At 40.6% G+C, this 60,948-nt stretch overlaps 1 protein-coding gene and 2 pseudogenes across 1 annotated transcript; 1 reads left to right on the top strand and 2 right to left on the bottom strand.

Moving 5' to 3' along the window:
- Nucleotides 1–202: 202 nt before the first annotated feature.
- LOC119540797 lies at nucleotides 203–1,397 on the bottom strand (annotated as a pseudogene).
- Nucleotides 1,398–1,767: 370 nt separating this feature from the next.
- Nucleotides 1,768–9,227, top strand: LOC119540796 (annotated as a pseudogene).
- Nucleotides 9,228–21,157: 11,930 nt separating this feature from the next.
- POM121L2 (POM121 transmembrane nucleoporin like 2) lies at nucleotides 21,158–24,259 on the bottom strand. The gene has a single exon (XM_037844851.1). The coding sequence runs from the start codon at nucleotides 24,257–24,259 to the stop codon at nucleotides 21,158–21,160; it is 3,102 nt and encodes a 1,033-aa protein (XP_037700779.1).
- Between the last annotated feature and the right edge of the window lie 36,689 nt (nucleotides 24,260–60,948).

Here is a 60,948-nt window from a genome sequence, read left to right as displayed (position 1 = left end):
ACTCAAATTTCCCTTGATTCTTATTTTCATTTATAATATAAGCCTTTCCTAAATATCAAGTTCTTGAAATGAATTTAGGCAATGAAATAGATAAGTTATATTGAATAGCTTCTAGAATTAAAAAGAAACATTCTGATAGACTGGGCTTTCAAAATATTCCTTTGTCTTTCTTATTCATTTTTCTTAGGGTGTAGATAAACATTTAAAGGTTTTTCTTCTGGGTTTGGCTCAGTGACAGTGAAAACAGACAACATTCAACTACTATTAGGCAAATGCAGCCAAAAAAGGATAACACTCTGCAAAGGAGAACTATCTTAATTAACCTACAGTAAATTTGACCAAAAAAACCTTTTGAAATTGTTTTTACGTTAGCATCTGTGGCATCCTCCCAAAGGTCCTGAAAGTCTTGCACATGTCCATGAGACATCATCATTTTTTTATAGATGCAAGGATGATAAAGAGTTGTACCTTCCCCAGAAAAAAAACACATGGGATTGTGGTACTATCCCCATTTTATTGGCACTGAGGTCCATGAACACATCATCTATGTAAAGACTAAAGTGTCTGTGATGCCTCATAGACTTTGGTGGCTACATCATTGGAGATCACATAGGCAGCTCCAGCGGTATAGTCAGGGTAAGCTGGCCATGGGTACATGTCATAGGAGACGTAGTATTTGCTGCTTTTGTCTCCAATGAGAGGAGCACCATGGTGAGCACGGCCAATCCAAAAATCTTGAACACCAATTTGTTTTAAACTTTGAAGGTATTCAATAAGATTTGGCATGTGAATAAATACATCATCGTCTGCAGTCATAAGGAATCTGGCATGTGGATAAAATGTATTTGCCCAACTAAACTGCAGAAGGTACTTAAGAGTCAGACTGTAGAAAGAATCAACAAAGTCTTGCTGAATTATATCATTGTACATCTGGTTTTCCAATTCCAGTTTTCTTTACAGTTCTTCTCTCTTCAGTGGATTAGAAGGAGTTCCTAAGGCAAACAGAGTTTTGATGTTGGCATTACGTTGAGATTGAATATACTTATCATTGCCCCATGTTTTCTAATTGCAGATTGATGGCTGTAGTTTTCAGGAGCACACTTTACAAAGAGTAAAATCAGGATGTCTTGGGCTTGACACTTTTCCTCATGGTTAATCAAGTACTGGTAGCTGGTAGCCCCATCTGGGCTGTACTTAAGAGTCAGGGTATCATTCACAAAGTCATAACTATTTATGAGGTATCTGTAAGAGTAGGATTTCATATGGTTCACAATTTGATTATCATTCAGTCCCCCAGAAAACATAAGGCTTAGTATAAAACAAGTGGCAAATAACTGAAAAAACTGCCTTTTTTTTTTTATTATTATTCTGCCACTAACAAACATTCTGATGTCCATTCAGGTCTGTTTTTATTTAGGATCAATTTTAAACAGGTGCTTGCTTCTTTGAGACCAGAGCACTTTGTATTTCTCGAAACAGTTGTCCATCTTAATACATATTGATCACTACAAATTTTCAAAGGGGCTTCTAATTTCACAACATACTTCCTTTTAATACCATTTTTTTTCCTGTGAGTGCAAAAGAATGGAACACACTGGAGAACAAGGCCACTGGCACATCAAAGTTTTTCGACCTTGGCATCCATAATTATCCTCATGTAACTCTTCCATGCACTTCATTTTTGTGAATGTTAGATGAAACCTCAAAGCACTTACCATCTAGTTGAGAGAAGACTCATAGTTCCCACAGGAAAACAATCAGCACATCATGGCAAGGTACAGTGTACCAGTGCTAAGTTGGGTGACACCAACTCCAGGCACAGTAGGAGTGTCCCGTGTAGCAGGCCACAGACAGAATGCTGTAAAGGTTTCAGAGACGTCTCAGGTGAGATCTTCTACTGAAGGGTAAGTAAATGTTCTGGTACAACCTGGAATCTGGACCAAGTCCAAGCTCAGCTCCTTAAACTCACAAAAGGAGGTCGGCTTTCCTCATGAAACCAAAGAATAGAGTCATTGGTCATTCATTTTTTTCAATTAACCCTGCTGCTGTGGGGTTGTAAGGCAAATGAAATGTCCATAAAATATCATGTTTGGTAGCCCATGCTTGGGTTAGTTGTCTGGTAAAGGGGGTCCCTCTATCACTGTACACACATGTGGGGACCGTGAAAAGGGCATTTAGCTTTCCTGGACTACATATTGTAGCTCTTTGGTTAGCTTTCCCTATTGGGAAGGCCAGCAACAGTCCAGTGGCTGTGTCTACAGCCATAAATGTGGGAAAATGGCCTGGGCTTGGAATGCATCCTTGATGTGCTCAAGGGTGCAGACATTGGAACACCAAGTCCTGCCCGGACGGAACACTGTCCCGGTCAGCACCCGCATTGTTTATGCAAGAAGCGTGCAAGTCTCGAATGGCCTGTCCCTGACTCCCTATCTTGCTAACTTCCCTATCTTGCCTTCTCTGGCCTGTTAGTAACTCCTCTATTTCCCGTGATAAAATGAAGCTAGTAAATATGATGTGGAACAAGCAGAGGCACTCTTTGCCAACTAGGCTCTGAGTCCCCTGCTCCCACTTTTGCTGCAACTGTTATTCTGTTTCTTAAGTTCTGCATCACCTCCTGACAACACACAAAGGCATATTTTGTACCCTCAGATAAGGGAAGAGGCCCAATATAGTCTGCTTGCCATCTGGTGACCAGGATCTGCTCATGGCCAATGTGTCCAAGATGGTGAGGAAGCATTCTTGGTCGCTTCAGTGAGCAGGAGGAGCAGGTGTCTACAAGTTCTTTCAGCTGTTGCCATGGATGGGCAACTGGAACTGCTGTGCCAGACTCCACAGAGTCTTGTATCCTAGGTGTCTTGTTTTCCTAGGTTGCCATTCAGCAGCCTCATGTGGTGTTGGCTCCAGGCTACAAACTTTTGCTAAAGCATCTGCTTCACTACTGTCCAGTAAAGAGTTGGTCTTATGGGCAGAAACATGAAACACAGGTACTTTGCACTTGTGGCAGGCAGCCCAGATGTCTTCCCACATTTCTTTCCCCCATAAGGGGCATCCCTCAAGGGTCCATTGCTCTTGCTTCCAAGTGGCCACCCACACTGTTAAGCCCTAGTACGCTACCCAATTGTCAGTAGAAACAGTTAATGCATTTCCTGGTTCATGAACAATGACCATCTTTACAGCTCTTAATTCAGCCCATTGGTTGTTTTGCATTGTCCCAGTTTCCCACCATATAGTGTCTGTACTAGGTTGCATGGCTACTGCCATCCAGGTAGCAGATTGCCTATGTGCTGATCCATCAGTAAACCAGGCAGACTCCCATATACTGCCATATCTATCAACAGTGGGCACAGAAATAGCCACCTTGGGAGGATCAGCAGGGAGGGGCAAGCATTGGTCTTCCACATAGGAAACTAGTACTGGAATATCACACATTTCTGCACTTAAGGGGTTGTTAGAGACACTGCATTGCAGCAGATAGGTTTTCCATTTTGTCAGAGTGCTCAGCTGAGCACTTGCTGAAAGTAGTTCATTTGCTGTGTCTTTTATCCACCCCTGTATGAGGATGGCAGTGTGCAATGACACAGAGCATTTTTGGGTTAGTCCTTCAACTTGCAGCAGGGCATTAGAAGCAGTGAATAGTTATTTTGCTAAGGGGTTATGTTTTAGCTCGGCCTCTTTCCAAAGCTGAGACCAAAAGCCAAGGGGAACTCATTTTTCCTGTTGCCTTTGCCACAAGTCCAACCCAAAGCCAATATTGGTTCTGGCCACATCCAATTCAAAAGGCAGGTCGGGTTTCACCCCCCTTAAAGCTTGTGCAATGGCTTGCTTAGTCTTCTAAAGGCAGCCTGCTGTGGAATGTCCATTCCCATGTTTTCTACTTCCTGGCTAGGACATACAAAGGTTTTAGGGTTTGTCCTAAATGGGGTATAAATGGTCTCCAATAACCCAACAAAACAAGGAAAGCCATTAGCTATTTAGGAGTATGTGGGGTGGGATAATTTTGCACTTTATCAACAACAGCAGAGGGAATAGTATCAGTCTTACCCAACCAAACAACACCCAAGAATTTGACAGAAAATCCCAGCCCTTGTAATTTATGTTGATTCACTGCCCAACCTCAGTTTTCAAGGTGAGCCACTATGGCTTTGGCAGCAGTCCCCAGTTCTGCAAGAGAACTACTGGTTAACATAACATCATCAATATAATGAAAAAGAGTGACTTCTGCTGGAGGTTTCCACATTTTAAAATCTTGGGCTACTAGACCATGGCAAATAATGGGACTATGAAGGTAGCATGATAAATGCCCATTGCTGTCCTTCCCATGTGAAGGCAAATGCAGGCTGGCTGGACGGGTCTAAAGCAATACTTTAGAAAGTGTTAGCAAGGTGTAACACAAAATGAAAGTGGCCTAGCTGCATACTTATGTCCTGTAACAAAGTAGCTATGTTTGGTACAGCTACAAGCAAAAGAAGAGTTACTTTGTTAAACTCCCTATAATCAATAGTCATTTCCCAGGTTCCACTGGTTTTTCTTACTAGCCAGACTGGACTATTAAATGCGCTGTGAGTGGGGATTATAACGCCACTGTCTCTAATTCCTTGATGGTAGCAGTCACTTCTTGATGGCCCCTGGCAACCTATATTGACTCACTGCTACCATGTGTGGGGGAGAGGAGGGTTACCTTTACCAGTGACCACTAAGCAAGTCCTCTTTGGTCAGTTTTGACCAGTTGGCACCGGTAATGAAATTCACCTACAGTTGTTTGCAAAGTGATATTTTGTAAAATATCAATTCCCAGTATATATTCTGGAATAGGAGATACGCACACTGTACTTTTGAGGGGTAGCTGGCCAATCTGCATTAGTAATTGTTGTTATGTTGCTTTAATACTTTGGCCTCCCATACCCAGTGACAGCCAATGTAGGCTCTCCGGGCTGTGGCCATTTTCTGTATATTAGGGTGCATTCAGCTCCAGTATCCACCAGTGCCAAAGTTCATTAGTGGGGGACCAAAAAAATAGTTAACTCAATATGCAACCTCTAATCCCAAGTGTCCCCTTATATAGCTCTTATTTGGGTATCTTGACCAGTCCCCTATGTGAGGGAAAAAGGGACTTGCCATGACTCTTTTGCAGGTGAGCAGAGGGCTGTTTATACTGTAAGGGCTGAGTTTCTTGACGAGAGTGACCTCAAGATATTTCCTGATTTCCTTTGTGATTTCTTCATTGATCCACTGATTGTTTAAGAATGTGTTATATAACTTCCATATATTTGTGGATTTTCCAGTTCTCTGCCTGCTATTGATTTCTAGCTTCATTCCATTGTGGTCAGAGCAGTTGTTTTGTATAATTTCAACCTTCTAAAATTTTTTGAGATCTGTTTTATGACCCACCATGTGTACCACATCTGCACTTGAGGAGAATGTATATCCTGCTGTTTTGGGGTGCAATGTTCTGTAAATATCTGTTTGGTAGAATTCATTAATTATATTATTCAAATTCTCTGTTTCCTTAATGATCTTCTGTCCAGATGTTCTATCTATTGATGAGTAGTATATTGAAGACTTCAACTATTATTGGAGAGATGCCTATTTCTCCCATACGTTTTCCAGTGTTTGCCTCATGTATTTTGGGACACTATGGTTAGGTGCATAAATATTTATGATTGTCATTTCTTCTTAGCTAATTTACCCTTTTATTAAAATATAGTGTCCTTCTTTGTCTTTTATACAGCTTTTGATATAAAGTCTATTTTGTTCAGTATTAGTATAGCCTCCCCAGATCTCTTTTGTTTACTATTTTCATGGAATGTCTTTTTCCATCCTTTCACTTTCAACCTATTGTGTCTTTGGGTTCACGGTGGCTGGGGAGAAGAAAAAGAGTTGCACAGTTTCTGGTGCCTAGAAGGCATGTGTGGGTCCTAAGGAAAAATGATAATTAAGGCTGGAGACAGGGGGCAGTTTTGGGTAGGATCATCAAAGTGTGAAGAGCTTCCCAGAGGAAGGTGGAAAGGACTTGTCTTGCTTAAGAATTCTCTAAGAGTTCTGTACTCTGAGGACGAGTACCACACATGTGACCCAGGATCAAAATGTAAGATGACTCAAGTCCCCATTGTACTTAAGTGACTGTACTATTAAAGAAGCATCCAAAAATATTATTACTTCATATGATGAGGTGGCTGAGTGGTTAAGGCAATGGGGTGCTAATCCATTGGGTTATGCATGTATGGGTTTGAATCCTATCTTTATCAATATATACCTCTTCATGTGGAGGCTTTGGTTTCCTACAACATTTCTACTTTGCTTTCCTTCACCTCTCCCCTCTGTCCATTTCTCTCCCAGGTGTCTCAGTGTTTCTACATGCCTGGCTGAATGGAATGGCGCTCTACCCTGGGAGCACAATTTTTCTGCTTTTTCCTACATCTGCCACAATTCAGCACATAGGCTGTGGCTGTTACCTCCACCTGGATGATTCTTAACCAAGGTGTCCCCGTGGCTCAATCCTTAGTCCCAATTATATCATGGCTCAAGTTACAGTCAAAAGAGGCAAAGCCTTTGCTCAGAACCTGTCTACTTCCCTCCTTGACAGACATTTGCATATCATTTCCTCAGGGAAGAGCTATTTTTGCCTTTTGTTTACTGCCACATAAAGTGCTTTGGAATCTCCTGTCTTCATTCAACCTATTTCCCAAGTCTCGGGTTTTCTGTGGCCAAAGTCACATTGGATATATCCAGTGATTGTAACTTGGATTTGGAGGTTGAATAGATGGGATTTAGAATATTAAACAGGTTCCAGGGAGTCTGGTATGGTTGAATACACTTGGCGTTTCAAGTTCATAAAGTCCTAGAACTGAGTTATTATTTGAAATTAAAAATTATGTTTAAAATATTGGAATTGTATTTAAAATATCAGAAGATTAGATATTGAATTACCCTATGATCCAGCAATTCCACTTCTTGATATATACCCAGAAGATTTTAAAGCAGTGACACAGTCATTTGTACACAGATATTCATAGCAGCATTGTTCACAATCGCCAAGAGATGGAAACAATCCAAGTGTCCTTCAACAGATGACTGGATAAACAAAATGTGGTATATACATATGATGGAATATTATGCAGCAGTAAGAAACAACAAGGTCCTGAAACATATGGCAACAACATGGATAAACCTTGAAGATATAATTCTGGGTGAAATAAGTCAGACACAAAAGGAGGGATATTGTATGTTACCACTTCCATGAACTATCAGAAAAATACAAAATCAATGTCCTATAATATGGAATATTGGGGACCTAGTGATAGATAGTAGCTAGTGAGGGGGAATGATAATCTAATATGTTCAGATATGTTAATGATGATGAATTCAGAGGTATGGTAATTGATAGGAGTGATGATTGTTAATGTGATTATAGGTATCAGAGTTGTACTGAAGGTGAGTAGGATTGAAAGGGGTTGTTTAAAGGCATGTTTCCCACAGATCAGCACCACAAATATAGATAGGTGCTTGCATGATATACTTCTAAGGCATGACACTAGCACAAAGAGTTGACAATAGAAGGGTTTAAAAAAATATTGGAAGGGGTAACATGGTGGTTTTATTTATTTTGCTTTTTTAGCTCTTATCTGTTAGATACATACTAAAAAATTTACACTATTGCTTAAAACAGACTCTGAAAACCAAAGTATGGAAGAAATTTATTGAACTGAAGTAGCATTAACATGGAACAGCAATATAGAGTTACTGCTCAAAAGGCAAGTTTTGGCCAGGCAGTATATATGGTTGCTAGGAACAAAGGAAGGGTATAGGAATGGAGAGCGGGAGTAAAGGAAAGTAAGCTTCATGAGTTGCTTGGGGTAGGATGTGCTTGGGCCGTGTTTCATTATGGAGCAGGACTATCTAACGAAGATAAGCAAATTTGTTAGTGTCAGCATGACTTGTTTCTTCTCCACAGGGGCCGAGGTCCCAGTAAGCACCATGAAGGATTATTGGTATGTCAGCCTGACTCACTTGTTCTCTGCTTCTTCTTTGTAATTCCCTGGATTAAAAGGAAGTTGAAGCATAACAAGTTGATTAGTGAAGCTATTAACCACTCCATTTTAACAAAACTATAATATCTTGCATTGGCTTCAAAAAACAAGTTGTAAGACTATGGACCCTAGAGATGCCTCATCCCTGCATGTGTGAAGTGTACTTGCACCAGCCACATCCACTGCAGGATTTGAAACATGAAACTTTTACTCTTTCTGATTGCATTTTGCAGTCAGAATAGCCTCAGCTACTTCAAAATTTGATTCAAGTTTAGAAACAAAATGGCACCAGTGGAAGTCAAAGCACCAGAGACTATATGGTGTGAATGAAGAAGGTTGGAGGAGAGCAGTGTGGGAGAAGAATTTGAAAATGATTGAACTGCACAATCTGGAATACAGCCTGGGCAATATAGCTTAAAGACCGGAATGAATGCCTTTGGTGACATGACCAATGAAGAATTCAAGCAGGTGATGAATGGCTTTCAAAACCAGGAACACAAGGAGGGGAAAATGTTCTATAAACTTCCCTCTGAGGTTCACAAATCTGTGGATTGGCATAAGAAAGATTACATGTCTCCCATGAAGAATCAGCATCAGTGTGGTTCTTGTTGGGCTTTCAGTGCAATTGGTTCCCTGGAAGGACAGATATTCCAGAAAACTGGCAAACTTGTTTCACTTGGTGAGCAGAACCTGGCAGACTGCTCTCAGGCTGAAGGCAATAACAGCTGCAATGGCGGCCTAATGGACAATGCTTTCCAGTATGTCCAGGACAACAAAGGCCTTGATTCACAGAAATCCTACCCATATATTGGAAAGTACATGACCTGTTGCTACAAGCCCAAGTATTCTGCTGTCAATGACACTGGCTTTGTGGACATCCCTCCATGGGAAAAGGCACTTATGAAGGCAGTGGCAACTATAGGTCCCATTTCAGTTGCTATTGATGCAAGCTATGACTCCTTCAAGTTCTACTCATCAGGCATTTATTAGCCAGATGGCAGCAGTAAAGACCTTGATCTTGGTGTCCTGGTGGTCAACTGTGGCTTTGAAGAAACAGATTCAGATAACAATAAATACTGGCTTGTGAGGAACAGCTGGGGTGAAGATTGGGGCATGGAGGGCAAAATAAAGATGGCCAGAGACCAGAACAACTGCTGTGGAGTTGCCACCTCAGCCAGCTATCCCCGCCATGTGACCTGACAGATGCATGGCTGTAATGAAGGACCTGAAGATGGCATAGCAGAGGAATTTTATTTTAAAACTGACTAACCCTCATGTGGGATTAAACACTTGAGTCATTGAGAATACAAGTTATGATTTAAATTCTGTGACATTTTTACAATGGTAAAATGTTACCACTATTTAATTACTGCTATAAAGAGCTTGTAATGTTATAACTTATTACTTAACATTGCTTAATGTTAAGACTTGAATTCTCATTTACTTTAAAAGGATATATGGTTTTACTTTTTAAAATAAAACAATAGCATGAGTAAAAAAACTAGTTGTAATTTGGAAGCAATAGAGAAAACAACATTGGCAAACTCTTGCTAATTTAGACTGGCTGATGGAAACTTGAGTATTCATCATATTGTCCTTTTTACTTTTTCAAATTTCCATTAAAATATTTTAAAATTTTTATATTGGAAATAATATCAAACTTACAGAAAATTAGTAGAATAAGGATAGTATAAAGACTACCCATAAACCTTTTACTGAGATTCAGCTATTCAAATTTTATCCTTTTTGTGCTCTCACCCTCTTTCTTGCTCACCTACTCACCCTCTCTGGCTCTTGCTTTGTTTCATTTTTCCTTTATTCTGAACCATTTAGGAGGAAGATATATGAATCATGGTCCCTTACCTTTAGCTATTTAAGTGGGTGTTTCCTAAACATAAGGCTATTCTCTTATGTAACCACAATATAATTATCAATTCAGTATATTTAACATTGTTAACAATGGTTTAAAAAATCTCTCATCTTTATTTCAGTTTTTTTTCAATTGACCCAATAATGTCCCTGATAGCACTTTTTCCCTCCAGTACAGGATGCAGTCTAAAATTAAGTATTGCATTTAGTTGTCCTTATCCCTTCAGTCTCTTTTAATCTGGAACATTTACACAGCTTTTCTTTGTATTTTATGTCACTGATATTTTAAAGAATATAGTAACTCCTCACTTTAAAAAAATAGTATGCCCCTTGTTCTGATTTTCTAAAGCTGCTGAATGCAAAATATCAGAAATAGATTGGCTTTTATAAAGGGGGTTTATTAGGTTACAAATTTACAGTTCTAAGGCCATAAAAGTGTCCAAACCAAAGCATCAAGAGGATACCTTCACTGAAGAAAGACCAATGGCATCTGGGGTTCCTCTGTCACATGGGAAGGTGCATGGTGACCTCTGCTGGTCCTTCTCTCCTGGTCTCGGGTTTCAACGTGCTTTCTCAGTAATGTCTCTGGGCTTCTGTCCTAGCTTCTCTGAGTCCTTCTGCTTGTTTCTTCCAGGGCATTTCTGTCTCTAAGTGTCTCTAAGGGTCCTCTCTTAGCTTCTCTGGGGCAAACTCTGGATGTCATCTCCTAGCTTTTCCCCAAACATCTTTCTGTCTGCATCTCCAAGTGTCTGGGTCTGTGTTGGCTTTGTGCTCTTTCTCTTTCCATTATCTTTCTTAAAGACTCCAGTAAACTAATTAAGGCCACCTTGAATGGGAAGGGCCACATCTCCATGAAAATAATCTAATCAAAAGGTTCTACCCTCAATTGGGGGGGGGGTCAAATCTCCATGAAACAACCTAATCAAAAGTTCCCACCCACAATAGGTCTGTCCCTACAAGATTGGATTAAAAGAACACAGCTTTTGTGGGGTACATAATAGATTTAAACCAGCACACCCCCTCATTTGGGCTTTGTGTGATGTTTTTCCTCATAGTTAGGTTCAGGCTATGCAACCCTAGCCAGAATATCCTTCTTAGAGTATCAAATCTGGAGGCACACAATGCCCATTGCCCCTCATTAGTAGGGTTAATTAATAAGACTTTTTCCTCTTGCAATTAATAAGCAATCTGTGGAGAGACACATGAAAACTGTACAAGTATCGTGCTCTCCATCAAAATTTCCCTGAGATTACTATTGACAATTTTTGCCTAAACCAATCTTTATTATGATGGTTGCAAAATGATACTTTTTCTACTCTAGCATTCCCTCACCATTTACCAGTCCGCACATCAGCATTCTATTGTATGCAAGAATCTTCCATTAACATTTATTTATTTACTTGTTTATTTGTTTATTTAATTAATTTATTTATTTATATCAGTATGGATTTTTGAAATCCTATTTTTTCAGTGTTTTACAATCAATCCATTATTGGCCTTAACTATTTTATTTCTCAAATTAACCTAGATTTGGTCAGTGGGAGATTCTTCAAATTACCTTCCCAGCTGACAAAGGTGTTTCAGACACCATTGGCCTTTCTTCAGAGAAGGTATCCTCTTGTTGATGCCTTAGTTTGGACACTTTTATGGCCTTAGAACTGTAAATTTATAACCTAATAAACCCCCTTTATAAAAGCCAACCCATTTCTGGTATTTAGCATAATGGCAGCTTTAGCAAACCAGAACAATAGGTCTTTTAATGTTTGCTTTGCTGGAAGTTCTAATAAAAAATGTTAGATTGGACTTTAAAAGCCTCTTGTGGCTAGGCAGCCAAGCTAAGAGCTCACCAATAGATTTCCCACACAGTAATTATAAATGAGGGTAAGTTCTTCTTTTCTGGAATTCCCCAAAATATAATTGCTGGTCTTGCCAGGAAGTGACCTTCTTTATTCACCTGTAAGTCTGGGAGCCTTGTAAGCAAGGCTGGTTTTTCCAAGAGGGCTTTGTAAGCATTGTCTCCATAAATTCCAACCTTAGTTCCTTAAATGGGTCTGGTCATACCTGACTGAGTACCCTTTTGAAATATGACATTGTAGTCAAAGCCTTGGTTATATAGCCAATGTTTTCTGTCATGTCCTGCTAATAAGGAGGTCAGATTCTTATTGAACCTGTACAAATAATTATATTGCCTTGGAATTAAGAATGCTCAAGAGTTTCCCAATTCTGGTGCAATCAGGCTGAGAGAAAAAGAGAGATGTTTCATTTTTTTTTTACATAAAAACATAACCTACTAAATTTTTATGAATTATAGGTAGCTTAAAGAAATAGAGAAAGGGGTTCCTTATGTCCAGGAACAGAACCATGAAAGCATTAGCAATATTTCAAACTAAACCTATAGTTATCCTTCATCAGGTCATTCAGTCCTATATAATTGAATTCTTGTTCTGCTAAGTCTTATGTTAGCAATCTCATGAATCCATCAGCTTTTTCACTAGAGTTCTGGAAATTTTGACTCACTTAAGTGATATGATATCAAAGTTATTTAAGCAATGTTATTAGAAGCATGTTGCCCATAGTCCTGGCATGGCCCTTTCCATGTTTCTTTGAGACAGTCTGTATTTGTTGAAGATGAAGGACTCTGGCCTGCAGCTTACTTGCAAGCACTTTCAGGGAAGCATCATCCTTCATAGGTGACAAAAGACTTAAAATGACCATGTTCAACTTATTACTATTTTACAAAGTGAAAGATCATAACAAAAGTAATGTAACTGAACAAGGAAATTTGGTTGTTTCTGTGGCATATAATATTTTAAAGGAATCACTGAAATTATAACCAATAATATTATCTGTTGTTTTCTAATATTAGGAAAGGACACATCACGGACAGTGAGGACATTGACAAATGCCTAAGAACTTTATACAATTTTAAAAATGTTTTACATTAATGACATTTTACTCATACTAATTTTACCTAGGAAAGGTTAAGCATCTTTTTAAATTTGACACCACTTTCCAGGAAATTCATATAAAATAAAACTATTTCTAGCACCTCTCTTTTGATAAGGTGAAAGAATAAATCCTTCAGGATTTTCCAGGGGTTCTATAGAAAAATGCAAAGACAGTTTGAAATCAAGAGGACACCATTTAGAATTGCATTTGGGGAAGGCAAACTGTCAAAATTTGTCAGGAGGTTTGAACAGTTGGTTAGATAGGATCTTGGGTCAATGAGAAACAATATTTGGCTATTTAACTGCAGTGAAAAAATATTTAAAAAGTAAATATGGAAGGTAATATGATTGTAAAAAACTTTAGTATTTCAATAAGTTACCCCTGCCTGAAGGACTCCAAGTGTACCATTATATGGATGACATCATATTGGTGGGTCAGAGTGAGAAGCAAACAGTCCATGCATTCTTAACTGGACTTCGACGGTCCAACTGACCATGAATCCTGGCAAGATACAAGGCCCAGTTCAGCAAGTCAACTTCATAGACAGCATAAGGACCATTTGCTAATCCAGTATTGGCACTAGCACATTCCTTCTCTTGGTATCCTCCTGGCACCTCTCTATTGGGTAACACAGAAAACAAGTACTTTCCACTGGGGAACAGAGGAGGAAGAGAACTTGCAAGAGGCAAAACAATCATTTCTGCTGCCCTGCCTCTAGGATCTTTAGAGCCTGGACCTCCATTCACACTACAGATTTCTGCCAGTGGACCCATGCTGACTGCTCCTTCTGGCAGAAGAAGGGAGTAATGGGAAGTTTCAGACCCTGGAGTTTTGGACCAAGAAGTTGCTAGACACAGCACAGCACTGCTCCCCTTTTGAGAGGCAACTCCTGGCATGCTATTATCCTATTGGGCCTTGGTGGAAATGGAAAGGAACCAAGAACTCCGTGGTCCTCCTAAGGCCCAAAATCCCATCATGTCCTGAGTCCTGGGTAATCAGAACACTCATGCAGGCAGCACCCAACAACAGAGCATCATCAAATGGAAGTGGTATATTCAGGATCATGCTTACCTGGGGCCCTCAGGGAGTGATGCACTGGCATGAGTGTGCAGTGGAGGCCCCATCAACAATGATCCTGCTTCAACACTAGATAAAGGCCCTTCCCTCCCTGCATTGGCATCTTGGGGCCCCCAACTTAAAGATGCCCCACCAGATGCTCAGTGCTGGTTCACTGATAGATCAGCCAAGCTGAAGCCCAGTGGTATCCACTGGGCAGTAACCACTGTTTCCCTTGCCTCAGGCAAACTATATAACATGTCTGGGACTGGAAAAAGTACTCAATGGGCCAAACTGCAAATGGCCATCTTAGCCTGAAACACTCAGACCCAAGCACCCCCATGCACCTGTCTGCTTCCTCATGGGCTATCACCCACAGCTTAGCAGTCTGATCAGGTTCCTGGAGGGAACCATGGAGGGAGACTCAAAATTCCCTGGTGTGGGGAAGAGACCTTTGGAAACAATTGACAGCATGGAAAGGCAGCAACTATGTAATCCATGTTGATGCATTGGAATGACCTAGCTGATAAAGGATGCACTAAACTGCTTTTCAACCCCGATGAGTCTGGAGATCCACCTGGGAGAGAGGCAGAGGATAAGCCCTGCCCAAAAGGATGAGGACAATAAACTTATTCTTGAGGACAGCCATGAAATTGCTTAACTTCCCATGGGTGCTTCTGCCACTGGGTGGATCTACCACCAAAATGAACATGAGAAGTTCAACACTATGAAATTATGGACCAGGAACACAGAGTACCTCTCTCATTAAAAGAGGCCCAATCACCGTTACCAGTATAAGAGATGTCAACTATAAGCCAGAGCCCCAAAAATTCATTTATGGGCTATTCCCAGAGGGTCTGCACCAGGCTGCTCATGACAAATGAGTTATATTGGTCCTCTCTCACCATCCCAAGGTATGTCCTATGCCTTGGCCATGGTAGACATCCATTTAGGCTACGGACGGACTTGCCATTCCAGTTCATCATGCAGATGCAGTACATACGTGTGTTATCTTGGAAAAGCAGCTCCGCCACCCCTTTGGGTACCCAGATGACATCTCCTCTCACCAAGGATCCCACTTAACTGCAAAATCCACTCCACAATGGGCCTAGAATCATGGAATTAGATGGATCTCCCATTCTGCCCAACATCCACAGGTAGCTGGCATTGTGGAGAGCTTTAATGGATGCCTAAAAACAGAACTTCAGCATCTACACTCTCTTATCAGATGGACTATCTGTCTTACTTGGGCCCTCTGGAAGCTGAACTCGTCAGTTTCCTAGAAGGGAAACATGACTCTATCCCACTTACTAGCACAGGGATGGGGTGAGGGTAGGGAAGAAACCCAGGCTTTGCTGCACATCTGCCCTAACACCCATCAAGGTGAGGTTTGAGCCTGAAAGGGAGACACCACTTGAGTGTTCTTTTTTTAAAACTTTTATTTTGAAATACATTCAAACTTACAGAACAGTTACAAAAAAAAATAAAAACCCCATCCAGAGGACTGCAACATACCTCCATACCCCAAGATACCAGATCTACCAGTTTAACATTTTTCCACATTTGCTGCTTCATTCTCTCTCTTTCTCTCTTTCTCTCTTTCTTTCTTTCTTTCTTCTTTCCCCAGTGTTGGGAAGGGACCTTTGGAAACAATTGGCAGCCTGTAGATGCACCATCTATGTTATCTGTGCTGGTTTGAATGTATTATGTCCCCCAGAAAAAGCTGTATTCTTTGATGCAGTCTTGTGGGGCAGACATTTTAGTACTGATTAGATTGAAATCCTTTGAGTGTTTCCATGGAGATGTGACCCACCCAACTGTGGGTGATGACTCTGATGAGATAATTTCCATGGAGGTGTGGCCTGGCCCATTCAGCATGGACCTTGATTACTGGAGCAGTATATAAGCTCAGAGAGAAGGAGAAAGCTTGCTACAGCCAAGAGGGACACTTTGAAGAAAGCACAGGAGCTGCAGATGAGAGACAGTTTGAAGATGGCTGTTGAAAGCAGACTCTTGCTCTGGAGAAGCTAAGCAAGGACAAATACCCCAAGAGTAACTAAGAGTGACATTTTTGAGGAACTGCTGTCTAGAGAGGAACGTCCTGGGATGAAGCCATTTTGAACCCAGAACTTTGGAGCAGATGCCAGTCACGTGTCTTCCCAGCTAACAGAGGTTTTCCGGACACCATTGGCCATCCTCCAGTGAAGGTACCCAATTGCTGATGCGTTACCTTGGACACTTTATGGCCTTAAGACTGTAACTGTGTAACCAAATAAACCCCCTTGATAAAAGCCGATCCATTTCTGGTGTTTTGCATTCTGGCAGCATTAGCAAACTAGAACAATAAGTTACTTCAGATTAGCCAAGAAAAGTGTCTCCCATGGGAGGTGGTTGCACGGCCACCCTGTCAGAAATGGTTCCTACTCCCTTTTCCTGTTCTGCAGACTTGGCCTGGTGGCAACCTGGAAGGAAATCACCTTAGTCCAGCTGATCCAGGCCATTGCAGTGGCAGGGAACCTGACTGACTGTTGGATTTGCCATCTGATCCCTTTTCTCCCTTTCCCCTCTTTCCTGAGTCCAGATTGCCCCTTAAGGAGTGGATTTCCCCTGCCTCATTTTATACTAACATCAGGAAGTCCTTCACTTATGCTTTGTGACAAGGATAATGGCACAGTCAATTGGCTGTGCACTCTTCTTCCTCACACCCCTGGACAACCTGTTGGGAGGCAACAACTCCAGATGTAATGAAACTGGCAAATAATTCAGTCATCTTTCAGTTAGCATCCCTGAGATGACCAGTTACTCTTTAGGGGTGGGCTGTGCCCCTCCACGGTTTATCTTTATTCAAGGAGGAAACAAAACCTCCACTGGTTGGGTCAGTCCCTGCTTAGGTCATTTGACAGTGATGGGACAATGAAATTCATAACCAATCTGAAACTTCTCATTGGACTTCTTCCCTTGATCTATTACCTTGAGAAAAATGTGATTTGTCTTGGGGAAGGGAACTCATGATTTTGGATTCACCTCTTTTAGCAGATGATTTTTGCCCTGGTAGGCAGTAAGCACCAAAGAACATATGACTCTCTAGAGACTTCCTCCTAGCCCAAGTGGTGTATGTGCTATTGCTAACACATCCTCCTGCACATGGGCTGATTCCTCAGGGTGGTGGAACAGGAGGTGACTGAAATCCAATGGCAAGCCCGCTGGTTGCAAAGTGTGCAAACAGATTCTGTGTGGGACCTCTATAGCTGGCTCCCATGGTGGGGTGGGGGGAATGGATGTGGTCATTACTCCAGACAGACCTGATTACACTTCTTAGAATAATGGTATGCATAGGAATGATCAAAGCCCTTCTAATGTGCTGCAGCCACCAGTGTTCCCAAACCTTTACTGTCAACATTTTGAGAGTTGTGGGCTGATGAGCCCAAACCTCCTCCACCTCTGTGACTGAGGTGGGAGGTGGGCTTACGCTGCAAAAGCTAATGCAGAAGACTTTAGGCTAGGACTTTTATTCTTGATGTGGTGACATTCTTTACACATTGTGTTTAATAATCCTTATCTGATGCAAATTACAAAGATTCTTAACTTTGCTGTAGTCAGATTTATGAGTCATTTATCTTCTTAAAAGAGGCCTTCTTTGGCCCAAGGATATAAACATAGTTTATATTTTCCTCGAGTTTTTAAATAATTTTGCTTCTTACTATTAGAGTCTTTAATCTATCTTGAATTTTTTAATTGCATGAGATGAGGTAATATTTTTTCTAGAGTTTACCTATTTATACCAATAACACTTGTTGAGAAGTCTATTAACCTCCTGCTAATCTGAAAAGACTCAACTTTTTTGCTTTCACATTCGAGACGCTTCCTCTAAGGGATCTTAACTCTTTCCAAGATTTCAATATTCTAATCTATATTGACGATGTGCAAATCTTTCTCTAGCCCTAACATCCATTCAGTTGCTCAAGCCAAAAACCTTTATCCTGGACTCCTTTCTTCATCTCATATCCCACAACCAATCTAAGAGCAAATCCTTTCCCTCTCTCTCTCCTTCTCTCCCTCTCTCTCTCTCTATATATATACACACACACACACATACATATATATACATTATTATATATATGTATATGTATGTATATGTATATGTATATAGATATAGATAATCCAACCACTTCTAACCATTTACACTACGATCACCCTGGTCAGGGCCACTGTTATCTCTCCTCTGGATTCCTGTAGTGCCCACCTCCTGGATTTCCCCTATTGCTTCTCTATAGTTTCATCTCAGCTGGCAGCCAGAATGATCCTCTAAAAGCGAGTCAGATATTGTCACTCCTTTGTCCCAAAGCCTCCTCTAGCTTTGCATCTCACTTAGACTCACTTGCTTCTTGGGTCTTTGGATCAGCTATTCCTGATTTGCCTGGAATCCTCTTCCCTTATACATTGGTATAATTAAGTCTGTCACTGAGTTGAAATCTTCGCTCAGATGTCAGCTTCTCATAAGACCTACATAGATGTCATAGTCCAATCTTTACCTATCCTGCCTTCTATATATTTGTCATATCATTTATAATCTCTTTTACATAGCAGTTAATTTAACATTCTCTATTATTAATTACTATGTTTCTATTTCCTCCACTAGAATACAAACTCCACAAGAGCAGGAATTTTGTCTGTCACTGATATATCCCAAACATTAGAAGACTTCCTGGAATTCAGCAGGTATTCAATTTTCTTTTAATGAACAAATGAATGAACAGCCCATTGAATATTTCCTTGTTGTACCATAGTCACTTCACACTCAATCTGTTCAAAATTAAATGTATTGATTTTCTGCCAAAATTGGGTTATCCACTTCTCTAAGCCAGATGACTAAAGGTCTGTCTCTCCTAACTCTCCCCTTATCTTCACCATGACAATCCACTGTGCCAATAACTGTGCAATTTCTCACCAAGTCCTGCTCCTTAATCTCTACTTTCTCTACTGCTTCCCCTTAGCCACAGCTAACTGTCTGTTGCAAACTTGCATCTTTAACATTTTCTGGTGCCTCTGCAGAGTCTCCCACCTACCTCAAAGCCTCTAATGTGTCCCTATTTGGTTCCCTCCCCATATGACAGCCAAAAAGCTCTATAATCCAAGTATAAATTTGTCTCTTTCCTGCTTAAGTTCTTTCCATAACTCTTCATTTTATTTAAGACACTGTCAATACTGCATTGCATGGTTGATAAGCTTGTCCATGATCTGCTCCTGCTGAGCCCTCCAACCTTACTCTCAGCTATGCCTAACTCCTTGGAATTTGTCCCAACAGGTTTTGCTTCTATCTTCCTTGGCCTGCCATGCCCTTCACCACTTGTGCCTAGTACACACAGGTAGCGCAGAGTTCAAAGCTCAAGTCTTAGTACTCGATGTCCCCCTGCCCTGCTCCCTTTCCCCTTGTACTTGTCCCTTGTGTTGGAATCACTGGCCTCCTTACCAGTCTACCCACTACATTGTAACCTCCAAAATGGGAGTTGTCCTTCAGTTCTGAATGTCCACAGCCTAGCACAGTATAAGGCATATGTTAAATTATCATGCAAAGAGCAGTGTATGATGTCTAATGCTTTCCCTATTTCCCCCATATGTAAGATGGCGATACTGAGATGTGGAATGCCTTAAAAAGTGAGAAGTAAGAACAAAATCTAGAGCTGTTCAAGTTTAAATCCCAAATCTGGGCATTACTAACTGGGTAGTTTTGGACAAGCTTCTTAACATCTGCCTCTGTATCAATATGGGTTTAACAGTAATTCCTATATTCTAGACTTATTTCATCAATTTTTATTTTATCAACCAATTTAATATTGCCTTATTTATCCAATTAGACCTTCTTCAAGGTATCCATAAAATAGAAGATAGACATACTCAGGGAGTCATTCTTGCTTTTTTTTCTTTACAGCAGGATGCCAAGAGTGCTAAGGAATATGTCATAGCCTAATAATAGGCCTCTTATTAGTTACAGAGAAGGAATCAGCTTTGTGTCCTGCCTTGCCTTCTCTGGGAGAGGTGCGAATTGCAGGGGTGCTTTGATGAGGTCCAAATTAAAAGAAAAAGCTAAATGTAAGGTTTGGTTCCTTAATTTAGCATGTCTAACTTGTCCTAGGGAGATCATGACTTATAGAATAAAGAAAGCAAGGTTGAGTCACCCTGTCTTTTCCTTCCCTGGCCCTACTACTTCCTGAAATGTCATCCCTTAAAGGCAAGCTACTACCATAAATTCAGAAATCAGCACATGTAGCCATTAAGTGGTGCTTCTTGCCTCATCCAATTAGCCAGGTTCCAGAAATCTTTGCAGTTAAATCTAGCCCTATCAACACAGAACCACTCCTACCAGTCACTCTTCCTCCAAGGTCAACTGAAAGCACAAAATATTCATCAGTATCAGACAAAGTGAAGAGAAGTCTCTATATACAGACTAGGGAATGGTAAATGGGAAAGATGGTGAATGAAGAAGTGACAAGCAAGAAAGGCCAACTTGCCTACTCCAAAACTGGAGGGAAACTGACCAAGAACTTCCCTTTCAGAGAATGAGGAATGACCTCTAGAGTCATAGGCTGAGTCATGACTCACCAAGCTTTCAGGGGCAAAATTGGCAGAGAGAAGGATGGGGTTGGAGCATCATCTTTCTTGGGAAAAGATTAAAAAGATTTGGTGGGAGGAATTAGTACAGCAAGAGCAGCATATATGGGTGGCCTCAAGGGAAAGCTGGATTCAAAGTCAAATTACATAAAAAAATCCTCCTAGGTGCCACTGAGGAACAAAGCAGCAAGAAATGAGGAATCAGCATCCCCAAGGGATCAGAGAAAGGGAGCTACTTCTTAGAGACAAATAGGGGGCTGAGATTTAGGGAGAATTCATTCCTCCTCCCAAAGATGCAAGAGAGCATGGATGTACTTGCTGCCTTCCTGGTATGTTTGTTTCCAGAGAAAAAGTAGGAAGTGTTGCCCTGACTGAGCTCACACCTCACACAGAAAGAAGTGGGCAGGGAGGGGAAGGGAAGGTCTGTTCAAGTCTAACAAGTTTAGTTCCACCTGGCTTCATTCTGCTACCCCCACTAGATGGCTTGTTCTCCACCTTCTTTGATGATGTAGATTAGAACCCACAGGGTGAACATCTAAAACTCTAGCTTTAGAGCTGGGGAATGTTTGCTTTAGAGAATTGGAAGAGAGTGTACTTCAGAGCAGTATTGAGGTCCAAAACAGGATGTGGGTGACAGGCAACACAGGCTATTTCTTGTGCGTGTGATGCCTTCGGAAATGCCCTTGCTCCCGATTCCTTGGGGTTTTTGATTTTGCACCAATGGAAAAAGAAGGGGCTGATGTTCTAAAAAGTCCTCTCCCAACAGAGCCCTGAGCATGTGGAGAGGGCATTCCAAAGCCAAGGTTGCTGCTTCCCCTAACTGGTCCACGGACAGGGGTGCTCTGAGCAAAGGGGACCATGGAGGGGTCTCTAAACATAGTCTTTCTTGCAGAAGTGCTGGACCCCCCCAAGGTAAAAGGCATGCTCTGACTGGGCAAGCCTTGAGTATTCTGGCTCCAGCTTTTTCCAAAGGGGGTGACAGTGTTCGTGGTCCCACTTAGCACTCCTCCAATGCTGATTGTTCCAGAGGTAGATCTTATGTCTGGGGCAATTGCGCTGATCCCAGACTCCCCACAATCCATAGGGGTCACTAATCCCCCAAAGGCAAAGGGTCGTGGGGCTGTAATGCCAAACACTGAGCCACAAGCCCCACTCTGGTGGGTCTGGGTGACAACTCCAAAGCCAGGTATAGTTTGACCAAAGGGAAAATTTGCTGGAGTGCTGCCAAATGCCAGTTGGGTGCTGGCAGGAGTGTGAAAGGTAGATGCTGAGGTTGTCAAACCCCCAGAGGATGATTCTGTTGTACTGCTGAAAGCTGGCCAAGTTGGAGTTAGGGTTGGGGTTAGAGATGTCACTGTTGAATTTCCGCAAAGGAAAGAGTTACTGAAGCTTGGGATAAGGAATGGCTGGGAGGCCCCTTGCTTCTGCCTATCTATGGCTCCAAATGCAGGCGTGGCTCCTGAGGATAGTGAGAAAGGTGGATCTGAGCTTGACCCAGAGGGAACTGCGAATGCTGGAGTTAGAGTGGAGCCACTGGATAACAGTGAAGGCTGGTTTGTGGTTAGTAGAGCTGAGGCTGACAGAGGGTCACTCGTAACTCTGAAATTGGCAGTGCTACTGCTAGGGGATATCTGGACAGCACTGGGAAGAACCTTGTTAAAGATGGTGACTGTGTGTACAACAGGGATGGTAGGTCGTTGGTGTGGTGGGAAAATGAAACCTGTGGCTGGAGAGAAGCTGGCCCTAAGAGCACAGGCAGCCCCAAGAAGGAAAGTGTGGCAAGTGGAAGGGATGGAGTAAGTGTTGCCTATGGTGCTAGTAACATTCACTACACCAAAATCTGAAGGTGGCTTGGAAGAATAGCCTTTGGATATGCTGGCTGGGATGGTGGATGTGACTATAGAGGTGGCCTTGACCAGGCCATGGAAGAGATGGGTAGAAAAAGGAGTAGCAGGAGGAGAAGTATGCTTGGAAGAGGAAGGAGATAACATGGGCATAGTTTTAAATTGTTCTATGCTGCCAAAGACAGGCTTGAAGGTGGGAGTTAAGGTGCCTGGAGTTGTGGTGAGGGAAGAGCTGAAAGATGCTGTAGCCATGATTGAAATTCTGGAATATAAGGAGGCTCCAATCTCAGTATTGGGTGGCAGCCCAAAAATGGGTTTCAGCATTGGGGGAGCAGAAGTTGTAACAGGAGGTGAGCTACTCATCATTCCAGACAAAGTACTTGGCATGGGGGTTGCTGCAGGGGTAATGGCAGGAAGAGTGGGGGGCATGGCAGACCTGTCAGTCTGCGAGGTCAAAGGTAGCCTGGTAGCATCGGTGACCCGTGATGTGGGAGAAGCTGAGGTCAAAAGGATGAAAGTAGTTGTGGGCTTTGAATCTGAAGAGATGCCTGGAAGGGGCTCTGACTGTGGGGATGCAAGTGGTGCCTGCAGGCTGGGTGTCTTCAGAGATGAATGGACCACATTTGTTGCTTCTCCAGTAGATTGTGGGAAAGCCAGTGGACTTAGAGACTTCTGCAGTTTTTTAAAGCTTTCCAACTGAGGTTTTGTGCCATGGGTTGGAACTGTTCCTGCGGAAGAGAGGGTGAAAGAAAGGGAAGGCTGAATATCAGGCTGAGTCTCAGTGACAGAGTCTATGGTGGCTTCTGTCTTATCCTCCCTGGCTTTGTTGCTGCATTGGAGCCCAGCTTTCTTTCCCAAGGCCAGATCCTCAGCAAGGTCTGTACAACCAAGCTGGGGAAGTGAGGTCACCACCAGCAGGTTCCTGGGGCTAGACAGCAGCAGTGGAATCTTCTCATTTTGTTGCTTAGAACTGCCAGATGCTCCTGGGGACTCCTTGTCTGACACCAGGGTATCTGGCAAGTTAGACTGATGAACTTTTCCTTTCTTTTTTACTGGCCACTCTGGTGTCTGGAGTGATGCACTGAGACCCCTTCTCTTCCATGGCTCTGAGAAATCTCTAGAAGAGCTGTAGGAGCTTGTAACAGCATTTCTTTTGGAGCTGAGTGGGCCACCTGTGTGTAAGCTGGTCAAGGAGCTCATGAAGGAGCAACTGGATCTCTTATTCAAGCTGTGATCTGTGCTCCAGGAGTGGAGGCTTCTCTTAAGAGGCCCAGGCCTGGGCACAAAAGAAGAGAAGACCCCATTTTTCATCAAGGGCTTAAATGCAGATGGTCTGATCTCCAGACTCCTTCTCTTACTGTCCAAGTTCTCAGGGAATATTGGTTCTTCCAACCTCACTCTTTTCCTGTATTCTCTTAGGGCCCTCAGCACTGTCTCTTTTGCACACGGATCTGGAGGCTCCTCAGAAGGTGAGGACCCTGCAGAGTTGATTGCCTGTGCCCGGGAAGTGGCGGAGTACCCTCTCGGTTCAGGGGGAGTGATCTTGATTGTCACTGGGCTCCATATTACCCTGGGATGCCGAAGAGACCAAATACTCTGCTTGAGGTAACTTTCCCACCAGTCTGAGGGAAGAGGTCCCATTATGGAATTCTGGGGAGGCTTCATGGGAAAGCGCCTCCAAGCCTCGTTGACCACCCACGCGTTGGGAATCGCAGGATCCCAGTTTGCCGGCCTCCTCACAGGCCTGTGCCTCGGGGCCGGGTGGGCGCGGTGGACGTGCTGAACCCGGTAGACCTGGTGAAGGGGCTGAGCGCGCTGGCGGTTCACAGGCCTTTCGGGCACATCTGTGTGCGCTTGGGCTGGAGACGACTGTGGATGTCCGGCCTTGTCCAGGTAACTGCCCATGAGGAGCGTAGGGAGAGGTCGGTGACTTCGAGGAGGGTTTGGCTTCTGAGGTTTCCTACTTGCAAGGTTTGAGGCACAGCGCGCAGTATTCTGGTGACCGTTGGGATCCCGGCGCGAGGGACGCTCCGTACCTTCCAGGCCGCAGGGCCCGGCACCCGCCAGGCCAGTGCCCTGCGGGAACTGGGGAACACGCAGAGTCTTGGCAGCCGGGGCAGCTTATCCGAGCTCGCGCCTCTACTCTCTCCGCAGAGAACTGCAGAGCGCGACTCCTGAAGAGGGGCCGGAGAGAAGACACCCGGCCTCTTGCTCCGCGTGGGGAGAGACAGTCCGGAACCCTGCTGTCTCACAGAGTCGCACAGAGCTGGGATCGAGAGGGCGCTGGGTCTCCAGGCACTGTTGCGACTGGCCTCGAGGGTGCAGGCTGAGGACTTCGTCGCGGATCGATCTGCGCGTTGGTCCCCCAGAGTCCGACTGCGAAGCGTGGACCCGGCCCGGCAGGGCGAGTCCAGAGCCGCGCTCGCAGGAGTGCAGTAGTGGAGACCTGGATACTGGACCCCTGCAGCTCAAACAGTATTCGCTCCGTCGGCGGACAAGGAAACTGCAGACGGAATTTGCTGATGGGGAATTCCCGTGCTGCTGCTTTCCCGCTGCCCTTGCCGCCACCGGGAAGCCCTGTGAGTGAGCTTCTCCTCACCGCTGAATTCAGGGCTCTGTCCAGCTGTTCGCCCTTGCTTCCGGTGTTTCTGTTGATCCTAAGGGCGAAGGCCCGGCTCCGGAGCGGCCAGTGGTATGTCACACCCACCCACCCAGAACCTGAGCCCTCAGCAGGCGCTTCGCTCAGTGCCTGGCCCAGGCCACCCCACAATTTCCACTCCACGGTCCCCACCTAGCCCAGTGGGGATGGAGAGCCTGGAAGGGAGCGAAGAGGTGGGAGATGTCTGTACCGGCTTTTGGACCGGGTGGGTTTTGAGGGGGACTCGCTCTCCTGTGATTTAAATGTCCTTTCCTGAAAAAGTTACCCACAATCCGCACCAATTTTATTGTTATTGTAACCGAGAAGTTAGGATTTAAGAAATTATTATGATTATTGAATCATTATATAGATATTTCTTTTTAAGTTCTATAATATTAGAATAGCCATAGGGAAATACCTGAAGTTATTGAACTGTAATCCAGCTGCCTTGATCTTTGCAACTGATTGTATAACAATTGAGCCTTTACCTTGTGATTATAAAAACCTGTGACTGAACCTCACTTAAACCCTGTTATCTTGTTTTTCAACGTAGAGTCTTAGGATCACTAAAGACAGCCTCTAACGTTTATTCATGAAGGGCTTTGAGTCAACCCAGAACTAACCCACCCCAATTCCAAAGCTATCTTGATAGAGCTGGATCTAAGCAAAATGAGCCCACCTGAAAGGTACAGTAGCTTAAACATTTTTTTAAATACATTTTTTATTGTGAAATTTAACATATATACAGGACAGTGATAACTTTCAAATTATGATTTAACAAGTAGTTAGACAGCAAATTTCAAAGAATGTTATATGTTACAGTTCCACAATTTCAGTTATTTCCTTATTGTGATATATAATGTATATACAGAAAGGTGATAACTTTAAAAGTATGATTTAACAAGTAGTTATATAGGTAATTTTGAAGAATTTCAGTTATTTCATTCTAGCTATTCTAATACCCTAGCATCTTAAAAAAAGAAAAACTATGTATTTATTTATATAAAGATTCAGTATTCGCAGCTTAAACTTTTACCTATAAGTGACCTATACCTCATTATAATACTAAAAATCATGTCTGTCATATTAAGGCTGCCATTTTCTTACATGCATTCTGTGGCTAAGCATGTAATCAATCGGGCCATGCTCAAAAAATTAGATCATCTCTAATTATGCCATCTGGAGCCATTGTGCTCCATTATCCTAAAACCTGCCCATCTTTTGATACTATGAATGGATCAGAATTACTGCAGTTCAGAGAGACAGATTTTTAGGCCAACAGGTCATTGGCTCTCCTGCTTTGTGCCTAGCAATAAATTCTTTCTCTCTTTGAAACCGCAGTATCTCAGGAATTGGTCATTTGTGTGTATCAGGCAGAGAACCTACCACTCTTGATTGGTATCATTATTAGAAATTGTTTTAGTGATCTTTAAAAGTTAGTTGTAGGAGGAAGAAGATGGTGGCATGGAGAGGAGTGGAAGCTAGTAGTCCCCTGCAACAACTAATAAACAACCAGGAACAACTAGTAAATAATCTAGAATAACTGTGGGGGGACAAACGTGACCATCCACTCTTCATACACCAACCTGAATTTGGAGGGATGCCCAATATCACAGCATAAAATCTGTAAGTAAAAACTATGGACCCAAGCTGGGAGCCCCTCCCCCCACAGCCTGAACTGCAAAGCCTTGCTGTGACAGAGAGCAGCACTCTCTGAACAAGCAAATGTACCTCAGCCCAGCTCCAACTGGAGTTTTAATTAACAAACGTGGACTGCTCAATACAAGCTATGAATCCCCAACAAGCACACAGAGGCTTTTGGTGATGACTGATCTTGGAGAGCTGGAGGACCTCTCTGGGAGGGAGGGGAAGCCCAGAGGATCTGGTACTATCTCTGGCCTATGGATGAAACTGAGGGGAGCTGCAGACTGGCCCTGAAAGGGGGCTTTCTGTCCCTTTTTCAGCTCAGTGGAGAAAGCCTCAGTCATTTTCAGTTCCCAGTGCTCTGACCAGACAAGGGTAGAGATAGCACAGGCAGAAAGACTATTCAAATGCTAATGATCTCTCCCTAGGGGGTGTATCTTCCCTAAGGGGAAGAAGGTGGTGCCAAGCTCTACTACCCGCCTTCCATTCAGAACTAGACCCCAGAGCCTGGGGGAAAACAGCCACAGGCCACACCTCCTTACACTAGTCTGGAGCTACAGGCTGACAGGCACCACCTGCTGGGCAGAAAAGCACAGTGACTTGAGGCCTCACAGGGTGTAGCAATCTTCTAAGACACCCTCAGGGAAACTGGATACTCTTGCCTCCTTCCAAGACCTGAGCCCGAGCTGGTCTGGGAAAACCTGATTGGGGTAACCAAGGAAAGCAGATGCCTGGACAGCAGAAAACTACAACCTACATTAAGAAAAATTAAGTTATGGCCCAAAGGAACAAACTTACACTTTAACTGAGATATAGGAATTTGAATAACTAATGCTAAATCAATTCAAAAAGCTTAGGGAAGATGTGGCAAAAGAGATAAAGTGTATAATGAAAACACTGGGTGTACATAAGGTAGCAATCAAAGTTTGTAAAAACAACTGACAGAATCTATGGAAATGAAAGGCACAACACAAGAGATGAAAGACACAATGGAGACATACAACAGCAGATCTAAAGAGGCAGAAGAAAACACTCAGGAACTGGAGAACAAGCATCTGAAAGCCTACACACAAAAGAACAAATGGAGAAAAGAATGGAAAAATATGAGCAATGTCTCTGGGAATTGAATGAGAACATGAAATGCAGGAATATATGTGTCATGGGTTTCCCAGAAGGAGAAGAGAAGAGAAAAGGGGCAGAAGCAATAATAGAGGAAATAATCAGTGAAAATTTCCCATCTCTTATGAAAGACATAAAATTACGGATCCAAGAATTACAGTGTACCCCAAACAGAATAGATCTGAATAGACCTATGCCAAGACACTTAATATTCAGATTATCAAACATCAAAGATAAAGAGAGAATCCTGAAGGCAGCAAGAGAAAAGCGATCCATCACATACAAAGGAAGCTTGATAAGAATGTGTGTGGATTTCTCAATAGAAACCATGGAGGCAAGAGGGAAGTGGTGTGATATATTTAAGATACTGAAAGAGTAAAACCACCAACCAAGAATCCTATATCCAGCAAAACTGTCCTTCAAATATGAGGGAGAGCTTAAAATATTCTCTGACAAACAGACAGTGACAGAGTGTGTGAACAAGATACCTGCTCTACAGGAAACACTAAAGGGAGCACTACAGACAGATAAGAAAAGACAGGAGTGAGAGGTTTGGAACACAATTTTGGGAGATAGTATCACAGCAATGTAAGTACACTGAACAAAGAAGACTGTAAGTATGGTTGAAAGAGGAAGGTTAGGAGCATGTGGGATGCCAGAAACAAAAGATGAAAGATAAAGACTGGCACTGTATAACTCAGTGAAACCTAGGGTGCTCAATGATTGTGATAAAAGTTACAAATATGTTTTTACATGAGGTAGAACAAATGAATGTCAATGTTGCAAGGTGTTAAAAATGGGGTGGGATTGGGGGAAAAATACAATCAATGCAAACTAGAGACTATAGTTAACAGAAACCTTGTATAATGCTTCCTTAATATAATAAAGGCAATATACCAAAGATAACGCATATGGGGGGAGGGGACATAGGGAAAGGATATGGGACTCTTGGCATTGGTGATGTTGTCTGACTCTTTATTCTACTTTAGTTTAATGCTATCTTTCCTTTTGTTGCTTCCTAGCTGTAATTTTTTTTCTCTCTCTCTTTTCTCTTTTTCTTTTGTCTCTCTACCTTCTTTGACAAACCATCGATTGTTTACTTAGGACAGAATTATGGTGTGTGAACAAAACTGTCTTTAAAAAATGGGTTGATGAAGAAATCTTGAGGGCACTATTTTGAGTGAAATAAGACAGATACAAATATTGCATGGTCTCAATGATATGAACTAATTATAATATGTAAATTGATAGACATGAAATATAAGTTACCAGGATATAGAATGAGGCTAAAGAATGGGGAGTGGTTGTTTATTACGAGCAGAATGTTCAACTAGGGTGAACTTAAACATTTGGAATGGACAGAAGTGATGGTAGCACGTTGTAAGAATAGCTAACAGTGCTGAAAGGTGTGTGAATGTGGTAGAAAGGGGAAGCTCAGAGTCATGTATGTCACCACAAGGAAAGTTGGAGGTTAAAAGTTGGAATGTATAAAACAGTGAACCTTGTGATGGACAATGTCCATGGCTAACTGTACAACTATTAGAAATCTCTCTCATGAACTAGAACAAATGTATGGCACTATAACTAGAAGTTAATAATAGAGGGGCATATGGAAAAAATATATATCTATTGCAAACTATACACTACAGTTAGTATTTTAACATTCTTCCATCAACAGTAACAAATGTACTATACCAATACTATGAGTTAATAATGGAGGGGGGTGGTTAGGGGTATTGGAGGATTTGAGTTTCCTTTTTTTGTCTTTATTTCTTTTCTGGAGTAATGAAAATATTCTAAAAATTGAAAAAATTAATCATGGTGATAGATGCACAGCTGTATGATGGTACCCTGAGCAATTGATTGTACACTTCGGATCTTTGGATAATTGTACGGTATGTGAACAATCTCAATTAAAAAAATTAAAATTAAAAAAAAGGTTAGTTGTTTTTGAAATTTCAGAATGTTAGTACCCCACCTGACTCTACTTTGACATAAATATTTAGCCACAGATTAAATTAGACCTATGGTATTTATTATAAAATTGATTATTTGGTTGTATACAATAATTGTATCTAAGTTAGTGGTCTATTTTTTCCCTTTGCAAATGATATATATTCCATTTGTAAGGACTATGCAGAGAGAAATTAATTTACTTTTTTTTTTTTTTTTTACAGTAAATGGCCCCTTCAGGGCCTCAGGTCAAACTTGGATTGGCTCTGAGAAAGCTGACAAAATGTTTTAAAGGACTAATCAATGGTTATCATCACTGTGTTCACCAATGTTGAAACTGTAGGGCTTAGCAATGGGGGTGAGAAAGGTGGATGTAGTCAACTAAGTGGCTGGGAAATTTTCCAAAGGTACAATATTGAAACCAAGATGACAGACCACGTAGAGAGGGGTAGGGAGGGGCACTGCCTAGGAAGATGACAGTCAGGGCAGCTTCTAGAAGTGCAGGCAGGGGGGATAATAGAGAAGGTGCGGTAGACCCAAGGGAGAGGGAAAGGGAAAGTGGCAAGGATGGAGGTGGAGGGTAGGGGCAGAGGGTTCTGGAATACAAGGTTGCTGGAGACCAGGTAGGAGTTAAGGCAGGATAAGATGGGGGGAGGCCAGCTATAAGGCAAGGTAGAGTGGGGAGTGAGGCCAGAGCCCTTGGGCCCTGACCTCTGACCAAAAGACTCTTCTAAAAGAAGTGGTCATGCTAGTCTCTGAGCTCAAGTCTTAAGAAACTGGTAGTGTCCACTTCCTGTCTTTTGGGATGGTATTTCTAGGAATCCAGCCACCATGCTCAGAGGAAACCCAAGTAGCCTGTGGAGAGTCCTTCCTGGGGAGGAACTAAAGGTCCTCATACACAGCACAGGTTTAGCTTCCAACCTAATGCCTGGACCACTTTGCAGGCAATGTCAAAGAGCCATCATGAAAACAGATCCTCCAGACTCCATCAGAGGTGCACCAGCTAACACCTGGAAGCAGCAACTGGCCCCTGCCAAAATCTGTCCAAATTGAACACTAGTTAGCAAAATGACTGTGTTTTAAGTCACTAACTTTAAAAGCTTTATTGAGGTATAATGGGCCTACAACAAATTGCACATATTTAGAATGTATATTTTGATATTTTGACATTATGTATTGTGCCAGTTTGAATGTATTATGTTCCCCCAAATGCCATTATCTTTGATGTAATCTTGTGTGGGCAGACCTATCAGTGTTGATTAGATTGTAATTTTTGAGTGTTTCCGTAGAGATGTGCCCCACCCAACTGTGGGTGATGACTCTGATTGGATAATTTCCATGGAGATGTTACCCCACTCATTCAGGGTGGGTCTAAATTAAATCACTGGAGCCATATAAATGAGCTGACAAACAGAAGGAACTCAGTGCAGCTGAGAGTGACATTTTGAAGAGGAGCTACAGCCAAGAGGGACAGTTTGAAGAATGCACAGGAGCTGAGAGAGTAGCTGCAGCTGAGAGACAGTTTGAAGACGGCTGTTGAAAGCAGGCTTTTGTTCCAGAGAAGCCAAGAGAGGAAAAATGCCCCAAGAGCAACTAAGAGTGACATTTTTGAGGGACTGCAGCCTAGAGAGGAACATCCTGGGAGAAAGCCATTTTGAAATCAGAACTTGGAGCAAACACTAGCCACATGCCTTCCCAGCTAACAGAGGTTTTCCAGACACCATTGGCCATCTTCCAGTGAAGGTATCCAATTGTTGATGCATTACCTTGGACACTTTATGGCCTTAAGACTGTAACTGTGTAACCAAATAAACCCCCTTTTATAAAAGCCAATACATTTCTGGTGTCTTGCATTCCAGAAGCATTAGCAAACTAGAACATGTATATACCTGTGAAACCCTTCCTTCTGTCCCTCCCTTGAATTCTTTCCAACCACTGATCTGCTTTCTGTCAGCAGTTTACATTTTCTAGAATTTTTATACATGGAATCATACATTATATACTCTTTTTTATCTAAGTCACTGGGTTTGGGGGTAGTTTCTTGGCAGTAATAGTAGTGTCAGAAATACTGGTACTAAATAAATCCTTCAAATACCAGCAGTAATTATTGTAGTACTGGAATATTCAATCAATTAAATTTGAAGTGTTACCCTTCTGGAGATTCTGACTATAATAAAACTTAATCAAAATATGGAGAAAAGGCTTTCTGTTAAAACTCTTGTTTTGACCCAACCTAAGCCAATTTGGTCATTCACAATGACCAATTAAAAATAACTGGAAATAATTGGAAGTGGGAGAGAGCTACTCCCACACAATCTCACTATCAGCTTGTAGTGAAAATAAGTCTCAGATTAAATTCATCCACACATACGTATATTAAACATTTATGAGTAAACAGGCACAAACAGTTCATACTTGGTCTGTAACCTGATCTTTAAAGTGAATGAAATCATACTTTTCTTTCCTTATTGATAATCCAACCGCATCTTTCATGAAAGATTCTTTGAGGGAGACACAACCATACTCAAGGAGGGGGATTCTGTTTCCCTTATGATAGGAATCAGACAATGAGGCACTTTCAAACCTGGAGACTAGACAGGTCAGATTGGGGATCAAGATTGGGGCTCTGTGCTTATGGGAGCAGGCTTCAGGCCTTGCTTGCTCTTTCTTTCTTTTTTTTTTTTTTTTTAAACTGCAGATTTTATTGAGTTATATTCACATACCATATATTCCATCCAAAGTATACATTCGATGTCTCACACTATCATCACTTAATTATGCAATCATCATCACACTCAATTTTAGACCATTGTCATTGCTCCAAAAAGAAAAATATCAGGTTGACACACACACAAAAAAGAAAACCAAGAACATCCAATATCCCTATCTCCCCTTATTATTCACCCCTAGAATTTGTGTGTTACACCTGTTACTCTTGATGAAAGAATATTAAGGTATTACTGTTAACTATAGTCTGCAGCCTACAGAGGGTAATTTTTCTCCATATACTGCCCTCTTATTATTTCTTTGTACAAGTGTCATACATTTGTAGTTCTTTCAAGAACTTGTTTATATTTGTAGTGTTAATAAATGACATACATGACTCCAAACAATCCCTTTCAACCAAATTCATCTATAACACAGCACTATTACTTATAATCCAAATAATAAGCCCCCATCACCTCTATCCATTCCCAAACATAAGTTCAACCTTGATAACAATTCTGTACATATTAGGTAACTGTTCCTTCTTCTCTAGCTTTTGTCTGTCTCTAGGTACCCTATATTCTATAATTTAAGACTCTGAGTTTAAACATTCTAGTTAGTTCATATTAGTGAAATCATACAATATCTGTCCTTTTGTGTCTGACTTATTTCATTCAGTATTATGTCCTCAAGGTTCATGCTCTATTTTTTTATCCTGTTGATACAAGTGTAGAAAGTGTCTCTAAAATATTTTAGCTAATCTAGTTGTCTTGATGTTATGGGTTGAATTGTACCTCCCTCCCCCCAAAAGGTGTGTTGAAGTCCCAACCCCCAGTATCTCAGATTGTGACCTTATTTGGAAATAGGGTCATTGTAGATGTAATTAGTTATGATGAGGCCATCCTGGAGTAGAGGGAGCCCTTAGTCCAATATGGCTGGTGTCCTTATAAAAAGAGGAGACAGAGAGACACAGAGGGAGAAAGTAATGTGAACATGGAGCAGAGATTGGAGTGACATGTCTGCAAGCTGAAGAATGCCAAGGATTGCTAAGAACTACCAGAAGCTGGACAAGGCAAGAAAGCATTCTTCTCTGGAGCCTTTGGACAGAACATAGCCCTGCTAACACCATGACTTTGGACTTCTAGCCTCCAGAACTGTGAGTGAATAAATTTCTGTTGTTTTAAGCCATCCAGTTTGTGGTCCTTTGTTATGGCAGCCCCAGGAAAATAGTGCATCTGAATAACATGGATTTCACCAATAAGCCCATTTCGAACATATGTTATGCTGAATAACAACTTCACTTTGAAAATCCTGTTTTTGACATTAATTAGTCTAATTAGCAAATCTGGGTTGATGAGATAAAAATAGCTATTAAAATGCAGCAGCCACTTCTAGAGGGAGCCTCCCTGTATATAAATCAGAGTGTGAGTTCTTGATTAAAGCAGCCATATTTTATTACTCAGGGTTAGCCCAGGAAATAGAACCAACATATATATATATTGAATATTATCATATTTATTATAGTAATTGGATCTTGGGACTGTGAAGACAGGCAAGTGTGAATTCTAAGGGCAGGCTGCAAGCTGGGAACTCTGATAAAAGTTTTCAATGAATTCTCCTTGAGAAGCTGGTTGGCGTAAGAGAAATGGAAATTTTTTGACTGCTGAAATCATCAGTGTTCCTTTTAAGGCCTTCAACTGATTGAATGAGACTTCTCTCATTGTTGAAGGTAATCACCTTAGTTAATTGTAGATGTAATCAGTCATAGATGCAATCAACTGAGTGATTTAAATCCCTAAAATATCTTCTCAATAGCAGTCAGGCCAGTGCTTGCCTGACCAAACAACTAGACACCATAACCTAGCCAACTTGACACATGAACCCAACCATCACAGCAACCAACTGCCTTTAGGATGTAGATTGAAAATAACATATAACATTTTCTATGCTAAAGTAAGTTAGAGATATTGTAGCTGGTAGGTGTCTGCAAAAAGGACTATGGGAATTGCTGTCAGCTAACAGAACCAACAGGAGACTGTGTGCTTGGCACTACAAGTCTAAGAGCTCCTCAGGTTTAATCCTAATAGAGCCAAGAGTTCTCCACCATTATCAACTTCATCCCCATGTACAGGCACACAGAGTTTAAAAAACTTGACTAGCTCAGGTAACATAAGTGGCAGAGCCTTGATTTAAATTCAGGAAGGTAGACTTCAGAGCAGATGTTCTTACCCACCATTGGGTGATCTAGGATTGCCCTATAGCAAAGTGTATGAGAGCTTGGTGTTTAGAGACTGACTGCCTGGGCTAGAATACTGGTTTCTGGCTGTGATCTGGCTGGGTGATCTTAAGCCAGTTATTTGACTTCTCCATGCCTCAGTGCTTTCAACTATAAAGTTGAGTTACAGAGCCTACCTTTATTGGATTGATTAGTTAATCAACTAAGTTAATTTATCCCGAATACCTAGAACAGTGCCTGACACATACAGGAGCTTAATGCTGTTTTTATTATTCCCATTATCAACTATCTCAAGCCTCATAACTTCTTATTTTCCTGGGCTTTTACCAAAAGCAGATTGAAGCTTAAGGTTAAGTAGCTCATCCAGGTTATACTAATTAGGAAAAACAGAACCAGATGTTTGGTTTAAAAACTCATAATTTTGTTTACTATGGAACTATACTTACTGTATACCTTTTTGTTTTAAAAAAAGATTTTATTTTTACAGCAGTTTTAGATTTACAGAAAAGTATAGAGTATAGACTGTACCTTTTTAAAAATCTTTATTATGGAAAATTTCAAATATCTTAAAAATTAGAAATTAATATAATTGAAAGACTTGTCCCTATAACCTAGCTTCAACAGTTGTCAATTAATGCCCTGTTTTATTTCATTTATCTGCTTCACCCATTTCCTCCCCAACCCCTCCAGACACCTATCTACCTTGACCCCTCCTCCTGTCAATTATTTTGAACCAAATCCAGACATTCCTGTATAGCTTTTATTAGGGAATAGCTATCTTAAAGTCATTTTCATGCTGAGTGCTTCCACTGTCCCTCAGATGGGTAGTGAAGACCAGTCCTGAATTACTGGCTGCAGGTCCATGGGACTCTTCCTAGAAAACACACAGCCCAGAACTTATATTGGTGGTTCTCAAGGTTGACTGTTTCACCACACCCCCTTCTAATTCAGAAGGTCTCTGGTGTGGCCCAGGAATCTGTATTTTTAGAAGCTCCCAAGTGATTCTCAAGTAGGACTTTTTGAGAAACAAGACTGTGTAGTATTCTGGATACTCATTATTACATTCCTTTGTTTTCTCTAAAGTGTATTGCCAAGGTTCCAAACTGCCTCAGTTCACTTCTGTTAAACTCTACCATGTAGACAGAATAGATATCCACCCAAAATTTGGTTAGGATCAAGACTGATGATGCCACACATATGCCAGAGGCAAAAATTGGTTTATTACTCCCATAATAAGGCTTTCTGGTGAGACTATGAAGTCTCTCATCAAAATGCCATTTGCCCCCTCAACATTTCTTTCAAAAGTAAGAAAATAGCCCCTCTATCTTAGAAGGAATCATTATAGTGAAATGGAAGATAAATTTCACAAACTTTATTAAGAGTATTACTAAAAAATACCTTAGCAGGTGAAAGAGCATTCTGCATTCTACTAGGGGTCTGCAAACTTTTTCTGTAAAGGACCAGATAGTAAATATTTTAGTTTTTTTGACCAGTGAGTCTCTGTTGCAAATACTCAACTCAGCCATCATAAGTGAAAGCAGCCACAGACAATACATAACTGAATGGATATGGCTGTGTTCACATAAAACAATTTATAAAAACAGGTGGCAGGCCAAATTCTGATCTGCCTAAAGTAGTTATCTACATTGTACAGTCTCTAGAAAAAGCATGCTTGAAAATTCATTGTAAAACAGAAGATTCATGAGGAAAATTACCTGAAATTCTTTCTTCAGTAGATTTCTTAGGAAGGTGTGCCAGTTTGGATGTATTATGTCCCCCAAAATGCCATGTTCTTTGATGCAATCTTGTGGGGGCAGATGTATTAGTGTTGATTAGATTGTAATTTTTTGATTGAGTGTTTCCATGGAGATGTGACTCAATCAATTGTGAACAAGATCTCTGATTGGATAATTTCCATGGAGGTGTTACCCCATCCATTCAGGGTGGGTCTGAATTAAATCACTGGAACCACATAAAAAGCTGACAAACAGTAGGAACTCAGAACAACTGAGAGTGACATTTTGAAAAGGAGCTGCAGCTAAGAGAGGACTAAACACACCAAGAGCAACATTTTGGAGAATGCCATTTTGAAATGCAACCTGGGAGCAAGCAGATGCCAGCCACGTGCCTTCTGAGTTAACGGAGGTTTCCACGCCAGTGGCCTTTCTCCAGGGAAGGTACCTGTTGTTGATGCCTTACCTTGGACACTTTATGGCCTTAAGACTGCAACTTTGTAACCAAATAAACCCCCTTTATAAAAGCCAATCCATTACTGGTATTTTGCAAAAAGGCAGCATTAGCAAACCGGAACAGAAGGAAAGGCTTAGGGAATGGATATTCCCTGATATCTTGCTGTTCTGGCCCAGACTGAGTTTGTGCAGAGTATGGGCTAGTGCAGCCGTGAGACCAAAAAACACATCAGTCACAGAAGCAGACAGGGGTTTATTGGGACTTACAGTCAGGAGAAGTTCTCTGGTGGTGGCCATCCAGACATTTAGCACACTGCAGGGATGGGGGAGTACAAGGAGTAATACATGATTTTGGAACAAAGACATTCCATACAGTATGAGGACATCAGGTCTTTAGTATTAATCATTAAAGGGGCCTAAAACCTGATGTTTTACTAAGATTAGTGTTTAAGACTAAGGTAAAATCAGTGCTGTTTTTATATCCACGGTTACATTATTCCCAATCTGGGGAGATTGTTTACTTTCTTCATCTTTGTCCTTGGCTAAAGCAGGTTTGTTATGGGCTGTTTAGGAGAGGGCCCAGGCCCTGGGCCACCACAATTGCATGGATAAGTTTATTGTGCAGGGGAGCAGCTCTATCTGGGCTACCCAGACAAAGGCTTTGATGCCTTGTGACCCTCCCAGGCTTGTGGGAGTGTTACAAGGCCATCTTCTACTTGCCTCCCTATCTCTCCAATAGTTTATCCTGAAGAAGTTTATCATCACCTCTTAGGCTCTGGTGACACGAGGATTCCTGTATTGTCCCTTTGGAATAAAGTTGCAGACTGAAAACCACATACCTGCAGTCTAGAATTGGCTTATCAGCAGCAGGCTATGTCACAACTCATGGTACAGTCATCTAGCCTATTTCGTTTTCAGGGTTTTCCTTTTGGCATAGGGGAAAAGGACCAATGGAACTGGCACCTTTGGCTACCCTTCCTTTTGCTGTCTATGTAAGGATTAAACTGTCTAAATCTAAAAGGCATTCATTGTGTCTTTACCAGCCAAATCTGTCAGTGGTTAGCCTTGGCCTTTGTCTTGCCTGTGCTTGACTGGGTCCTTTGCTCTTGAAGACCAGTTTTGCTTGACATGAAATACTTGGCTCACATATTCTGCTCATGAGTGCCTTCAATATGTTGTTCCATTTTCTTCTCATATATAACATTGCTGTTGGAAAATCTGATGATAATCTAATTTTCTTTTCCCTTTAAGTTGCATGTTCTTTAAGTTTGGCATGGAAAATAATCCATTTTCATTTCTGAAATAACTAGATTATTTGAGCAATCCTCTCACAGAAAGTAATCCAGATTATGACAAAATTTTGAATTTTTCCTAAAATTGTCAAAGGCTTTACAAATTAGGAAAAAAAGAGATTAAAATTTAAGGGGGAAATTAAGCTTCTAATCATAATAACCTAGCTTTTTATCAAATTATCCCACTAAGAGCAACTAGAACAGAAAAAAGAAAAAAATATAAAATTTCATATTGATAATTGATATATCCACACACATATATGATTTGAAACCATCAGAGAGATACTATGGCAGTGAGAATTGAGGGACCAAGTCCAGAGAGGAGGTTAAACACAGAATGCACTTCTTTTCCACTGAGGGATTTGGTGATGAGTAAGTGGTAGCTTAGTAGATAAGAATTTAAGCATCTGGAAAGCCTAGTGTTTGGCTTAGAAGTCAAGCAGCCCAGAGGTGAGCAGAAAGCTGTAGCAATCAGCTAAGAAGCTAAGCAGGGCTTTTAGAAGGTTATTGGATTGGGAGTACAGAAATTGAACTCTGGACCTACTGAGAATGGGGGACCCTGGGCTTTCAGTAGGGCTGCACTCTAGAAGTTAGGGCTAACTGTAAATTGACAAAACTTTACAAAGACTGAAATGTTGCCTGGAATCACTTTCATCCCAGAGAGGATTAAGATGACCTACCCCAACTTCCACCCGAAGAAAAAAGTAAATACCTTCTCATGAATTATAGCATCATTGAAAATTTCAAAAAATTTTTTTCAAAAATTTTACTTGCACAATAACTGGAATTTAATTTTAAAAAATCAGCAGCTATACGAAAATGGAAGCAACAAGTGACTGAAAATGACAGGGACAAAAGTAGATGCATCTACTGCCAGAGTAGGTGCAGATGTTGGTATAGTTGCTTGGATATAGTTTCTTAAGTAGGCTCCCTTCAGTACACAGAAAGGAACTGTGCTGCACCAAGGGAGAAGAGCACCATCCCCATCTGCTTAAGGACTTGGACACTAGATCCTCAGACTGGGTCTACTGACCCAACTGCACAAACCCTGAAAGAAGTTTGCTATCCATATCCACAAACGGTTTCAACAAATATCACTGTTGTGGATTGGTATTGTACATTCATTCTCGAACTCAGGAAAAATAGCTGAGGAGATGGTTTAGCCACCATGGGGCCAATTCACTGAAGAGAAGTTTATATTCTGACCTACTTGGCATTGCTAGTGAGCTGTTATGTGTTCTGTGCACATTTTATCAAGAAACCATCCTGGTCTACATAGAAGGAATGTAAATGGTGACAATACAATGATCCTTATTTATTTATATATACAATTTGTAGTAGGTGAGAATCAAGAGGTGAAACCAACTGTCAGTAAATATTTATGGTACACTATGCACCAGGCACTGTCCTGGTCACTGAGCATTCAAAGATGCCTTTTTGGTGACAACAAAAATAATGACAAATAAGAAGTGGAAAGCAGCCAGTTGAGAGCAATAGTTAGAATGATTATATTTTGCCAAATATTTACTGATGCAAGGGAAAAGCAAATCATTAATGTGGAAGGGAATGTCCTGGGAAGTGGAAACCTTCTCTGTACCCTTAACTTCATTGGTTTTGGGGTGTTTTTGCATTCTAAAGGATTTTTACCAACTTGGAATCCCCTCACCCCTGCATACTTTTCCAGTAAATAACTAACATTTTTCATGTTTAAATAATTTCAAAGTATGTAATAATTTGTATATGATAAATTTTAAATATTTTTAAAGTGACATCACTCTTTTAATTGTATCACATGGATTATGAAAACCATAGCAATTAAATGCCTGCCAACATCCCTTTTAAAAAAATTGAAGAGCATGCCCTTTAACAGTTGGAAATTTTGTATTGATTCTCCTTTCTTAGAAATTGAATTTTTTGCCATTGTAATATATTTTTATACTTAAAGTCTTTCCTCCATCATTCTACTAAGTTGTCTGCAAATATAGGTATAAACATTGAAATATGAAGTTTTATTTCCTAGGACCACATATCTGTTATAATTAATTCGTCTGGATTGACTTATATTTGCATTTACTAGTAATATGCAATCAATTAAAATATATGTAGATAATAAATTTGAAAACTCCTTTACTGAAAGATGTCACAGAAGTAAATGTGGAATTTATCTCCTCCTTCTCAATAAAATTGCCTACAATTATACAAGACCACCTCAGTTGAAGGACAATTTCCAATTGTCCTATTGTAGGACTCCAGGAGAAAAGGATTTTTACAAAGCAGGACACCATGCCACAGTTAGATGGCTAGGGAGAATGTCCTGGTCTTCCGTAATGCAAGAATGGTGGAATCTACCTCTAAAGCAGGTGGAGTCTCAGGCAGGCAAAATTTTAGAAAGGTTAAATACGGAAGATGAGGATCTAGAATTTTGTTTAGCTTTTGCCTAGGTAACCTAGTTTGAATATAATTTAGACAGAGGGAGATAAATGTCGTAGCAGCGGATGGTTTCGATTCATCGACCTCTGGGTTATGGGCCCAGCACGCTTCCACTGCGCCACTCTTCTTAAGCCTAATGGGCATTTTTTAATGTTTAGAAAACGGGTTGCTTCCTGTCCTTTTATCTCGGTTCCTCTCTGATCGCTAGTCCTGCCTCCTCCTCCCCAACGAGGTGCAGCAGGGAAAGGATGAGAGAGAATGACGCCCCTCGGACATCCACTCCTTTGATTACAAGATGGCCCCAGGCCATCTCCTCTGGGTCTGTACTTTCCCAACCGGCCAGAGTGTACGAGCTCAGAAACCATTTTGTTCAGGGGTCTGTGTTTGTTTAGAGGCAGCCCGGGAGGAGCGAGCAGAGCAAAAACCCTCGGTGGGCACACCTCGGGCAGCGTCTGAGGAGTCGAGGAACCAACCCCGCCGCCACCGGAGAAGAATCATACTTAGTAAGATTAAATAATCTCATTTGTTCCAGTCGAAAAATCTCATAGACAATCGTTTGGATAAAAGACGTTTTTTATTTGCTTGCAAGGGCTTGATTTTCAAAAGAACTGTGCTCGTGGAATAGACTATAAATAAACCGGACTTACAGCTCAAGTTATTACATGGCAGTCACATGTGTATGCGTGTGTGTGTGTGCGCGTGTGCGTGTGCACGCGTGTGTATCGAGAGAGAGAGAGAGAGAGAGAGAGAGATTGAGATATTTATTTTAAGGAATTGGTTCACAATTAAATTTGTAGGAGGACAGGTCAGCAACCTAAAAGCTCAGACAGAAACTTATGCTGCAGTCTTGAGGCAGAATTTCTTCTCTGAGAAACCACAGTTTTTGCTCTCAAGGCCTTAACTGATTGGATGAGGCCCACCTATATTATCAAGGGTAATCTCCTTTACTTAAAATCAACTGATTGTAGATGTTATCCACATCTACAAAAGATCTTCACAGTAGCATCTGGATTAGTGTTTGATTAAATAACTGGGTACCATGGCCTAGGCAAGTTGACACAAAATTAACCATCACATTTCCCACATTTTCTGAAAATAAAACTTGCTGTTTAGAGAAGCTTGAGGGTGATGGCATCTACTGGATGAGTCATCAGTCCACCTGATTGTTCAGTGCCCGTTCTGAAGTAGATGCTTATCTAGTAGGCATTAATATATGATAGGAAGAGCCTCAATCCATATACCTTTCCCCAGACTTGCTGGCCTCCAATCTTCAAATCTTTCTCTTCTGATCCCTGACCATCCAGTCAAAATCCTATCATTGCCTAGGATTCCATGTTCAGCCTTAACCTCAAGCCACTTCTCTTCACATAAAGTGGAAGACCAGATGACCCATCTACAGCTCTGCTCACTGGCAGGATTTCCTTTTGTCTTTAAACTTTAAAGGCCATCCCTGAATGTGTGTGTGTGTGTGGGGGGGGGGGGCAGCATTCCATTTTCATCTCACACCAATATACAGAGATCACCTATTTATCTATTTATAAAGCAAGAGATTTTCCCACATAATGGTTCTTAAAGCTTCTCTGATATGCCACTCTGGACATTTCTACTCACATTTCATTAATCAAATCAAATCACATGGCCAAGTTCAACGTCAATGGATGGTAAGTATAATACCTCTGCTAAAAGTGAGAGAAAATGTGTGTGTGTGTATGTGCGTGTGTGTATATCACAGCTTATAATTTTATTTTGAAATAATTAGTCACAAGAAGTTGCAAAGATAGTGCAGAGAGCTCTCATGTACCCGTCTCCCAGTTACACTCAAATAGTTACATCTTACATAATTACAGTACAATATCAAAACCAGGAATTTGACAGCATTGATACAATGTTTGTGTATAGTTCTATAGTCCTATGTCATTTTCTCATGTGTAGATTTGTGTAACCACCACTGCAATCAAGATATAGAATTATTCCATCACCACAAAGATCTCCTTGTTCTACCCCTGTATGGTTATACCCACCTGCCACTTCTCCCCATCCCTAACTCCTGGTAACCATTAATTTGATTTCCATCTCTATAATTTTGTCATTTTGAGAATGAAACATACAAACAAAATCATACAGTATATGACCTTTCAATGTTGACTTTTTTTCCCTTAGCAAAATGCCCTTGAGATTCATCTAACTTGTGGCATGTATCAGTAGTTTCAAAGTATCCATAGTATAGAAATATAGACGTTTGTTTAACCATCCTATTGAGGAACATTTTGGTTATTTTCAGTTTTTGGCTTTTACAGATAAAGCTGCTATAAATAATAATGTATGGTTTTTTTTGTGTGGATAACAAGTTTTCATTGTGCTGGGATAAATGTCCAGGAGTGCAATTGCTCGGTTATGGTAAGTATATGCTCAGTTTTTAAGAAACTGCCCAACTATTTTCGAGGGGCTATACCATTTTCATTCCCATGATCAATATTTGAGAGATCCAGTCTCTCTACATCCTTACCAGCATTTAGTAGTGTCACTGTTTTTTATTTTAGCTCTTCTAATAGGTGTGTAGTGAAATCTCATTGTGGTATTAATTTCTATTTCCTCATGGCTAGTTATGATGAATATCTTTTCATGTGTTCATTTCCCATTCATAAATCCTGTGATGAAATTTCTTATTATATCTTTTGTCCATTTTTCAACTGGATTACTTTTTGTTTCAGTGTTGTTTTTAAGAGTTCTTTATATATTCTAAATGAGTCCATTGTCAGACATGTAGTTTGCAAATATTTTCCCCCAGTCTGTAGATTGTTTTTTTAATGTAATTTTTTTAGATTGTTTACATACCATAGAATTATCCAAAGATCCAAAGTGCACAATCAGTTGCCCATGGTACCATCATACAGTTGTGCATCCATCACAATTTTTTTTTCAAATTTTAGAACACTTTCATTACTCCAGAAAAGAAATAAAGACAAAAACAAAACAAAACAAAACAAAACTCAAATCCTCCCATTCCCCTAACCAACCCCCTCCATTATTGATTCATAGTATGGTATAGTATATTTGTTACTACTGATGAAAGAATGTTAAAATACTACTAACTGTAGTAGATAGTTTGCAATAGGTATATATTTTTCTCTATATACCTATTATTAACTTCTAGTTATAGTGTCATACATTTGTTCTAGTTCATGTCAGAGATTTCTAATATTTGTACATTAATCATGGAGATTGTCTACCACAAGATTCACTGTTTCATACATTCCCCTCTATTAACCTCCGACTTTCCTCCTGGTGACATACATGACTCTAAGCTTCCCCCTTCCACCACATTCAAATACTCTTCGCACTGTTAGTTATTCTCACAATAACGTGCTACCGTCACCTCTGTCCATTTCCAAACACTTAAGTTCACCCTAGTTGAATATTCTGCTCATAATAAGCAACTACTCCCCATTCTTTAACCTCGTTCTATATCCTGGTAACTTATATTTCATGTTTATGAGTTTACATATTATAATTAGTTTGTATCAGTGAGACCATGCAATATTTGTCCTTATGTGTCTGACTTATTTCTCTCAATGTAGTGCTCTCAAGGTTTCTTCATCAATTCATTTTTTTTAAAAGATGGTTTTGTTCACCCACCATACTTTCCATCCTAAGTAAACAATTGAGGGTTCCCTGTATAGTCATATATTTATGAATTCACTGCCATCATCACTATCTATATAAGGAATCCCCATTTCTTACACAAAGAAGGAAGAAGAGTCAAAGAAGGCAGAGACAAAAGAAAAAGAAAAAGAAAGAAAAAAAAAACATGACAGCTAAAAAGCAACAAAAGGAAAGATAGAGTTAACCTAAAGTAGAATAAAAGAGTCAGACAACATCGCCAATGCCAAGAGTCCCATACCCCTCCCTTATGTACCCCTTTTAAAGGCATTTAGCTTTAGTATATTGCCTTTGTTCCATTAAAGGAGGCATAATATGTTTCTGTTAACTATAGTCTCTAATTTGCATTGATTGTATTTCCCCCCAATACCACCCTATTTTTAACACCTTGCTAGGTTGACATTCATTTGTTCTCCCTTATGAAAAACATATTTGTACATTTTATCACAATTGTTGAGCACTCTAGGTTTCACTGAGTTATATAGTCCCAGTCTTTATCTTTCCTCTTTCCTTCTGGTGTCCCACATGCTCCAACCTTCCTCTTTCAACCATACTCACAGTCATCTTTGCTCAGTGTACTTACATTTCTGTGCTACCATCACCCAGAATTGTGTTCCAAACCTCTCACTCCTGTCTTTTCCTGTCTGTCTGTAGTACTCCTTTTAGTATTTCCTGTAGTGCAGGTATCTTGTTCATAAACTCTGTCATTGTCTGTTTGTCACAGAATATTTTAAGCTCTCCCTCATATTTGAAGGACAGTTTTTCTGGATATAGGATTCTTGGTTGGCGGTTGTTCTCTTTCAGTATCCTAAATATATTACACCACTTCCTTCTTGCCTCCATGGTTTCTACTGAGAAATCCACAAATAGTCTTATCAAGCTTCCTTTGTATGTGATGGATTGCTTTTCTCTTGCTGCTTTCAGGATTCTCTCTTTGTCTTTGACATTTGATAATCTGATCATTAAGTGTCTTGGCATAGGTCTATTCAGATCTATTCAGTTTGGGGTATGCTGCACTTCTTGGATCCATAATTTTATGTCTTTCATAAGAGATGAGAAATTCTCATTGATTATTTCCTCTATTATTGCTTCTGCCCCTTTTCCCTTCTCTTCTTCTGGGACACCTATGACACATACATTCATGCCTTTCATGTTGTCATTCAGTTCCCCGAGATGTTGCTCATATTTTTCCATTCTTTTCCCTATCTGTTCTTTTGTGTGTAGAAATTCAGGTGTTTTGTTCTTCAGTTCCTGAGTGTTTTCTTTTGCCTCTTGAGATCTGCTGTTGTATGTCTCCATTGTGTTTTTCATCTCATATGTTGTGCCTTTCATTTCCATAGATTCTGCCAGTTGTTTTTTCAAACTTTCGATTTCTACCTTATGCTTGCCCACTGTTTTCTTTATTGCCTTCATCTCTTTTGTTATATCTTCCCTGAACTCATTGATTTGTTTTTTTTGTTTGATTTAGCATATTTCTTTGAAAATGTTTAATAGATTGTTTCATTAAAGTGAAACAATATCTCAACTGTATCTTGATTGAGGTGTAAGTTTTTCCTTTGGCTGGGCCATATCTTTGTTTTTCCTAGTATAGATTGTAGTTTTCTGTTGTCTAGGCATCTGGTTTCGTTGGTTACCCCAATCAGATTTTCCCAGACTAGCACGGGTTCAGGTCTCAGAATGGGGTTATATTCAGGGTGTATCTTAGAGGAATGACAGACTTTCCTGTGAGGTTTCCAGTCACTGTGCTTTTCCTAACCTGCCCAGCAGGCGGCGCCTGTCAGCATGTCAATCCCGACTGGTGTAGTGAAGTGTGGCCCCTTCAGTTTCTGTTTTGGCTGTTTTCTCCCAGGCTCTGAGGTTTGGTTCTGAAGGGAAAGCTGCCCCACCTCCTTACTCTTAGGGAAGATGCACCCCTTAGGGAGTTATCTGCATTTGAATAGTCTCTCTGACTCTATTATCTCCACCCCTTTCTGGGTCAGAGTGCTGTGAACTGAAAATGGCTGCAGCTCTCTCCTCTGAGCCCCTCAGGTTGAAAGAGAGAAAAAGGGACAGAAAGCCCCCTTTTAGAGCCAGTACACGGCCCCCCAGTTTTACTCGTTGGCCAGAGGTAACACCTGGTCTTCTGAGCTCCCCCTCCCAGGACAGATGATCTTCTGGTTCTTCAAGGTCAGTCATCACTAAAAGCCTCTGTCTGTTTGTTGGGGGTTTGTAGCTTGTATTCAGCAGTCCACATTTGTTAATTAAAACACCAGCTGGAGCTCAGCTGAACTATATTCGCTTGCTCAGAGAGTGCTGCTAGTTTCTACCACAGCAAGGTTTTGCAGCTTACACTGCTGTGGGGGGCAGGGGTTATCAGTGCAGTTCCACAGCTTTTACTTACAGATTTTATGCTGTGATCTCAGGCATTCCTCCCAGTCCAGGTTTGTGTACAATGTGTGGACAGTCACAGTTGTCTCCTAGCATTTATTCCAAATTATTTACTACTTGTTCCTGGTTGTTCATTAGTTGTTCCAGGGGACTAACTAAATTCCACCCCTCTCTATGCCACCATCTTGCCCCCTGGGTGGTCCTTTTTTTTAAATCTTTTTAATAAGGACTTTCCAGAGCAGAAGATTTTAATTTTGATGAAGTCCAATAAATTGATTTTTTCTCTTTTTTGGATTATGCGTTTGGTGTCATGTCTGAGAATTCTTCACACAGCACTAAGACTCAAAGTTTTTCTCTTATGTTTTTTTTTCTAGAAGTCTTATGTTTTACTTTATTTTTTTTAATTAAATTCAGTTTTATTGAAATACATTCACACACCATACAATCATCCATGGTATACAATCCACTGTCCACAGTATGATAACATAGTTATGCGTTCATCACCATACTCTATCTCTGAACATTTTCCTTACATCAGAAAGAACCAGAACAAGAATAAAAAAATAAAAGTGAAAAAAGAACACCCAAATCATCCCCCCATCCCACCCCATTTGTCCTTTAGTTTTTATCCCCATTTTTCTACTCATCCATACACTAGATAAAGGGGGTGTGATCCACAAGGTCTTCACAATCACACTGTCACCCCTTGTAATCTACATTATTATATAATTGTCTTCAGGAGTCCAGAGTGCTGGGTTGGAGTTTGGTAGTTTCAGGTATTTACTTCTAGCTATTCCAATACATTAAAACCTAAGACGTGTTATCTATATAATGCATAAGGATGTCCACCAGAGTGACCTCTTGACTCCATTTGAAATCTCTCAGCCACTGAAACTATTTCATCTCATTTTGCATCCCCCTTTTGGTCAAGAAGATACACTCAGTCCCATGATGCTAGGTTCACATTCATCCCCGGGAGTCATATTCTGCATTGCCAGGGAGATTTACACCCCTGGGAGTCGGGTCCCACGTAGTAGGGAGGGCAGCAAGTTCACCTGTAGAGATGGCTCGGTTAGAGAGAGGGCCACATCTGAGCACCAAAGAGGTACTCAGGGGGAGACTCTTAGGCACAATTATATGCAAGTTTAGCCTCTCCTTTGCAGTAACAAGCTTCATAAGGGCATGTCCCATGATTGAGGGCTCAGCACATCAAACCATCAGTCCCAATGTTTGTGACAACATCAACACCAGTCCAGGTGAGGAAGTCCAACACATCCACACCTTCCCCCAGATCCTCGGGGCTGGGGAGGGGGAGGCTGTAAATATATTTTTTATTATCTGCCCAAATTACTCTGGGATGTGTCACTATTTCACACCAGCCTATACTAACCTACCGTATCTCACTGCCTATTCAAAGTTCCATGCAATTGTGGTGTTTGAACAAATCGACTGTAGAGTTGTACCGTTTAGAAAATTCAGATCCTGTACCAAATAGATATCTCTTCCCTTGGTCTCATATGGAAGTTGAAGTTTTAAAACACGGTCAGTTTCAACCTTTACCCTTTGGCCTGGCTTCCCCTGGTCTTAACCAGACCTGCTTCATTCATATCACTAATTGAAGTCTGGGCTCTTTTTCAGCTTTTTTTTTTTTTTTTTTTTTTAACAGTGACTGTATGCACTAATACTGACATTCATATCTGCTGAGCTCTAGCTCTGAGTTTCAGGTGTCTCAGAGATATGCATTGTTCCAGAGACCAATCAGGTTATACGCTAAGGGATCAACATTTCAAAGTTTAGAGATAGGCATTACAATTCAGGGATAGAGTTAACTGCTGTAAGAGCTTACAATCTAGGGACTATTACAATAATTATGTCCATGTTAGGCTATGTTGTATGATTCAATTCTGAGTTTACACATTGTAGTTAGTCCATATTGGTGACGCATTAAAGTGTTTGCCTTTATTTCTGTTGTACTTCACTCAAATACTGTGTACAGGATCCATTCACCTTGTTGTGTGTCTCACAGCTTCACTCCTTCTTGTAGTTGCTCAGTGTTCCACTGTATGCGTACATCACAGTTCACCACTCCATTCTTTAGTCAATGTACCCTTAGGTCATCTGCACCCTTTGCAAATCATGATTATTGCCTCCATGAACACCAGTTTGCTTATGTTTTACTTTAAATCTGTGATCTGTTGTGAATTAATTTTTGTATAAAGGTATGAAGGTTAGGTCAAGGTTCTTTTTTTTTTTAATTTTTGCCTATGAATATCCTATTGCTCCAGCACTTTTTAAAAAATTTTTTATGCACTTCCATTTACTGTTTTACAAATTAAAATTCAAGACTTCACGCATCACATTTTGTCAACTTATTAGTTAATACACAAGAGTTTTATTAGGTCCCATGGAGAAATACATCATATGTTCTTTCCCATAGTGGCACTACAATGTTCTGCTCTTTGCAGTTGGAGCTCACTTTGTTTCCTTATTCAGATGGGTATTTCCCAAAGTTCTACAGCCTTGAATCTCTGCGTTTATTTGTTAGCCTGTAACACCCTTTCCTTTTTGGTCTCTCAGCGACCTGTGCAATGCTTGCTTGGATTCCACTCCCTCTTGCTTGGCCATGGTACATTTCTTCTGAAGCCTCCCAGAAGTGGTTTCAGAGCCCTCCTGTCCCTTCACCTTGTAAACTACAGGGATGCCCACATATGCAGTAAGCTTCAAAAAAAATTTTTTTTTCCTGGTTGGCCAAATGATGAGCTGAGGGAAGGAACTCACAGGAGGCTTCCAGAGTATCCTCTTGCCACCCTTTGGATAAAACCTGTCTTGAGAAGGCAGAGGGCCCTGTAGACTAACTTCCTGAAAGAGGCATTCAACCTTATACATCTTCTCACCATCTTCAGCTTCCTCTTCCTCTCCCAGCCTTCTAAATCCTCAGAGAGCAAGATGTTCAGGGCACCATTTTCCTTTAACATGTAGGTTGTCTTTTTTTTTTTTATGATTTAAAATCTGAATTTGCAGAGGTAATTCAATTTCAATGGCAAAACCAAAATCAGGGTGAGCAGACAAAGCATTTTCATTGTTATAAAAAGATATGAACTTGTACAAAGCAACATATACTCTAATGCCTAACTTAGAGATGCTTTTGGATATATTCTCAATTCAACTGACATTAGGCTAATGAAAGAAATTTTTTTCATGTTTGGAATATCTGTCATAAAACAAAGTTAAGACTACCAGACAGGACAATTGATGCTCTGTGTGTTTAAAACGTTCCTTTTAAGGATGATAACTTTTAAATACTAAATGTTTCCTATTACCAAATGTCTGTATCAAGTACATGTCATCAAATTTTCTAATCTTGTCATAATAATTTTGTTTATAATAATCAGTGTGTATTTATTATTATGTCTTTTTTTTTCAATTTTTTAACTTTGTTTATCAAAAAATTAAAAACAAACAGGCAAACATCAACCAAAAAAAAACCCACAACATTTCAAACAAAGCAATGGATTAAGGAAAACAAATAACCTAAAATAATTACTTTGCTTCCAATATGTTCCTACCATACCCCAAGAAAATTAATAAACCATGTCCAAACAGAGGAGTAAGAAAAACAAATAATCTAAAATAGCTACATTGCTTCCAACATGTTCCTACCATACCCCAAGAAAATTAACAACCCCTAAGAAAACAAAGGAATAAGAGAAAAAAAAAAAACCTAAAATAACTCTATTGCTTCCAACATGATCTTACTATATCCAAGAAAGTTTACAAACCATAATCATTCCTGAGCATTCCCATAACATTGAGATTACCCTCCATAGTTTATCTGTTCTTATTAGATTATCATTCCCCCTCCCCTAATTGGTATCTCTAGGTCCCCTACATTCTACAGTATAAAACATTGTACATTTTTCACAGAATTCACATTAGTGGTAACATACAATATTTCTCTTTTTGTGCCTGGCTTATTTTGCTCAGCATTATGTCTTTTTTTTTTTTTTTTTTTTTTTAATCTTCATTTTATTGAGATATATTCATATACCACACAGTCATACAAAACAAATCGCACTTTCGACTGTTCACAGTACCACCACATAGTTGTACATTCATCACCCAAATCAATCCCTGACACCTTCATTAGCACACACACAAGAATAACAAGACTAATAATTAGACTGAAAAAGAGCAATTGAAGTAAAAAAGAACACTGGGTACCTTTGTCTGACCGCCTCCCTCCCCTATTTTTCTACTCATCCATCCACAAACTAGACAAAGTGGAGTGTGGTCCCTATGGCTTTCCCAATCCCATTGTCACCCCTCATAAGCCACATTTTTATACAATTGTCTTCGAGATTCATGGGTTCTGGGCCGTAGCCCGACAGTTTCAGGTATCCACCACCAGCTACCCCAATTCTTCAGAACCTAAAAGGGGTTGTCTAAAGTGTGCGTAAGAGTGCCCACCAGAGTGACCTCTTGGCTCCTTTTGGATTCTCTCTGCCACTGAAGCTTATTTCATTTCCTTTCACATCCCCCTTTTGGTCAAGAAGATGTTTTCCGTCCCACGATGCCAGGTCTACATTCCTCCCCGGGAGTCATATTCCACGTTGCCAGGGAGATTCACTCCACTGGGTGTCTGATCCCATGTAGGGGGGAGGGCAGTGATTTCACCTTTCAAGTTGGCTTAGCTAGAGAGACAGGGCCACATCTGAGCAACAAAGAGGCATTCGGGTGGAGGCTCTTAGGCACAACCATAGGGAGGCCTAGCCTCTCCTTTGCAGCAACCATCTTCCCAAGGGTAAAACCTGTGGTAGAGGGCTCAACCCATCAAACCACCAGTCCCCTATGTCTGTGGTCATGTTAGCAACCATGGAGGTGGGGTAGGCGAATACCCCTGCATTCTCCACAGGCTCCTCAAGGGGGCACTGCATCTTTTTTTTTTTCCTTGTTTTTTTTTTTTTTTTTAACTTTCCCTTCTTTTTTAAATCAACTGTATGAAAAAAAAGTTAAAAAGAAAACAAACATACAATAAAAGAACATTTCAAAGAGACCATAACAAGGGAGTAAGAAAAAGACAACTAACCTAAGATAACTGCTTAACTTCCAACATGTTCCTACTTTACCCCAAGAAAGTTACCTAATATAGCAACATTTCTGTGAACTTGCTCCTACTATATCCATCAGAAATCAACAGACCATAGTCATTCCTGGGCATCCCCAGAACGCCAAACAGCCCATCTGCTCTTCTTGGATTATTGTTCCCCCTTCCTTAATTGCTCTCTATTGCTAGTTCCCCTACATTCTACATTATAAGCCATTTGTTTTACATTTTTCAAAGTTCACATTAGTGGTAGCATATAATATTTCTCTTTTTGTGCCTGGCTTATTTCGCTCAGCATTATGTCTTCAAGGTTCATCCATGTTGTCATATGTTTCACGAGGTCGTTCCTTCTTACTGCCACGTAGTATTCCATCGTGTGTATATACCACATTTTATTTATCCACTCATCTGTTGAAGGACATTTGGGTTGTTTCCATCTCTTGGCAATTGTGAATAATGCTGCTATGAACATTGGCGTGCAGATATCTCTTCGTGTCACTGCTTTCCGATCTTCTGGGTATATACCGAGAAGTGCAATCGCTGGATCGAATGGTAACTCTATATTTAGTTTTCTAAGGAACTGCCAGACTGACTTCCAGAGTGGCTGAACCATTATACAGTCCCACCAACAATGAATAAGAGTTCCAGTTTCTCCACATCCCCTCCAGCATTTGTAGTTTCCTGTTTGTTTAATGGCAGCCATTCTAACCGGTGTTAGATGGTATCTCATTGTGGTCTTAATTTGCATCTCTCTAATAGCTAGTGAAGCTGAACATTTTTTCATGTGTTTCTTGGCCATTTGTATTTCCTCTTCAGAGAACTGTCTTTTCATATCTTTTGCCCATTTTATAATTGGGCCGACTGTACTATTGTCATTGAGTTGTAGGATTTCTTTATATATGCAAGATATCAGTCTTTTGTCAGATACATGGTTTCCAAAAATTTTTTCCCATTGAGTTGGCTGCCTCTTTACCTTTTTGAGAAATTCCTTTGAGGTGCAGAAACTTCTCAGCTTGAGGAGTTCCCATTTATCTATTTTCTCTTTTGTTGCTTGTGCTTGGGTATAAACTCTAGGAAGTGGCCGCCTAATACAAGGTCTTGAAGATGTTTTCCTACATTATCTTCTAGGAGTTTTATGGTGCTTTCTTTTATATTGAGATCTTTGGTCCATTTTGAGTTAATTTTTGTGTAGGGGGTGAGGTAGGGGTCCTCTTTCATTCTTTTCGATATGGATATCCAACTCTCCCAGCCCCATTTGTTGAAAAGACCATTATGACTCAGTTCAGTGACTTTGGGGGCCTTATCAAAGATCAGTCGGCCATAGATCTGAGGGTCTATCTCCGAATTCTCAATTCGATTCCATTGATCTATATGTCTATCTTTGTGCCAGTACCATGCTGTTTTGGCAACTGTGGCTTTATAATAAGCTTCAAAGTCAGGGAGTGTAAGTCCTCCCACTTCGTTTTTCTTTTTTAGAGTGTCTTTAGCGATTCGAGGCATCTTCCCTTTCCAAATAAATTTGATAACTAGCTTTTCCAAGTCTGCAAAGTAGGTTGTTGGAATTTTGATTGGGATTGCATTGAATCTGTAGATGAGTTTGGGTAGAATTGACATCTTAATGACATTTAGTCTTCCTATCCATGAACATGGAATATTTTTCCATCTTTTAAGGTCCCCTTCTATTTCTTTTAGTAGAGTTATGTAGTTTTCTTTGTATAGGTCTTTTACATCTTTGGTTAAGTTTATTCCTAGGTACTTGATTTTTTTAGTTGCTATTGAAAATGGTATCTTTTTCTTGAGTGTCTCTTCAGTTTGTTCATTTCTAGCATATAGAAACATTACTGACTTATGTGCATTAACCTTGTATCCCGCTACTTTGCTAAATTTGTTTATTAGCTCTAGTAGCTGTATCGTCGATTTCTCAGGGTTTTCCAGATATAAGATCATATCATCTGCAAACAATGACAGTTTTACTTCTTCTTTTCCAATTTGGATGCCTTTTATTTCTTTGTCTTGCCGGATTGCCCTGGCTAGCACTTCCAGCACAATGTTGAATAACAGTGGTGACAGCGGGCATCCTTGTCTTGTTCCTGATCTTAGAGGGAAGGCTTTCAGTCTCTCACCATTGAGTACTATGCTGGCTGTGGGTTTTTCATATATGCTCTTTATCATGTTGAGGAAGTTTCCTTCAATTCCTACCTTTTGAAGTGTTTTTATCAAAAAGGGATGTTGGATTTTGTCAAATGCTTTTTCAGCATCTATTGAGATGATCAATTGATTTTTCCCTTTTGACTTGTTAATGTGTTGTAATACATTGATTGATTTTCTTATGTTGAACCATCCTTGCATGCCTGGAATAAACCCCACTTGGTCATGGTGTATGATTTTTTTAATGTGTCTTTGGATTCGATTTGCAAGTATTTTGTTGAGGATTTTTGCATCTATATTCATTAGGGAGATTGGCCAGTAGTTTTCCTTTTTTGTAGCATCTTTGCCTGGTTTTGGTATTACATTGATGTTAGCTTCATAAAATGAGTTAGGTAGTGTTCCATTTTCTTCAATGTTTTGAAAGAGTTTGAGTAAGACTGGTGTCAGTTCTTTCTGGAAAGTTTGGTAGAAATCCCCTGTGAAGCCATCTGGCCCTGGGCATTTATTTGTGGGAAGATTTTTGATGACTGATTGGATCTCTTTGCTTGTGATGGGTTGGTTGAGGTCTTCTGTTTCTTCTCTGGTCAGTCTAGGTTGTTCATGTGTTTCCAGGAAATTGTCCATTTCCTCTACATTATCCAGTTTGTTGCCATACAGTTGTTCATAGTATCCTCTTATAATTTTTTTAATTTCTTCAGGATCTGCAGTTATGTCACCTTTTTCATTCATTATTTTGTTTATATGGGTCTTCTCTCTTTTTGATTTTGTCAGTCTAGCTAGGGGCTTCTCAATCTTGTTGATCTTCTCAAAGAACCAACTTTTGGTGATATTTATCCTCTCTATTGTTTTTTTGTTCTCTATGTCATTTATTTCTGCTTTAATCCTTGTTATTTCTTTTCTTCTACTTGGTTTAGGATTGGTTTGCTGTTCATTTTCTAGCTTCTTCAGTTGATCCATTAGTTCTTTGATTTTGGCTCTTTCTTCCTTTTTAATATATGCGTTTAGTGCTATAAATTTCCCCCTTAGCACTGCTTTTGCTGCATCCCATAGGTTTTGGTATGTTGTGTTCTCATTTTCATTCGTCTCTATATATTTAGCAATTTCTCTTGCTATTTCTTCTTTAACCCACTGATTGTTTAGGAGTGTGTTGTTTAACCTCCAGGTATTTGTGAATTTTCTAAGTCTCTGATGGTTATTGACTTCTAATTGTATTCCATTGTGGTCAGAGAATGTGCTTTGAATAATTTCAATCTTTTTAAATTTATTGAGGCTTGTTTTATGTCCCAGCATATGATCTATTCTGGAGAAAGTTCCATGAGCACTAGAAAAGTATGTGTATCTTGGTGATTTGGGATGTAATGTCCTGTATATGTCTGTTAAATCTAATTCGTTTATCAGATTGTTTAGGTTTTCAATTTCCTTATTGGTCTTCTGTCTGGTTGATCTATCTATAGGAGAGAGTGATGTGTTGAAGTCTCCCACAATTATTGTGGAAACATCAATTGCTTCCTTTAGTTTTGCCAGTGTTTCTCTCATGTATTTTGTGGCACCTTGGTTGGGTGCATAGACATTTACGATTGTTATTTCTTCTTGCTGAATTGCCCCTTTTATTAGTACGTAGTGGCCTTCTTTGTCTCTCAAAACATCCCTGCATTTGAAGTCTATTTTATCTGAGATTAATATTGCTACACCTGCTTTCTTTTGGCTGTAGCTTGCATGAAATATTTTTTTCCATCCTTTCACTTTCAGTTTCTTTGTGTCCCTGCGTCTAAGATGAGTCTCTTGTATGCAACATATTGATGGTTCATTTTTTTTGATCCATTCTGCGAATCTATATCTTTTAATTGGGGAGTTTAATCCATTTACATTCAACGTTATAACCGTGAAGGCATTTCTTGAACCAGCCATCTTATCCTTTGGTTTATGTTTGTCATATTTTTCCCCTCTGTCTATTAATATCCTTTATTGTACCCATACCGAATCTCTTTAGTATTGAACCTTTCTCCAAGTCTCTCTGTCCTTTCTTTGTTTCTCTGTCTGTAGGGCTCCCTTGAGTATCTCCAGTAGGGCAGGTCTCTTGTTAGCAAATTCTCTCAGCATTTGTTTGTCTGTGAAAAATTTAAGCTCTCCCTCAAATTTGAAGGAGAGCTTTGCTGGATAAAGTATTCTTGGCCGGAAATTTTTCTCACTCAGAATTTTAAATATATCATGCCACTGCCTTCTTGCCTCCATGGTGGCTGCTGAGTAGTCACTACTTAGTCTTATGCTATTTCCTTTGTATGTGGTGAATTGCTTTTCTCTTGCTGCTTTCAGAACTTGCTCCTTCTCTTCTGTGTTTGATAGTGTGATCAGTATATGTCTCGGAGTGGGTTTATTTGGATTTATTCTATTTGGAGTTCGCTGAGCATTTATGATCTGTGTATTTATGTTGTTTAGAAGATTTGGGAAGTTTTCCCCAACAATTTCTTTGAATACTCTTCCTAGACCTTTACCCTTTTCTTCCCCTTCTGGGACACCAATGAGTCTTATATTTGGACGTTTCATATTATCTATCATATCCCTGAGGTCCATTTCGATTTTTTCAATTTTTTTCCCCATTCTTTCTTTTATGCTTTCATTTTCCATTCTGTCATCTTCGAGGTCACTGATTCGTTGTTCAACTTCCTCTAGTCTTGTACTATGAGTGTCCAGAATCTTTTTAATTTGGTCAACAGTTTCTTTAATTTCCATAAGATCATCCATTTTTTTATTTAGTCTTGCAATGTCTTCTTTATGCTCTTCTAGGGTCTTCTTGATTTCCTGTATCTCCCGTACTATGGTCTCATTGTTCATCTTTAGTTCTTTGAGTAGCTGCTCTAGGTGCTGTGTCTCTTCTGGTATTTTGATTTGGGTGCTTGGGCTTGGGTTATCCATATCATCTGCTTTTTTCATATGCTTCAAAATTTTCTGTTGTTTTTGGCCTCGTGGCATTTGCTGAACTTGATAGGGTTCTTTTAGGATTTGTAGACCAATTGAAGTCCTTATCTCTAATTTATCAGATCTACAGCTTCGTGGAGTACACTTTCTCTAACTAACCAGCAGGTGGCGTCCACGAGCCACCTGTTCTCCACAAGCCAGTTCTCCCCTGCTTAGCCTTTTTGGTGAGTGGGGGAGTGAGTCTTGTGGGGTCCAATTGGTGTACCAAGCTTGCGTGTGTAGTTGGTGTTGCCTGCCCTGTATATGGGGCGTGTTTCTGGGCAGTCAGGGAGGGGGGGTTGGCTCTAACAATCAAATCTCCCTGGTGATCCTAGAGTTTTAAAGCTGCTGCAATAGTCTAATTCTTCAGTTCAGTCCCGGCACAGTTTGTCTCTGCCACTGACCCACAAGTCCTTGGTATTGGCGTATGGCTCCTGAGACTTGCAAGTGGGCCCCTCTTCCAGGCCGTGCACCCCGGGTCCTCTGTTGAGGGATGACTGTGCTATGTCACAGGTGAGTGCCGTTCCCCCAAGGCAGTTCTGGGCTGCTGGGCTGTGTAGGGAGGCTTCCAGTCTGCTGAAATGATGGCTGAATGGGGCTTTGTTAATTCACACTGCTCTACCTTCCCAACTCTGGGACAATCAGCTGAGGTTGCAGGGAAGGCTAATGCCCACGCCCAGTTTTGTGGAGTGTGCCTGTTATTTGAAGCACTTCCGTCACACTGGGTTGTCTGGGGCAGTTCTGGGCTATGGGGCTGGCGATGGGCAGGAGTGTTTCCTGTCCACCAGGATGATGGCTGTGAGTGGACACCCCCCTTTTCTTGGGAAGTTGTGGTGTTTAGTGAATTTTCTCAGCCACTGGATTATTGCGTTTTGTCTCAGAGCTCTCCTAGTTCTGCTCTTGACTTGACCTGCCCAAATAGCAAGTCTTTGAAGCTTTCTGTATTGGGCTTCTTAGAGTAATTGTTTTAAAAAAAGAAAAAAGGATTAAAAAAAAAAAAACAAACAAAAAACAAAAAAAAAAAACGGGCCCTCCTCAGAGATCTAATGGGTTATTGAAATGCTAATAGACAAAGCAACCAGGGCCATTAAGGAAAGGTCCACAGGGCAGAGAGATCAGCTTTTTTTCGGGATTTGCATATGCGCCTCAGGGCCCTTCCCCTTTCTATGTTCACCAGAACTCCAAAAATCCTCCGCTTTTATTTTGGAGTTTTTCGTGTTGTTTTTTTTCTATGCCTGTCTCCTCTCTGCTGGGCTGGCTGCTCTCAGATTCTCTGGTGTCTGGTCTCAGTCTATCTATGGTTGGAGTTTGGATCAGTAGAATGAGTTTCCGATAAGGGCTGCCACTGCAGTTCTCCCTTCTCCTTCCCGGAGCTGACAGCCCCTCCTCCCACGGGACTGAGCCTGGCAGGGAGGGGCGCGGGTCCCCTGGCCGCAAAAACTTACAGATTTCGCTGATCTCAGCAGTTCCAGGTTTTCATGAGTGTTGTATGAAGTATGCCCAAAGTCAGATTGCTCTGTGGTGTCCAGTCCACGCAGTTCCTGGCTTTCTACCTACTTTCCTGGAGAAGTAACTAAAACATACAGCTCACCAGTCTGCCATCTTGCCCCGCCTCCTAGGTTGTCTTTTGATTTGAGGAGTTACTAAATCCTTCTAGCTTCCTTCCTTTCACCTTCTTTTTAATCTTTGCACAGTTTTTGAAGTTTTGATCTGTCTCTTCAATTTCTTCTTCATAGTATTTTCTATTCTTGTCTTGTGGAAATAGAGTTGTTTCCATTCCTCCTCCATGCTCACACCTTCAGCTGATTTGCACCCTTATGTCCAGAGGTCAAGTGGCTTCGTCTCCATGCCAGAGGGTGACTTCCAAGTCTTTCGTGAAGCCTTTTTACAGCTAGCATAATATTCCTCAGGTGGCACCACCCTGCACAAGTTCTTCTCAAACAAGCTCATATTAAAAGAGACCCCTTTATCAACATGGTTGAAACTGGCCAGCCAGATAGGCGAAGGGTAGAATTTCTCAGGGGAGCCACTGCTCCCAATACTGGTATCTAGCTTTCTTTCCCCATCACTGAGGGGGTTCTGGGTGTTGGAATGTGGGCTAAGGTCATTAATCATAACCACTAGATCACCAGGGATCCAGCAATGTTTTTTTTTTTCTTTTTTAATATTATCCTTCCTCATTGAATTGCTTTTTCACTTTTGAAAATATCAGCTCTACTTTCTGCATTCTGTATTCTATTCCACTGATTCATGTGTCTAGGTCTCTGCCAATACCACAGATAGAGTCTTTATTACTGTAGACATATAATAAGTCTTGAATTCTAGTAGAATGATTGATCCCACTTTATTCTTATTTTTCAAAATTGTTCTTAGCTATTCTACTTCATTTGTCTTTCCATATAAATACTAAAATAATCTTGTTTATATCTACAAAGCATCTTGACTGGATTTTGATAGGAACTGTGTTAAACCCGTTAATCATTTTGGGGAGAATTGGCCTATTTACTATGCTAAGTCTTTCAATCATTGAACACAGAATATTTCTTCATTTATTTAACTTTTTTTGGTTTCTTCAATCAGTGTTTTATAATTTTCAACATGTACATGTTCTGGTAGACTTACATCTACGTATTTCTTTTTCTTTAACAGGATGTAAATGGTATTGTACTTTAATTTCGGTGTCCATGTGTTCATTGCTGGTATATAGAAATAAAATTGATTTTTGTATTTTGATCTTGTATTCTGTGATCTTGGTGCCCATATTTATTAGTTCTAAGAGTTTTTGTAGGTTCTTTAGGATATCCTATGTAGACCATTATGCCATCTGCAAATGGAATGGGAAGTTCAGTCTTTCTATAGAGAGGGAGGGGAAGTGTATATTTTTAAAGAAAAATACAATTCACTGAACCAATTCACCTTAAATACACAATTGGCAAAAAATTGCAGAAATTAATGGCAAAGTGTCCCAATATTTCTGGGTAGTTGGAATATTTCACTATGTGGGAGCCCATAACTGGGCCTTTCCCCAGAATTCTGTGAAACTTAATCACACAGCAGTATGTGTGACCCAGAGCAGTTAATCAAAATGTAACTGGCCCCCTTCAAAGGGAGAGAGTGCACAGCTGGTCACTTCTCCCTCCTGTGTTTACTAAGCCTTTTCAAGGTCCACCAGTTCCCAGAACCAAAATTGTTACTCCCTTCCTAGCATGTAGCTAATCTAAATGTTTCAAGACCCCTTTCTCTCATACCCATTGGAATGTTGTTGTTTCAGACTTCTGTAAGTGGCCTTGCTGATTACTGCTTAAGTGTAGAGTACTATCACACTGAGCTCTGAACCAGCCGCAGTCAGAGCAGTTTGACTGATTCCTTTTTTTTAAATGTAATTTTATTGAAATATATTCATATACCAAACAATCATCCAAAGTATACAACAGTTGTTCAAAGTATCATCATATAGTTGTGCATTATTACAATTTTTGAACATTTTCATTACTCCAAAAAATAAAAATAAGAATAAAAATAAAAGTAAAAAGAACACCCGAAATGTCCCATACCCCCCTCCTCCATATTATTCATTTACTTTTTGTCCCAATTTTCTCATTTGTCCATGGGTAAAGGGAGTGTGAGTCATAAGGTTTTCACAATCACATAGTCACACCATATAAGCTATATAGTTATACGTTTGCCTCCAAGAATCAAGGAGATTGGATTGCAGTTCAACAGTCAGATATTTCCTTCTAACTATTCTAATAAAAAACTAAAGAGGGATATCTATATAATGCATAAGAGTCACCTCCAGAATGACCTCTCGACTCCATTTGAAATCTCTCAGTCACTGAAACTTTATTTTGTTTCAATTCTCTTCCCCCTTTTGGTCCAGAAAGCTTTCTCTATCACACAATGCTGGGCCCAGGTTTCTCCCTGGGAGTCATGTTCCACATTGCAAGGGAGATTTATACCCCTGGGAGTCATGTCTCATGTAGGGGGGAGGGCAGTGATTTTACCTGATGAGTTGGCTTAGAGAGAGAGGCCACATTTGAGTAACAAAAGAGGCCCCCTGGGATGACTCTTAGGCACAATTATGAGTAGGCTCAGCCTCTCCTTTGCAGTAACAAGCTTTATAAGGGCAAGCTTCAAGATCAAGGGCTTGGCC

Source organism: Choloepus didactylus, chromosome 7, assembly GCF_015220235.1.
Source record: "Choloepus didactylus isolate mChoDid1 chromosome 7, mChoDid1.pri, whole genome shotgun sequence".
In the NCBI taxonomy this organism is placed as follows: domain Eukaryota; kingdom Metazoa; phylum Chordata; class Mammalia; order Pilosa; family Megalonychidae; genus Choloepus; species Choloepus didactylus.
The sequence above is the reverse complement of the archived record's forward strand: the minus strand, read 5'-3'. Positions and strand labels throughout refer to the sequence as shown.

Coding starts and splice junctions, on each gene's coding strand:
- POM121L2 (XM_037844851.1), bottom strand. CDS start 24,259: ATGGGCAGTTACCTGGACAAGGCCGGACATCCACAGTCGTCTCCAGCC.